Raw genomic sequence first — 60,948 nt, forward strand, 5'->3', positions numbered from 1 at the left:
AACAAACAGGGCTGGCTCCAGGCACCAGCGAAGGAAGCAGGTGCTTGGGGCAGCCAATGGAAAGGGGCGGCACATCCGGGTCTTCGGCGGCGGGTCCCTCAGTCCCTCTCTTCCTCTTTGAGCTGCCGCTGAACTGCCACTGAAGAGGAAGAGAGGGAGCGAAGGAACCGCTGCCGAATTGCCGCAGAAGAATGAAGCGGCACGATTGAGCTGCCGCCAAAGTGCTGCTGATTGGCTTTATAAAAAAGCTGGAGCCGGCCCTGCCAACAACGTTGCACAAATGGGTCGAGAGCAGCATGTCACTACTGAAAGCCACAGTACAGAGTCTCACCACTTGGTGGTACCGGAGCTGCTTTGGGGTGAAGACATCACCATAGGATAGCAGAGTGTTGGAGACTGGTAGCCTGACCCTCAGCTCCGGTGTGGAGATGTCTCCAGGTGGAGAGGTGGAAAAACAGCAAACAGCTCAAGGCCAGAGGCCTATTGGTAGGGGTGGGTTTCCCCTCCCAAAGGGCACTGAAGGGCATCTCCTCCGGGCCTCTTTGGAGGACAACCATGTGTTGTGGGTCGGGGAGGGTGGGAGAAAGGAGGGGTTAGGAGAAATGCACCAGCCTACCTTCAGCTGCGGCTTGGGCGATGGGGAATTCTTGGGGCCTCCTTCACCCATGTCCGAGGCCAACAGGATGGGTGTGGGACTAGCACTGGCAGGAGGCTTGGGGGGCAGTTGGCTGGGGCTCGTCTTTAAATTGCTGTCAGAAAAGCTCTTGCTGGTCTGTTGAGCTCCCCCCTGCGCCTCCCCACTGGAGCTGGCTAGCTCACTGGAGGAAGAGAAGGAGGAGTTGGCGGACAGGCTGGCTGGGGCTGCAGGGCTCTCCCTGGAGGAGACACTGGTGAGCGGAGTATCTGCACAGGAGATCTTGGAAGCAGCCGGCACATGGACTGTGGGTTCAGAGGAGCTCTTGGGCACTGACGCCTCATCCGGGTCACCAGCGGCCTTGGCTGAACACTCGGAGTTGATGCTCTCAAGGCTGAGGGCAGGTGATGGGGTGGAGGAGGATGGCTCTGAGTGCGAGAGCCTGGAGATAGGATGGTGAACTACAAAGGAAAGAGAGAGGTCAGAGGGGAACGGGAAGTAACAAATACCCTCACACACACATACCAGCCACAGATGGAGACTGCCGGAGGCACCTTCAGGAGCGAGATCTCTCGAACACCCACCCTGTGAGACTGGGTGGGAAGCAGGATTTGGTAGCACAGAGCCCAGCCCAGCTGGCGTAGACATTAGGACTTGCTCTGCCTGCTGGAGAGGTGAAAGCGTCGGGACTGCCTATCCCTGGCGTCCAAGGGTGACAGAGGCGGGAGTTCTGGGTAGGATGGCTGGGCACAGAAGGGTGTGGGAGGGACTCACCTAGCGGGGAGGCACTGGGTGCTCGCGGAGCCGGACGTTTCTTTGTCTTGGGACTGCTAGTAGGGGTGATGCGGTACCAGGGATGAGTGGGTTTTGTCGTGCTCTCACTCTGGTCCTGCTTTGGCGTGCTCTTTGGTGTTGCACCTTCCTCTTCTTCCTCCTCCTCCTCAAAGGGGTTGTAGGCTTTAGGCTCCCTGCTGGCGGATCTGCTCTCCCTTTCCCTCCCTTTCCCCTGCTCCTCCTCTTCCTCTGAAGCCCTCGTGGGAGTCTCCTGGCCACTGCCTGGTGGGGGAGGAGCCGGCTTCCTCTTGGGCTCTGGCTGAACCAACGCAATCCACGGAGGGTCCTTTGGTCTCACAGCAGCTCCCGCTCTAGTTGAAGAGAAGAGCGGGGTCAGGGAGGGAGAGGGGATGAGGAGGACGCATGGAAGAGAGAATTCATGACAAACCAGGTAGAACATTGCCCATAAGGGAGAAAACGTCAGGCTAGGGCTGCCGCTGCCTTCTCTCTGCAGAGCATTCACCCCCAGGGACAGGTTGAGGGTATGACTGGGCATGTGGGTTCACAGGCTGGGGGAGCACAAACCTTCCAGCCTCACTAACGAGGCTGGGAACCAGAGATCTGTGCCCTGATTTCACTGTCTGGCAAACTATATTAATTGGCCATTCCCAGGAAACGTGGCCTCTCTCCCATCCCCCATGTCGCACAACAGCAGGAACGATTAAACTATCTCCCACGCTTAGCGGACATGCTGCTAATGGCTGGGGGGCTGAGGACATCCTAAGCAAATGGCTCCAGCCAGCTGGGCTGTTTACTGGGATCTTCGAGCACCCTGGCTGAGCTGGAGAATTGCCCCTCCCCCAGCACAAGTCACTTCTCTTTACACAATGAATTGGGGGGGAGATGCAGTGGGGGCAGTTCACTGGATCAGTTTTCACCCAATAATCAATGCAAGAAAATATCTCAGGTGCCCAATTGCCCCATTGCTCACTGAGGCAGGTGAGGTGCTTTTACTCGTTACATGCCTCAGTTTTTCTCTCTCTGAAATGGGGACAATGATACAGACCAGCCTTTGCAAAGTGCTTGGAGATCTTTGGATGAAAAGCATTGTATAGGTGCAAAGTATCACCATTACAGCCAGACACACACAACAGAAACCCCGCCCAGGAATGTGGAACATTCCCCCAGGCAGCCAAGCATTTCCTCTTCCCCAGCTGTTCGGTTTTGCCGATTCAGGGTGGCTTGGAATCCTGAATACATCAATCCAATTTTAAAAATTGTATTAAGACGATGTTTAAAAAAGTGAATGGTGCAGAGTTTAAGCATAGAAGTTTCTGGTTATCAGGGAATAACATACAGACTATCAAGGGGTGCGAAGTTCTGTTTAAGATCGGATGGTGTAAGGAATACATAATCTGCAATATCCCCGATTGGGGATAAAAGGTTAACGGGTCAAAGTATAGACATTGAGATATGAGTACTAAATGTGTTCTTTGCCTTTCCATAGCCCCTTTCACATGAAGATCTCCAAGCGCTTTACAAGTCTTCCTGAATGGCAGACACTGCATTATCCCCCCTCAGGTACAGATGGGGAAAGGCTGGCACAAGGAGAGAAGGGACTTGTTCTAAGCCAGTGGTTTCCAAACAGTGGATTGCAGGAAGGTTCAATGTGGGTTGTGGGCCCAGTGCAGAGGGGAGGCTCCGAGAGGGAGTCTGGAGGGCAAAGCCACCTTGCATTCATCCCGCACCAGCAGCTTCTGTCCTACAGGGCTGGGGCCAGCTCCCCGCTCCAGGCGTGGCAACCCGCATGGGGTCTCAGCACCACTCAGGTTTGGCCCAGCTGCCCGTCTGTCAGGACACGGTGGACTGCAACCCCGAGCCCAATTGCAATGCCTGGGGTGGGAGCTGGGTCCAGCCTCACGGGACAGGAGCCACCACTGAAGAGTAAGTGAGGGATGTGACGTTCTCCAGCCAAGGCCTCCCCTCCACACAGGCTGGGATTAGGGTCATGGTGCCAGGGCAGATGGAGCTGCTGAGGGTAGGTGGTGCCCCCTCAGCAGGGCAAGGAGAAGGCAAAGGACACTCGTCTATGATTTTGGCCCTCCCACCAATGGGTGGGTTGCAAAAAAGACCAAATGGAATTGGTGGGTGAGCTCAGTAAAATGTCTGGGAAGCACTGCTCTAGCCCCACATTGAGTTCCAGCCTGGAACAGAACTGGGGTCTCCCCAGGCCTTAGCCACAAGGCCCTCCCTCTCCACTGCCAGCTGATCAGCCAGGGAGGGGTGGGGCTGGAAGGAGAGTTCATGAGTTAATCACACGCACAATGCCTCCTGGTCTATATGGTTTCGGGGCAAGCCAAAGGACCTACCGATCTGAGGAGGTGGGTCTCCCTCTCGGTTTGGGGACTGGGGGGCCGGGTTCAGGTACCCTACCTAGACAGGCAATTGGAAAGATACACGGTAAGAAAAGCAAAAGGCCATTAGGAAGCAGATGAAAAGCTCGATGGATTTCCTATTGTCTTCTGGCTGCTCCTGCTCTCTGCAGATCCCACAGCATTTTCCCCCTTGGCGTAGGGGTGTCAGCCCCAACACGCAGGCCAGATTCCAGCCTGGGTGACCTTGTTAACCAAAACTCACCCCCTGCAGCTGCCCTCACTCCCATCTCCTGCAAGCTGTGGAGTAGTGCTGGGGACAGTGTTGCGCGCCATCGAGACCCTCTGTCAGCCCAAATACAGCGTAGGACTAGGGCACCAGACCCATCCACGCTACTCTGTCCCTTCTGGCAGACTGAGGCTCAGCCATCAAGACCAAGGTTCGATCAGAGATCTGGGGGTGTCAGTTTGAGAGGGGCTGGGGAAGGATGTCTTTGAGCCTCATCAGGGACAGAGGCTTTGCTGAGCGTAAGCTGCACTGCAATGGGGAAATGGGGTCCACCCCACACGCCATCCTTGCACCTTCTTACCGTTCACCAGGCCAGGCCCTGGCTCAGAGGCCTCACTCTGCACGTTGGATCTAGGCCGAGGGACGGGGTGAGAGCTTGGTGGTGACGGGGCTGCTGCGTCTGCGCCCCTCCTCGGGGCAGGGGTGGGACGAGTGTCCTTGAGCCGTCCGTCCAGTGGGCTGGCTTTGTCCTGGCTGGGCACTGGTGGTTTGCTGGGGAGAGGAGGCCTGGGTGGAGTTTGGGAGCAGGGCTCAGAGCTGGGTGTTTCATTCTCGGCACGGACAGGGGACGCTGCCGTCTCCACTCCAATGGGTGCACGACCCTTCTCTGCTGCACCTGTCTCCTTCTCTCCTGGTGGGTGGCTCTCTGATGCAATCGCCATGGATGTTTGGACACCGTCCTCTTTCCCTTCCTCCTCCTCCTCCGAGGGGGGGGCATCCTCACCCACAGTGGCTGCCCCAGCCTCAGTCCTCTTGCCCGGGTGCTGCAAATCAGGGCTGGGCCTGCACTCCGTCCTCCCACTCAGGCCCAGCTTGCCCCGGTGCTGGGTGCACACAAAAGTGCCCGACTCCGGCCCAGGTTTGTAGGATCCAGGGAGTAGTGTGCTGGAACATTCCTTACACCTGCCAGCGAGACACACAAACCATCCTGAGAAGGTGGGGAAAGGGCCTTCTACAGGAGGGGAGATTTACAAGGCTGAGGAAGGAAGGATGGCCGTATGGTTAGTGCACTAGACTAGGACTCGGGAGACCGGGATTCAGTTCCCAACTCTGCCACAGACTCCCTGGGCAAGTCACTCAATCTCTCTTTGCCTCTGTCCCTTGTCTATAAAATGGGAAGAATAATCTGGCCTTTCTTTCACCCTTTGCCATATCTAGTTAGACTATAAGCTCTTCAGGGCAGGGCCTGTCTCACTACGTGTTTGAACAGGGTCCTCTCGGCACTACTGTAATACAAATCAGTAATAAGGAAGTTATACCAGCCTGAGCAGGGCTGTCCTTACTATGTACAATGAGAGCCACACACAGAAGCCCACTCAAGCACTCCCTCCCACAAGAGCGGAGCTGTTTGTTCCTGTTTGTTTCAATGCAGCTGGTGGCTGTAAGATTAATTAGGTGCCAGGGCACTCAGGGCTCTTGTAATGGCATCTGGTTTACCACTGTTTATGTTGAAATCTAGAGAAATAAGCCCAAGGCTGAGGGGGAGATGCAATGAAATTAAAAGGCAGCGAGTTTGAACATGGAGAAACGAGGCTATTTTTACCTCAATTGACCCATGGAACTCACTGCTGCATGATATTACTGAGGTGAATCACTCAAAACCGTCAATAAAGAATGAGAAGTTGCTAAAGATAATATCTGGAGATACAACATATAGGGTAAAGTTACCAAAGTCTCAATCCTCAGTCTTCAGGGTATAAGACAGCAACCGGTAGAAACCCTCTTTCTTCCATCATACAGTATTGCAAAGGGACATGTATTAGAGTTTGTTTTGCCTTCCTCTAAAAGCTCCTGTCATTAGTCACGGTTGCAGACAGACTCCTGGACTGTCCCATTGATCTGTTCCGACACCTCAGTGTCAGTGTTCTGACACACTCAAACACACAGACAACATTAATCTGGTGGTAACACTTGGCTGTGGCTACAGGTCAACTCAGGCAGGGAGGGGTTGCTCTGGGCCTGGTGGTGGTTTACCTGAAGCACTGGCAGTGGTACAGTTTGCCTGTGTTGAGGGGTGAAGGTGGGGGGTTGCTCCAGACCTGGGGATGTTTTACCTGAAGCACTGGCAGTGGTACAGTGTGCCTGGGGGGTTGCTCTGGGCCAGGGGGTGGTTTACCTGAAGCACCGGCGGTGGGAGTTTGCCTGTGTTGGGGGATGAAGGTAGCGGGTTGCTCTGGGCCTGAGGGTGGCTTACCTGAAGCACTGCCAGTGGTACAGTTTGCCTGCACTGTTGGGGGTGAGGTGGGGGTTGCTCTGGGCCTGGGGATGTTTTACCTGAAGCACTGGCGGTGGTACAGTGTGCCTGGGGGGTTGCTCTGGGCCTGGGGGTGGTTTACCTGAAACACTGGCGGTGGTACAGTTTGCCGTCAGCCAGGTAGCGCTGAACCAGGTGGACGTGCTGGTGGCAGGCTGCGCAGGTGCTGCTGAGTGTGTTGCGCTGGGACCGCTCCGCCAGGCCTTCGACAACATCATCCTGAGGCAGAACACAAGGAGAGTACAGACTGGAGGGGCAGCAATCGAGACAGAGCGTATTTCAAATGGAAGCTCTTTGGGGCAGGGACTGTCTTTTACTGAGCGTCTGTACCGCACTCAGCACAATGGGGTCCTGATCCTGACTGGGGCCACGGGCGGCAAGAAGAGAGATCTGCTCAGCAGCTGAGCTTCGGGTGTAACCTCACTTAGAAGAACAGGACAATATAAAGAAATAGCAATTATTTCCCCCCCACATTCAGGTTGCAGGCTGCCAGTCCCGGAGAAAGGGCTGTCCCAATCCCCCAGCCCAATCCTCAGGAAGGCTCCCTGAGCCCTGTCCCAGTACAGAACAGACATTCTCATCCCCCTCTAATTGTTGGCCGATTCAGGAGGGGAAGAGGTGAAAGGGAGGTTTCTAACCCATACCGAATCCAGGGGCTGCAGTCACAGCCCTGGTCCATCCCAGGGAAGAGAGATCCCTGCCTGCTGTTGAATCCTGAGGCAGAGGGTTGGGAAGGGAAGGGGAATCCCCTGCCCACACCCATCCCAATGACTGTGTCCTTACTCCATCATCCCCAAAGGGGAGGGCCTTGGGGTTACCCAGGAACCTTTGGCTTCTCAGAGAGCCCTCTTGCATTGCACACTGCACTTTCTTCCCCCACTTCACCGAATGAAGCAGGTGGTGAGCAGCATTTAATACCTAAGACCTCTAGAGAGAGATAATTCCTCAGGCTGGACCCTTCTCCCAGTGGAACCCACCACAAAGCAAAGCACACTACAAAACACACACACACACACACACACACACACACTCTCATGTCCCAGAGAATGCAACAGACCATCTGTTTGGATTCCTCCCATTGTGCCAGATGCTCACTCAGATGCTCCAGTGATGAGCACAGTGCACAGAAAATTAAAAGATGGGGTTAACTTTGCTACAATAGATGAGATACCTGTGGTGCCGTGGTGCTCCCCGCTGCAGGGATGGGCTTCTTGGGAGCTGGCAGAGGGGGTGACGAGGCAGCAGCCGGGTGCCTCATGGGCGGAGGGACTCTGGCTGGAGAGAGAGAGAGAGAGAGAGAGAGAGCAAAAGGGGAATCAGCTGCTGACAGAAGAGGATGATTCATGCAAAGCACATGGTGTAGGAAAATCACCTGGCCTTGTGACCCAGGATGGGATCTGATCACTTTTTACACCTCGGTACCTATTCCAGGAAGGAGGGAGAGGCATGGGGTAATGGGTTAGCCACAAGACTGACAATCAAGAAACCCTGCATTCTAATCCCAGCTCTGACAACAACTCCCTTCTGTGGCCCTGGGCAAATCACTCACCTCCTCTGTGCCTCAGTTTCTCCATCTGTAAAATGGAGATTACACCACTTAACTACCTCACAGGATGTTGTGATGATCAGCTAGATAATGCTTAAAGCATGCAAAGCACTGGGTAAGTGCTAAGTATTATTACAGCCCCTTGGGGCTCACTCTCCTGAGTGCAGACCGCAGAATATGACAAAACCCCTACCACGGCCAGGGCTGACACTCACTAACACCTGGAGGGAGGGGCGCACCTGTAGTCTGTTAACACCTGGATGGAGTCCTCAGATCGGACACAGGGTCTGTCTTGAGAAGGGCTGGTGTGCGTATTAGACAGGAGGAGATTTACTATAAGCTGTCATGGGCTGCACCTGGGGGGTTAGATCAAGGGAGTAGAGCAGGGAAGGATAAGTGAGAAGCCCAGCTCCTTACAGGAAAGATGCTCTGTTGGGCAGCTGGCACTAAGCTTCTCATCACTTCAGTTCCCCACACCCTTTGTCCACTGTTCAAGTGGGACCAGTAAGAGCTAGGTACCATCCAGGGCACCCTTAAGTACAACAGCACCTGCAGCTGCGATGCCTATCCCCAAAGGAAGATGGAAACAAGGGAAGATCTGGGTGCTCTCTCCCCACTAACTTCCTGGCCATGAGACCTACTCACCCTCCCAGCTGTTGCTGGGCTATGAGAACGGAGATTAATTCAAGAATACTTTCTGCTAATTCAAGGAGGCCAAATCACACACACATACAGCCCAGTCACTTCCTGAAGCTGTCCATTCCACAGGGAGAAAAAGAAGCACTGGGTTGGAAACAGGAAGCTGTGATGAGCTCACTACCCGAGTGGAGAGGGACAGATGAGGACACTGCCACAGTGAGAGATTGCAAAAGCATGGTTGAGTTCCCTTACATAACACAGAGGGGGTCAGGGCAGAAGCTGGAAGGACAGGCCACAGCTCTCACCTTGGTTGGGGTTGGTGAAATGGTTGTAATACTGAGACACGTAGGTCATGATGCTGAGGCAATCGGGGACCCTCATGGAGACCATATCGTTGGGATCCAGCAGGGCGGGGATCCCCAGCTCCCGCTCTGCCAACTCAAAGGCCTGTGAGAGTTCCAGAGAGGGAGGACAGGAATTAAAACCGAAGCCCACTGGAAAACCAGGGTGGATAAAAATCAATTATTTGTTTTTAAATCAAAAAAATCGGATTTTTTTATTTAAATCGGATTTTTTTGATAAAATGCTTTTTGAGGAAAAAGCCTATCTAAAGATAGTTTTAATTAAGATATATTATAGCTCAAGGAGATCTCATCATGGAATAGGGATTATAAATTCTAATTCTATAGTATGAGACAATATATTCATGTAATGTTTAAGAAAAGTTTTGTAAATGAGTTCCAATAGTTCATGGATTAGGGACCCAATCTCATGGGGTTCCACAGGCTTCTGTATAGATTATTTAGGTTAATCTTTCTATCTACCCAATGGGACTCAGTGCTCAGATTAGAACAGTGGTTCTTAACCTTTACTGCAGCCTGCACCCCTCTGGTTCTCAAAATATGTTCTCACACCCCTTAAACCTAGATATATATTTTTTGTTTGTATATTACAGTAATCGTTAAAAACATGTATAATGTTAATAAATACATAGGTTTGATGAAACAAAATAGTTGTACTTATGTGCCTGTGCTTAATTTGTGGTTTCAATTATTTACCTTCTAAAAAAATCTGGCATGTCTCGTACCTCCAGAAAGGGCATCTCGCACCCCCAGGGGGTGCGTGCATCCCAGATTAAGAACCACTGGTCTAGAAGATACCATCAGAGATGCGTCGTTTTGCAGTTCTCAAACTGTGGATTTGTGTCTCCAGAGATAACATGCTTGTTAACAGCAAAAACGTTTTTAAATAAATAAATAATATATAGAGGTGAGAAATAACAGACCTCAACTCTATTGTCCCTCTGCAAATTTGTGTACACAAGAGTCAATCCCTTACCGATCTCTAAAAGTGCTAAGTTTCAAAAAGTTCAATGAATAGAAGAATGTTGGGGGCGGAATAGATCTGGACAAGGAGAAGAAGTCTGGAGATAAATGTGAGAAGTGAGGGACGCTTGTTTTGTTAAAATACTATATGTTTGCTGTTAAAGAAAAAAATCCAGAATACTTAATGTTGTTGTTTTAGTTAAATAAAACAATTTAAATGTTGTCTGATGATGTTTTCCTCCTAATACTGCAATGCAAGAAAATCCTCCAAATATTAATGATTAACCTGTTGAATTGGAGATAGTTCACCTCCCAATGACTTCATAAATATCTCCTTCAATTACCTTTGGTAAATGAAATAACCAACAAACATTCATTTTCCGATACTGCTGTAAAACTAATCTGAAAAGTTTTCAAAATAAATCACTGGTTCAAAATGTATAGTGTGTACCTTCTAAAAATGAAATCTACATTCATCTCCGAGTTATGAAGAATATGTATTAAGGTTATAACAACCAACAAGAATGCACTTTTATGTAGAAATCCATGATTAAATCGAGTCTTCCTGACTAGTGATTTAAATCAAATCCACCCTGTGGAAAACAGAGGCTTATGGACACACTTGCACGTTAGAGGAAACAAAAAGCAGGGATGGTTAGTGATGGAGGTGCCCTTGTTCTCAGTGACCCTCCAGTCGTCACTCTTCCCCTCTCCTCTCACTCTGCTATACCACCTAGTTCATTTGTTCTTCCATGTTCCCTACTCTTCCCGGGAAGTCTCCTTAGAGTTATGACCTGAGGGGGGAGAAAGCAAGGAGTTCAGTCTCCAGGGACCATCCCACCAATAACACGGCCCAGTAGTACTACGAGGGATGGTGACTTTAACCAGGTGGGCACTTGCCCCACTAGGAATCGTGCCGAGATCCCGGTCTCATCTCCAGAGAAGAAGAATGACCTTGTGGTTAAGGCACTGGATGGGGGCTGAGGGTTCAATTCCCGGCCCCATCTGAGACTGCCTGTATGACCTGTGGCAAGCCCCGTAATCTCTGTGTGCCTGGGTTCCCTCTCTGCGAAACGGGGACAATAATACTGCCCTGCCTCACTCACAGCAGTGTTATGGGGATATATCCATTAAAATGTGTAGGGTGCGCAGATACTACTAGGATGGGGATACCTACGTGGACTGATAAATTCATGGTCAAATAGGACATCTGCCAGCCAGGAATAATGAGGCACAGTGCACAGGACACGGTTGGGCTCTGCAGGGCCACCAAAGCTTGCCCAGCAGAGGGAGGTGTTGCTCTCACTACAGCTAAATGTCTGTGCTTGCTGTTGCTTCTCTGGCAGGGCAGCCCAGACATCTGTAGCTGACCAACTGCACCTCTGCCCTGAGATAGGATTGCTGAGGCCTGCTACTTTGCCACTCAAATGTCTCAACCAGGGTTGGCAAAACAAACCCCGAGATAACACAAAGGGACTCACAAATACTCTACAGGCAGAGCCAGACAGCCAAAGGGCTAAGGGTCTACATGTGGAAGACTGTGGAAGACAGAGCAGAGCTAGGATCCCATTGTGGGAGCACAGTGTATGGGAAGCCCTGAGACTGAATGAACGCCAAATGTTGTAGCTCAGTTCCCTTTGGGTGGGTGGGTGTGATTATTTTGGGGAACCCCTGGGATCCCCAGCTGCCCCACTGACTTGTTTTCTTTTGAACCCAAGCCTTCCACGAGCCCTAGTGATGCCTACGTTCCATGGCTCCTTGTCTTTCCAGCTCTCTCTCACATCAGATATTTTCAGACAACCTCACCATTCCATTCTCACTGGATTCCTGTTTACACTCACTTGGTAGCCACAAAAGGATCCAAACACATTCCACCACTAACCTCTCAGACCAAAGGGGAACAAATAAGCATATTTCTCGCACCCCAGTGAGCACCAAACAGCGGGGCTTGCTGGAGGTGATGGGGCTGGGCAGAAGGGCGGTGAGGGAACACTGCTTCACTGAAGCACTATCGTCCCCAGGACACCATATTCAGTCCTGTTCCACTGAGGGCACTCCTGGGATCATGGCTTCTCTCAGAGCAGTGGCTCAACCTGGCACCACACCATTTCTGGGACCATCACTTCACCGGAAACTGTGCTGGCCTCAGGAATGTCCCTTCCCTAGGATCATACTGCCCTTTGGGCCACCAATCCCCAGGAACCACTCCTTCCTCGAGCGTGATACTTCATTAGGAGATGCTCCGATTGTGGTTTGTATGTATCTAGCACCTTTGCTGTGCATCCCATCAAACAAAACTTGAAAACATCTACCAGTTGTTTACTTGTCAAGACATGAAAGTCCATCCTGGTGAGAAACGCAGCTCTCCTGCCACCAGCTGCTGGGAAGGGTGAGGGTGCTGTCCCTAGACCATGCTCCGGGGCTCCATTTTTATGTCAGCCTCTTGCTAGTGTCTGATAAATGTGAAGCTCCCACTCAGCCATACCTTTAGCTGCTGAGAGACAGGAGCCTTCTCTCTCTTTGTTCTCCTCAAGAGCCTCCTGGCTGCTGTGAAGGAGGAGGGTCTCCACTAATTTAAGCCAACCCATGCCTCCTATCTGTTGCAAGGAAGACAGGGAAGATGAGGCCACTGATCTACTCTACTCCCAGCCTCTGTTTTTTGGGCCTTCCTCCCCTGTCAATAACTCCTATCATCTGCAGCAGAGGCAGGCACTGCTTTTCCAAGGAGCATCATGAAGTTGACATGAATCTAGACAGCTGCACTGCTGCCCATGAGGTTGGGAAACTAACCGGACTCTTGTTAGCTTCAGTCTTCAGCTGTTTGGCAAAGTTCTGAACCGCAGAAGCAATGGAGCTGTCAAGATGCCGCCACATTGGTTTCCCACTCGGAAAGTTATCTTGGCAACGACATAAACTAGAAGCTTATATTTTCTTTAATGGGAGCTTAGAATGTGTGGAAGAAGACACTTCAGATCCCCTCACTCACCCAGGTAAGCTTCTGCCTTATCCAGAGTGAATAGATTTTTCTAGCCTTGTACAGATGACTGCCACCACATCCCCCAGCCGTTGAGTGCACTTTATGTCAACATTGCGTACTCTATCATGTTATTTCCCACGTCCATGACTCCCTCTTTCCCTCAGTGCAAGGCGTCACGGTGACTCACCAGGTGGTTGTTCTCGTAGACATTGTCCTTGGAGAGTGAATCAAAATCTCTGGAACAAGAAATCACAGAGGGGTGATATGAGAAAAGGGAGGAACGGCTCCACAAGACACCACAAACAGGTTCACGGGACAACCAATATTACAAGGGCATTTCAACAACAAAAAGCCAAACTCCCAGAAAAACAAAACCTTTGTTAAAGTAGATTTAAGACTGCAAACAGGGCAAGAGACGGTAAGAGAATTTTGCAATTTGAAAAAACCCAAAGGGCTGAAAGCCAGGAAATTAAGACTTTATCATCATCAACTGTATTCCAATAGCACCTAAAGGCTCCAGCCAGTATTGAAGTGATAGAGTAGAAGATTTAAGATGACGTATCAAAAACATCCCAAACATGGAGAAATACAGAAAAAGTGCCTCAGACTACTCCAACTCTATCCTCATCTCCCCAACACCCAATGCCCCCGTCTGAGGCAGATGATCAATCAAATACAGTTCTGCAGCTAGATGGAACGTTAAACACTGGATGCCTTGCTGATTCAGACAAGAATCTGGGCATCTGGGAACACTTTAAACCCCAGCATACTCTGGCATTTCATATGCAGCTGCAGACGACTTAAATCATAGCCAGTGGAGCGTATATGTAGCCTATCTACAAGGGTTTAAAATATCCTGTGCCAGGGGAGGCCCAACCAGTGTGGAGTGTAAAGAGTTAAAATGGTTGTAAGATTTCCAGTACCTGGTGTGAGGAAAATATAGGATAGGAGTTGGATATGTCTGTGGTGTGCATATGAAGTGTAATGACAGCATCACTTTGTGCTTGTTACAACACCGTCCAGCTGATGATCTCAGCATTCTATACTAAACAATGAACTCAGCATCACAGAATACCTGTGAGGTAGATAAGTATCATCTCCATTTTAAGGTTGAGGACACAAGCCCAGAAATTAAAGATCAGAATGGGCCACTCTTACTTACATTTAGTACTTTAACCCAGGAGGAGTCTGACTGGTTGTGGCTACACTAAAAACAAAATGTCCTCATCTTTACTGTCCTAGTTTAGCTTCGCAGCAAAGCTTAGGCCTTGCCTACACTGGCAATTCACAGCGCTGCACTTGCTGCACTCAGGGGTGTGAAATAACACCCCCCTGAGCGCAGCGAGTGCAGCACTGTAAAGTGCCAGTGTAATCAGCGCCTGCAGCGCTGCACGCTCCCTCGCAGCGCTGCAAGCTATTCCCCTCAGAGAGGTGGAGTACATACAGTGCTGCGAGAGAGCTCTCGCAGCGTTGGCGGCGCGACTACACTTGTGCTTCACAGTGCTGCCTCGGCAGCGCTGTGAATCCGCGAGTGTAGCCAAGGCCTTAGTGTAAAGATGGGTAATACGACTACTCCCAGCATGAGGAAGGATGGAAGAAAGTCCCTCAGTGACTTTCCCAAGGTTGCACAGGAAATCTGTGAAACACTGAAATAAACCCCAGTCACAGTCTCTGACACAGCAAGAATATACTTCCTCTGTTCAAAGGAAAAACATTGGTGTTGCTGTTCTCACCACAGACCAGTGGAGTTGGAGGCTAGATCCTGGTTAAGTAGGTGGCACATACAGATGTGTTCACACACACTCCCACACACATGTATGCTGAGCATTGTACCATGTAATGGGAGCATGTGGGAATACAAGGGCTGAGTTAAGGTTATTTGATGTATCTTAACTCTTCGTTTCCATATTTGGCATTTTTTTCCTATCATCCATAACCTTAACTTTGGATTTACTGGCTCACAGCTGTCTGTGTGGGGGTTTTTTTTTTTTTAAAGACAAAGGTCCATACAGGTGTTTTCCCCATAAATATTTATGATCATAACTCAAACTAAAGGGCTTTTTTGGCCTGAGAATTCTGTTCGTTCTGTTTTTCTTAGAAACAAGACGCTCAGCAACACGAGAGAAGTGACATGAGATCAGAGTGAAGGCTGACTGGAGTATGTTAACCTTGTATCTCCCTTTTCAAAAATAATAAGCATCATTTGAATTTCCTAGCTTTCCTTGTGTACATGATTGGCTTGGAAACTGAGCACTGGTTTTGGTGGAGTTTGTAGCAACCATAGCACTGGCCAATGAGGAGCATCCAAAGCCAGACCAAATATAAAATAATCTTCACCCCTATCCCTAATCTCTTCTGCCAACCCAAAACCACTTTATTTCAGACAGGCCCATTCTGCTTGGGTGGGTAGGGTGTGCATGTGGAAAGAAGATGATGATGAGTGTTACCAAGTGATTGGGAGTGCGAAGATACAGGTTGCTTTGCTAGTAAGGCAGGCTCAACTTTGACTGTAGAGAACAAATTCCACAAACACTATGCTCCACCTGGTCTCCTTCCTCAGATCTACATGGTGAGAAACGTAGCACACAAATGGTGGGTAGGTTTGAGCCCATCCCCCTCTTTTCCTGTCCATCACACTCCTTCTTTTACAGCTCCATCTGGCCCTGAGGAGCCCAAGTTCTGCTCCGTGGGGCACACAACAGCACCCAGGGAGGGAGTAACTAACACACATTGGGGTGGAGCCTTCCAGTGCATTTGGGTGCTGCAGGTCAGTAAACCTCCAGGAAAATACACCCCTTTAGCTTTATTTGGCGACTCCTGGATTGAAATACCAGAATTTAGAATTTCACAACTATCTGGCACCTCGCTAAATATATATCACTACTTTGGCATCAGCCTAAGGCAGTCCCATAATATCTGATTCATGGGAATACTGTCTTGATGAAGCATCTGTATTACCATTCCTCATTATTAAATCCGTTTCCTGGAAGACATCCCATAGAATGATTGCCCTGATTCAGCAAGTCCCAACAAAGCAGAACACGCTTGGAGTCAGAATTTCCATGGATATAGCATCTTTCATCCCAAAGTGCTTTGCCAATTACATAGATACAGCAGCAGTAGTGGCCTCTGTGGTTTAGGACAGCAGCCAACAAGCCCACAAAATACTGGGAGGCAGGGGGCATTTTGTACAGCAAACACTAGAGCAAACTCCTATATTTTTCCAAAATACGTTGTCGGCTCTTTAACGGCCACACATAGCAGGGAGGACTTCAGCTTTTAAGACCCTGTCTAAAAAATCCACACAGCATACTGCACAGAAATCTACCTCTCTCACAGAGGAATAGTTGAGCTGACCCTGCCGGGATTTGAACCGATGACTCAACGCAGACTAAATATTTCAATTCTGATGTTGCTATGGTGTGTCCCTCCTTCTCCTCTCGTTTTCAGTGTACATTTGCTTCTCTCTCTCCACCGAAAATGCCGAAGCCAGACACTGTCCTATTCTTTCGGTGTCTATACCCCGAAAGTCTCCCTCCACAGGCTCTGTGCAAGGCAGCAGTGCAAGGACACGGGAAGAGATGTTCATTCTCCCACTACATAGCTGCTTCTTGCTTCACCAAGCTGCAAGGGAAGCCCACTAATTACTTACATTGTGCTTTAGATTTTCAAAGCACTGTCCAAGCATTAGCTAATTAATCCTCTCAGCCCCCTGTGAAGTAGGCCTGGATATATTATTCCAGTCTTACAGATGGGGGGAAAAAGACGTTAAGTGTCTTACCCAAGCTCACACACTCAGCCTGTGACAAAGCCACAAACTGAACCCAAATCTCCAGAATCTCAGTCCAGGTCTCAGCCAGGAGACTGACCTTTGTTGCCCGTTTTACAGATGGGGAAAACAGGCACAGAGAATCTGAGTCACTTGCCCAAGGTCACAAAACTAGTGGGGGTCAAAAGCAGAATTAGAACCCACATCTCCAGACTCCCAATCCTGTGCCTAACCCCATAGACCACAGTACCCCAGCAGCAAATTGCTTAGGCTCATATTTTTAACACCCCTGTGTTTGGATGCCCAACTTGAGCTGCCTTGAGCCAGATTCTAAAGGTGCTGAGCACTTGCAGCTCTCATTGCTTTTTTTAGACTCATGTTGCTTCCAAAAGTCTTGTCCCATTTGCCTGAAGCTTTCCAGGAGAGTGTATCTACACCCAGCAGTAAGATCCCACCTGTGGAATTTCAAATTAATTGGACTAGTTTGAGTGGACTTGGGAGAGCAAGAATGGAAACTAGCTTTACTTTCAACAATGGCAAGAGACAGGCTATGGTCTCTGCATCATTTCATGAAAAGGCATCACACCCCTCTTCTCAAACAGCTTCCCCTTCACAGCCAAGAACTTATCAAGACAAGTACATCTCACTTGGGGGCACAGCAGCTGTTCTGCGCTAGACACCCCATGCAGCAAGAGCATCCAGATAATAGACAGGCTAGATGCTTTACACGTAACTAATAGATAAATAGGAGAGGCACAAACTGAGACGCTCTAGAACCAGAAGAAACCCTAAGGAGCAGAGCGCTGGGTTAGCATTATTACACAGAAGTGAGTTCCGTGACTGAGCGCCATCCAGCTCAGCACAGCTGCTGCATGCATATGTCGTTTCACACCCTGATGGAGCTGGAACATGATAGTATATAAATGCATACGTATCCAGAACTTCAGAGTCTCTTGGGTTCACACCATTGCAATCGGCATGAGCAGCAGCAGCACAGTTGTTTGAAAGCGGCTGGAATGGCCCATCACGTTGGAAGCCCATTAACTGGCCAGATATTATTACCCAGAGGATTGAAGGTGCTTTATAAATACAATTTAGCAGAACAGGGGGAATGCTTTTGCTTCGCTGTCTGAGAGATTTATTACTCCATATCCTTGAGTTTCCAAATCAGGACATGCTGAAGCGACTGAAATCAGATGAGACGGCACACCCTTCGGCCACCCCTTGAAAAATCCTTCCTTAACATGCTATGTCCTTGTAAGGCCCTAGGTCTGTCTTTACAATACAGTTCACTCCACTTAACTGAGATGCTGTTAGTTAAGATATCTGCCAGGGAACAGATTTGAGCCCACTGATACTAAGAGCAAGCTTAAGGGGATGGTAATTCCACTTAATGAGGAAGCCTTCAGATGACTTAGGGGTGCTTACTGTAAGGTTTTGGATATCTCACTTTCACGCTGGCCCTGTTGGTTTGCTTTTCAGCCCCTTAATAGCCGAGATAAATGCAAAAATAAAAACGGTATGAATTGCTACTCGTCCCTGTTTTAGTTTGCCTCTTCCACACCAGTGACCCATGCTGAGCATTGTGCAGGCGACTCCTGAAATAGGCAGGCAATAGACTTGGTCTCTAGCCCACTAGTTCAGATAGCACCTGGAGGCTAGCCCCAGCTCTGCCCCTTCCACCTGCCCCTCCCCTGCAGTTGGACCCCCGAGACCCGGAGGAGCCCCCCCCGCCCCCCCCCCCCCCCCGCGGGGGGGCCCCGGGGCCCCCGGGGGTCCCAGGCCCCCCCCCCCCCCATTGGCCAGAGTCCAGGGAGTACTGATGAACCTGGGGAGCTGGATAGCATGTACTGCCTCCTCAGCCATCCCAGAACCTGCATGGGGCATAATAAATCAAAAAATTCCCCCCAAAACCCTGCAACTGGGGTCCGGCGGCCACAGCAGCGCCAGGGGCCTATTATACCCGCCACCCATGCGCCTTCTCCTAACTACGTGGGCCCGTTCTGTAATAGGATGTGTGCTGCAGCTCCTCAGCCACATTAATATTAAAACTGTCTTCCGTTAATTGGGTAGCAATCTTTAGGGCACCTAAGCAAAAGAGGAGTCTATTGTGCTAAGCAACCTCAACTGGGGTGGTAAGAAAAATGCCTTGGTTGTAGAAGGAACATGCACTGCTGTATGTCAGATTTAAGAGACTAGCCTATGGGTGAGAAGAAATGTGTGTACTAGGGACAAGGGGAGAGCATCAGATCACTAGTCGCAGCAAAGACTGGAACAGACAGATGGTGGATTTCTGAGCTGGCCACAGCATGCAGCTTGGGGGAGGAGTGGGAATCATCTCAGCTGCCTATCTGGCTATATGATTTCTCCAGGAGGAGAGCATCACCCCCAGCAACACCATTCCCAAACTCACCTGTCTCTGTCCCTCTCATTAATCTGTCTGTTAGTCCATCCCCTTCTACCCAAGAGCCTCCTGCAAAAGGAGTGCAGACTGAGAAACTAAATTCCAAGCCATTAGCATGGTGGGAAGCCCTAGTGGCTATTTTCCACTGTCATCATCACTCATTTCTGGTGTTCAGTGCAGCATTATACTAGTTAAGCCTGCACCTGGCACTCCCCTAACCCAAGATCAGAAAGTCCCCCACTGAAGCAGCATGCCCTCCTCGCTGGCACTTAATCAGGCCAGGAAGAAACTGAATCAGCACACAAAACTCCACTGAAAAATATGCATACATACTGAATCACAGGAGCCTAGGAAGGACACCTGTTAAGTAACATTTGTCCATCCCTCATTCCTGGCCAATGCAGGATCATTTCCTACAGCATATTCTCCGGTGCTTTGTCCATCCATGCTGCATTTATAAACAGTTGTTGGAAAGGAAGAATCTTATTGACTGAGACAGTGCTGAGAATTTTCAAAATAAATGCAAAAATGTCTTAGCCAACAGAATATCGTATATCGGGCACAAGCTGCGGTAATACTGTATAGGCCCATTTTGGGGAGAACAGGGTATATAGGATGGTATTAGGAACATCACTTCCCATTTACTTCCAACTGTCCTCGTCAGACTATCCTATAGGATTTGATAGTGACAGTTCCAGAGATAGGGGTTAGGGCTCCTTCCACAAACCTCACTTTTATTTTTTTTTATTTTTTCAAATAAGAGAGTGATTTGTCCTGTGATGAGCACAGGGGACGGGGAATCAAGAATTCTGCGTTCTATTCCCAACTCTGACTGGATAATGTGGGCAAGTCACATAACCTCTCTGTGCCTCAGTTTCTCCCTCTGTAGAATGTGGGTAATAATTAACAGATACTCAAAGCTTAATTCATAGGGTTGATAAAGTGTTTTCAAGATCCATGGATTAAAGACCTTAGACACATGTAACCTATTATTATTATTAAATTCCAAGGGCTACAGCTATTCAGATGCAATAAATGTGAAAGAACTCCACTTGCAGTCCAGGAAATGTTTTAAAGGTGCTCCCACATACGCACACCCAGGAGCCAGTCTCCAAGCATCCCAGCCCAGTCCTCCCGCTGGCCCAGCTCCCCCAACTCTTCTTACATCCCAGAACTAAAAGACACTATCAGACACTCCGTTAACGCCCTTTGTAAACCCCAGAGGCAGGAGGGGTCCCAGAGCTCCCTGCACTAAATCCCTACACATTTGGGTGTCAGGGTCACCTCCCCTATAGCCTAGGTATGAGGATGGTTCCCCGGTGCCTCTGCCCCAGGGAGCTGGGGGGCCCTGGGCTCCCTTTCCTCTATCCCAGGCCGTTTCCCGGTGGCCCTACCCCCCCGTCCCAGGGTCCCCCCCGTCCCTCAGGGTTCCCGGGTGCGGTCTTCCCCGCCCCGTGTAGGGGCCGGAGCGAGGCCCCCGGGCGGCCGCGGCCGGTGCTCAGGCGAGCCCGGCGCTGCTGGGCCTGGTGCCGCTCCCGGCCCGGTACTCACAGCAGGTCGGGCCGGTGCCGGTGCAGGATGGCGCAGAAGGCCAGGCCGTCGCGGAAGGAGCTGCTGAGGTCGCGGATCTCCACGCCGGGGTAGCCCTCGCACTGGCGGCGGCACCAGGCCTGCAGGGCGCCCCGGGGACCCGACATCGGGGCGGATCGGAGGTCAGGGCGCCGCCGCCGGGGGGAGCCTCATGGGGTGCGGACAGGGCTCCGCGCTCTCCGGGCCTGGACGGCTCCCGGGAGCGGCCTGCGGGCTCCTGTCCCTGCGCTCGGCCCCGGCGGGCAGGGGGCTCCGCCTGCGGGGCGGGGATCACAGGGCTCCGGGGCCGCGGCTCCGCTGCGCTCCGTGCCCCGCCGCGGCTCGCGGCTCCCTCCTACCCCCTGCGGGCGCCGGCTGCGCCTCCCTCCCCGCGCCGGGCTCTGCTCAGACCTGTCCCCGCCGCTCCTCCGCCCAGCACCGCACCCCGGCTCTTCCTCGGCCCGAGCCGCGGCGGGGAGGGTCCCAGCCTGGCACGGGCCAGGGGCCATGGGGCAGGGCCTGGGCGCTCGGCATACCCTGGGGCAAGGGGGAGTGTCCCGCATTGCCACCCGGTACCTCGTGTCCAGCTGGCCCTGGGCATGTCCGCTGTCTGAGCACGCCAGGGGTCTCGCCTGCCCCGTGCCAAGGGGTTCCCTGAGTGCCTGCTATTAACCACGGGGGGCTTCCAGCGCTCCTGGCACTGAGAACAATAATAGAGCCAAAAAGAAGGTGGGTGAGATCATCACTTTTATTGGCACAACGTCTGGTGGTGGGAGAGACATGCTTTGGAGCTGCATGGAGCTCTTAGGGCTGGGAAAGGTACTCCCCTGTCTCCCAGCCTGCAGCCGCTCAGCTACGTGCAACATGTTGAGTATAGTAGTTAGCACTTGTATTTTAAGGGACCATTCAAGATAGAGTGGCCCTTTAACACCTCTGCAGTCATAGGACAGAAAGGGGGAGGGGGGCCTAGTGGGTTACAGATTGTTGTAATAAACCAGAAATCCAATATCTCTGTTCAGTCCATCATTTTTAGTGTCTAGCAGAGTAATGAATTTAAGCTCCCAGGCTGCTCTTTTGAAAGTGTTTTGCAGGTTTCCTTTGAGGATGAGGACAAAACTGAGAATAATATTTAATATTTTATTTACCCTCTGTATACAGCCCCATAGTGCTTACCAGATAATAAAGTCACAGGCCCAATCCAGGGAGTTTACAATGTCAGTTAAAACTGTGTACTTGGGTATCTGATAGCACGTGAGATGTGTGTTCTTATGGAGGGACCCTGGAAACCAAATCAGAAACTGGTTAGATGAGTGAGACTGGAGCGGGGTGTGACTCAGACTGGGTGCGGTAGGGCATGTGCTTTGTTGGTGCTGCTCTATGCAGATCCCTCCCTTCGCCCTTACTAACCCAGCGGAGAAAAATGGGCTCCATCCATTACTCAGTAGCTTGGCAGGGATGGCCTAATTTGAGCTCCTTCCCCAGGGCAGCGGGAGAGAACAGCAGGATTTTGTGTATCAGGCACTCTGGCTAAACAATAGGAATATTATGGTGCGTTTGGCGCCAAAGGAGGGAGAGGAGAGTGGGTGGCTTGGCAATCCACACTATATTATGTACCCTCCTTGCACATCTCACAGGGCCTGAAAGGTTCTGCTGCTATAAGCAAACCAGTAACTCTCCTGAACTCCCACATTCTTACTGGGCTGCATCCAGCCAGCCAGTTATTAAACATTTCGCTGCCCTAGACAGCTACCAGCCCTGCCTCCACCATGCTTTGGGCCTGTTCTTCCAACTCTCTAGGCATTTGCTACCTAAGAATGGAATGTCCTGATTGAGCATGTTTTTGGTCTCAACCTAGTATTAATAAAACATACCACTGCAAGCCACAATTCCTTTAACAATCTGTTGGAGCCTGCTCTGTGTGCTGCCTCCAATGCTTTCCAGTGTGCTAGAAATATTTCATTGCCCATACTTCACAGATGGGGTGAACAAAAAACCAGGGGCAGAGTTTAATCATTGGTTGCTTTTCTGTAGTGCTTCTCACCCATAGATTTGAAAGCACTTCACAAAGGAGGATGAGTATTGTTATCCCATTTCACGGATGGGGAAATTGAGGCTCAGGGAGGTGATGTGACTTACCCAAGGTCACACTGCAGGTCAATGGCGGAGCAGGGAATGCAACCCAGATCTCCTGAGTCCGAGCAGGGTATCTTGGATACTCAGTGATGGGCACTGGAAAATCCTACAACAGAATAGGTGTAATCTTCCTACTTATGCGCGCTGTATAGGATACCCCCTACCTTTGGGGGGAATTTAAGCTATGGATCCTGCAATGAAATTTCAGAATCTGTTTGCAAAATGTACGGAGTCATGAACTGAGGTAGATGGAGTTTTAGGAGCTGCCAGGGCTCTCAGAAGCATTTTGTTCAGTGGTGTTTTTTGCTGGGACATGGGCTGGAGGAGACATGTCTCCAGATAGTGCATGAGGATTCCACCAAAGGAATGCCATGCAGACCTCAAGCTCAAATTAATGCAAACAGAGCCCATGCTGAAACTGTAAACACAGCTCCTGACCTTCAAAACATCAGTGTGAAGAGACAGACATCAGAAGACACTAGTTCCCCTGGGGGGGTTGGGAGAGTTTATTCTGTCTCTTGGCTGTCCTCCATTCAATACTGTCTGACCCCTCAGTATAGCTACACACCAGTCTCAGGAATGAGGAGCCATGAGCTTTTTGCCATTTTATCCAATCCACAGCACTCTATAGGAATCTGAGATGGGAATGACCATAAGAACGGCCATACTAGGTCAGACCAATGATCCATCTAGCCCAGTATCCTGTCTTCTGACAAGAGCCAATGACAGATGCTTCAGAGGGACTGAACAGGCAGTCATCAAATCCCTTGTGGCCCATTCCCAGCTTCTGGCAAACAGAGGCTAGAGACACTCAGAGCTTGGGGTTGCATATTGGATCACATCATCTCTGTCACCCCCGCCCAGCCCAGGATTAACTGCAGTATACTCTCCAGAGCTTTGTCCCATCTTGTTTTAAATTGCTGAAGTGGTGGAGCTTCCAGCTTTTCTGGCAATACTATTCCACAGTCTAATAGACCGCACTGTTGATAAATGCTTCCTGATGTTCTGTCCTGGCTCTTGTACACCCCTCATCACTGTGGTATCGGAACATCTTCCAGTAGTGCATTAAGCAGTGTGACTAACATCTCTCACTGTGGTTCTTCCTGTCTCTCGTCCGCTCCCTGAGAGGAAATGGTGTGAGGATATTTTAAATGTGTACGTACATCGTATTATATATTTAGATTGGTAAATGCGAGATCAAAGAAGGGGACTCTGCACTTGGAGCGGAAGGTGGTGACGTTTATGATAATTCTTAGTTCCTGTGGAAGTTTGGTCCGAATCTTGAATTAGCAGCTGAGAGAGCTCTGCGCAAACTGCACTCCTGCTGCAGGCAGTTTTGTTGTTGCTAAGGAGCGGAGCAATTGACTGCAGTCTTTGTCTCTGAGCTATAATAGCCTGGACTTTTTTTTGCAAATAGTAAATTAGCCAAAAAATGCATGGATTTGATACAAATTTGCAGAATTGTTTCAGCCAAAAATTCTTTTTGGGGACTAAAGTGTCATTTCACACAACAGCTGGAGTAGGTGGTGCTACTGCCTCCTTTAAAATCTCAGGGCTGTGGGTAGGATACTCATCTGGGTTGTGGAAGGTCCAGCATCAATTCCTCCCTCTGCCTGATGTGGAGACAGGATTTGAACTTAGCTCTCCCACTCTGCAGGAGTGTGCTATGGGCTATTCTGATGTGGGCCTTTCTCAATCTCTACTGTTGAAGCTCTTCCAGTGGGTATAAATAATAGAGCAAGATTTGAAGTTGGGCTTCCCATCTCCCAGAGGTGAGTGCCCAAACCACCAGGCTATAGAGGCAATCGCTCTGGCCTACTCTGTAATGAGTTATACGAAGTGGAACAGCTTCAACAGGTGAGAATGAAACCCAGTGGCTATACGCCTGCAACATGGGAGACCCAAGTGTCAAATCCATTCTCCATATCAGACAGGGGGGAAAATTGAACCCAAGTTTCCCACAACCCAGCTGAATGCCCTCACCCCTAAACGCTCTAAAGCTTCTCAAGGAGGTGGTGCCTGCACTACCTCCTCTTGGGTTTTGGATCTAGCCTTTTAAAAGCACCCTGCCCAAGATGTTCCAGATCAAACATTTCATTCATCCCAAAATGGCCTTTTTCAAGTCACCAGCATTTTTCAAATTCAGTTAGACCCAAACCAGCATTTTTTCAGAACTGCCACCAAACTGAAAAATCATGTATTCCCACAACTGTAATTGAATGCTTTGAAGATAAAGGCTAAGGCCTTGAACGGGACACTGTCTTCCATAGGTAGCCAGTGGAGGAAGCAGAGGACAGCTGTGATGTGCTCGCAGTAGACCATGTTGCTGAGATGAGTGGTCACATGGTGCTAATATTCATTCCCTACGTCTACCCTAGCTCAGTTTCATCCCATTTGACCATGCTAAAATTCCACTTTCCTCTTCAGGGTTTACACCTTTTAAATACTTGTATAGCTGCCAGGACCCAACTTGAGGAACGCAGAGAAAATTGTTGAGCAGGTATCTTGAAATGACATGGCATAGGGGAAGAGGAGGAGTCACCTTTTGCATCAAGAATATTTTTTGTATGACCATGCTGACTATTCAACACCACTGTAGCATGGCCATGAGGTTGGTGTTGTCTAGGCAGTGTATGCCCCACAGTAGTCGGTGGTGAATGTGGATGTGACACTCAATCAGAATTGGAAAAGTTTCTTCAGCTGGATTTTCTTCTTTGCCAGGCTCTATGCTTGAAGTAGGACCAGCTCCTTTACTGCCACAAGTCATCAATGGCAGCAACCTGTGCTGATGGCCCATTGAGCAGAACCACTTTGGCCAGGATTGCCCGAGGGGGCTTTCCCAATCAGACTCTGCCCCCTCAGATGAGGCTGGAGGTAGGGATTATAACAAAACCATCTCCCCTCCCTTGAGAACAGCATTAGTGACATTCCTAGTATGACTGCTGCTGAATGCCCTGCATTCCTCCAGTTTCAACCAGTGCCAGGCACCACATCTAGCTGAGCCCATCTTTCCACCCCAAGGACTGCAGCGCCTTTGGCTTCTTTCCACAAAGCCAGCCCCTTTCAGTTAACCTTTCACAGCCTCTACTATCGGGCACAGAGCCAGTCATACTGGCTGCAAATGTGTAACATATTATGTGCAGCATGAGGAAATCTTTTGACAGATGCAAGCTGTGGAACTGGCATGTTTGACTATCTGAGAACAATGCATATGACTGTAATTATTTAAGGTTTAAAATGGTGTATGTGCAATTAAAGTGTCTATAATCCTAACATACCAGTGACAGATTAAGAGTAGGCTGGGTCCCTTTAGCAGCACTCTTGCCTTACAGCAGTGGTTCCCAAACTTAACAAGCTGTGAACCCCTTTCACTAAAATATCAAGTCTCGTGAACCCCCTCCTAAAAATGAGTATTTCCAGGGATTTTCTCCTTTACCTGAGTATAAATTATAAAAGCAGAGATCTTGGAAATATAATTTTTTATGACAAGCTTATTACACACTTATTTATTATTACAGTATTTTTATTACACCATGAAAACAGCAACACTCTTCCAAGATCTCACTTTCATAGCTTGTATCACTCTGAATAAGCCTGTTATAAGACAAGGCTCCTATATGTTTCATCAAGGAGTATCAGATGTGAAACAGCATGAAGGTATTTAAGAGTTCCTCATACACAAGGATTCAGGTCTTGAGCAGTCCAGGCAAACAACACACATTACAACAAAGCTTAAACTTGTTCTTCATAATTTTAAAAACAATACTAGCTGCCTATTTAATTTTAAAAACAGCAAAAAATATCCACCTCCCTTTCCATTTCTTATAAGGAGTCTTGAAGTTTAAATCTCCTTAATGTGATAGATATGCTTGTTTTGATCTGCGTAGCTCGTGGAAGTCCAAGGGCTCCAGGCCCCATGCTATCTGGAGTCCCTAGGGACGGCTCTGTCTGCCATTAGGGAATTTTTTCCCTGAGAACCCCCTGTAACATTTTGCAAACCCCAGTTTGGGAACCACTGCCTTACAGGAAGCAGCTAATGCATTCATTTGCAACTCTAAGCAGAGGTACTGCCCTGCTAGGTGTCTCCCTGCAGAAGAGATGTTGAAACAAGTTTGCTGCTGTCTACTGCAGCTGGTTACTGGCCAGATGGAAGTTGAGATCCCATTACACTTTTTGGAAAAATAAGAGTAGCTCAGTAACTCCACTGTTCTACCTTAGCCCGTTTTGAGAAAGCTGTTAGTGTTGGATGCGGTGTACTAGCGATCATGGAAGGGGCACTGTTTGCTGCCATAATTACTCTGCTACTTGTAGCAGATTTACCCTGTCAAAACTGCCAGCCTCATGTACCTGTGTCTGGCTCTTCCCCATAGCCACTCGTGCAGTGGTGCACCCTCCCTGTGCTAGTCCATGAGATCTGTGCCATCTCCTCCTTGAATCCCTCAAGACCCAGTTGTAGTATGATACCTCAAGAAAGTGCCAACTAATAGCAGCTAGGAAGAGGACCAGAACAAATGCCTGATGCAATCTCTTCTCCCACCCATCCACTCTTGCTAAAGTGCCTGTCTTCTCAGCGTCTGACCTCCTTGGAGCAGAAAGTGCAGCTTGTATTTGGACAGTGCCTAGTACATAGTCAACATGCTTATAAGGCACAAAAATGAAGTCTAATTATTCCAGAACACTAATTAAACAGAAAATAGTGTGTGAAACAAGCAAAGCCTGACTGCAAAGACCCTCTCAGCAGAAAGGAATGGGTACTAACACTTGGTATATATGGCACATGCTTTCTGATCACTCAAGGGCCTTCCCCTTACATCAGTTGCTTCCTCTCAGACATTCAGAACTATTTAAAGTTCGTCTGCAAGGAGAAAAAAATTGGGACTGGACCTTTTTTGCTTCATTAGCTCATTCAAATAATGCCCAAGAGATTTCTGTTAAAAAAAAAAAAAAGTTGCTTTTCTACTAGTTTTTCACATCAGAAATTCAGGTCTTGTCTAGCCCGGGGGGATGTACTGGTGATTGGAGAACTAGAGAAATTGACACAGGTCAAAACATTGAGAAGAGATTTAATCAAAGTAAAATTTTCAAGTGATATGAGCAAAATCCCGCCCCACACCCTTGTGAATGTTTGGGAGAGAGGAAGTCTCACTCCTGGCCCTTCTGTTAAGGTCTGAGAGCTCACACTACACACTGTCTACAAGACCACCAGCTGAGTCTCCAGCAAAACCAGATCTGGTCAGAAGAGCAGACTTATCATTCCTGATATTTCTGAGGTAAAAATAAGCAGAATCCCCTTCCTTTAAAAACCCTCAACCAGCTGCCAGGCCTTTTTACCTCAAAGCAGCAAAAAAAGATCAACTTTTTAACAGAGTCACAGGCAGCTCAGTTTAAATTCGAGAGGGGAATAGATGAAAGAGAATGGATGACCAATTTGGTTTATAACCTCCCCCAGCCCCACACTGTGTGATTGCTAGCATTCTCCCTGCCGGTCAATCAACCCTACAGTCTTCTGGGTTCACAGGGTATGTCTTCACTACCCGCCGGATTGGCAGGTAGTAATCAATCTATCGGGGATTGATTTATCTTGTCTCATCTAGACGTGATAAATCGATCCCTGAATGCACTCCCCGTCGACTCCAGAACCAGAGCGAGAGGCGGTAGCGGAGTCGAGGGGGGAGCCGCAGCCGTCGATCCTGCGCTGTGAGGACCGGAGGTAAATCACGTAGCTGAAGTAGCGTATCTTAGATCGATCCCCCCAGTGCAGACCAGCCCACAGTGTCCATAGTTTTAGAAAGCAGGGAAGGGGTCTGTTCCCCATCCTTGTTACCCAGAGAGACTGAGAAAGAGAACACACTGGTAGCAACTGCCCCCAGAATGCAACCACCTTCTCCCAAAAAGAAGTTATTGTATCTGGTACTGAAAACACAGGGGAGATTTCAATTGTTTATTAGATGATCTCAGTCCTTTGTTTGGTGGTGTGATCTGAGCAACCTGCTTAGCAAAGAAAGAAACGTCAGCGCCACAGGAGATTCCAGAAATGCCACAATCCTTAACTCCCCTCTCCCACAGCAAACAGAATAATTTCCCCTCCCCCTCCACATTGCCGGTCAGCCTGAGCAGATGTTTCAGGGTCTCTGGCCCATCTTCTTCAGAGTTCGATTCAGCTGGAAGAAAAGAAGCAGCCTGTTACAGAGAGGGGAGTTTAAGAAAACACTCACTGCTGGGGCTCTCACAAGTGCACCTTCCCAAACACTCCCACACTCAACTGTGCAAACACCTTGAGGCAGTAGTAAGCGTAGTCCACAGTAAGGAGAAATAATAGTAAAAACCTCCCCACCCCACAACAGGGGAGATCTAGGACAAGAGGGTATAAGTGTTTTCATTAAATGATAGGGCAAGGAATGGGGTTGACCTGCTTCCATCACAAGCAGTTCACATTCTCTCTGCAGTGAGCACTTGAATACAACTGGTCCTGCAGTGGCCCCTGCTGGAAGAATGGGGCCGAGACAGTGTGTTCCTCCTTGCTGAGCATTCAGCAGCAAGAAAGGGCGGGGCTGCTGGAGCAGTGTCCCAAGGCCTTCAGAAGGGTCCCTCCTGCCCTACATAGGATGGTGGCCATAATGGATTCCCACTGGTGTTACTAATGGAAATCTGTTAGACTCATCTAAGGAAAACTGAGCCCCCACAAGGTGGCAGCAAAACATATCAGAATGATTTGGGAGGAGAACACATCACAGGTGGATACCCCAGGGAATAGCTTAAAGTTGTGTCTTCCCTGCTGGCACCACTAAATGAGTTAACCTAATCCCTCCCCCCCTCCCATTTTGCAACCAGGACAGTGGTCATGCTGGGCCGCAACAGAGAAGCACATCCTTCCACCAAAGGGGGATTCCTGCAATCCTTCCCGATGGCTTTGGTGAGTCACTGAATAGAAACATTCCAGCTGTTTGGTCTGGCCTCACAGAAGCACCCCTACCCACACAGACATCTCTCCCACTAGTCCTAGACCTTCCCCTGACTCCCCATCAGGGATTATTCAGAGTCCCCTGCCCTAGTTACACCCAGAGCTCACCTCTTCAAATTTGTGGATCTGGCGGATGAAGAAGTCCCCATAGCGCCGAGCAACCTTTGTGTCTGCAATATGGATCATGTCCTGCCAAGAGAACATGGAGCAATCAGGAAAGGAGCAGAGTTAATTCTGGGGTATACAGTAGCATTACTGGGGGAAAGGACCCACTGAGGCCTGAGATCAGTGTCAGAGACACCCCTCAGCTGCACTAGTCAACAGAAAGAGCCCAAAATTAAGCCATAACACTCTAATTTAAATTTTCCCTTTGGGGTAGGCTCTTGTTTACTCTTACAAATGGTGGAATCCAAGTCCACAATGTTTTAACTTCCTGTGGCCATATCTCCATTCAGCCCTGATAACCAATTTGATGGTGGAGGCTCCCTATCTCAGCTCTCGGGCCTTTCAGGGTAGCTTTCCCCTGCAAGGTCTGGTTCACTCTCTGCCTCCCTCTAGCAGCAGCAAAAGAGCAGGGCTCCTGCTACTGCTTGGGAGTCAGTGGCAGTTCCACTTGGTTTGGGTGGGTGGGTGGGGCAGGCAAAGCAAGAACCAGGCCTTGCAGGAAGAGGGTTACCTCAAGGTTCAAGAGGCTAGAAGCGACAATCCTTTCTATCCACCACGCTCCCTGACAAGATTCAGGTGGGGGGGGGGAGAGACCTTCTTTGAAGAGCCAAGTGGCAATGTACCTGGAGGCCCTCGCTTAGCAGGAAGAACTCTTTTCTCCTCCCTGTGCGCACTTGCTGGCCTTGAGCTTCAGGGACAGGCTGGAGTCTGATCATTCTTTGGGTCTGGATTTCCAGCAGAGCAAGCGCTAGCTAAGAGCTGAGGGTGGGCAGAGCTAAAGGTTTTAGCACTTAGTGACGCAGCAGCGTGGCCAAGCAAGACTCCCACCTGGTGGGGAAACGAGATGGGCAGGGGGAGGCGCTGAAAGCTGGCAAAGCTAGGCACTGCATTTAAATTGAAGTCTTGAGCTATTATTTAAACATATCCTGCCCAGGATCAGTGACATGGAGAGGGCTCCCCGAGTCTGGGGCAGGAGTATTTGGGGCCTGTTTACTCGGACCAATAGGTCTGATGTGTTTCTAGTAGCACAGGCCTAAAGGTTGGCAAAGAGCCTGCCCAGACACATGGCTCCTGCCTCTACCACTTCTCCATTAAGGACGCGGTTGAACAGCAAGATTCTGGCATCACAGCAGCCCTCTGAACCACGTCCGGGGATGGGCTCCCCATTAAGAGTATGAAATGAGGAGAGAAGGCATATACACCAGAGATTGGAATGAACATCTGATCATGGTTTTTCATGCCTGGGGCAGAGGGAAAGAGAAACTGACCTTGTCAATGTAGAAGTCAACCTCAGAGGCTGACTGGAACTCCCCATCCAGGGCTGAGATGCCGCTGGTCCAGACCAGGTTCTTCATCTTATGTTTGAAGACTAGCAGCTGGATGCGAAACTCCTGCTCCGTGAGGTCCAAGAAGCCAGCCAGCTTGGCCACAGGCATGGTTGTGTAAAGCTTCAGGAAGCTGCGGATGGTGGACAGCTGGGCCTGCTGCTGCACCTCATCGGCGAATACCTTCAGCTGCTGCAGGAAGGGCTCCTTGTGGTAGTTGGGATGCACATTGTCATAGTTGGGGACCACGGGAGAGAGGAATTTGGGGCAGGCATAGCTGAAGAGCTCCTCATACACCTGTGGGTCACCCTTCTGCATGCGCAGCATCTTGTCCCCATACTTCTCCCTCAGCTGCAAGTGGATGCTCTCGTCTATTCGCATGGGGTACATGGTGAGAGCAATGGCCAGAAGGGCATGCATCTGCTCGTTCTGCTTGTTAATCTGAGACAGAGAAGACAGTCATTAGCAGCCATCCCTCCAGTGTTATTTTACAGTGCCCAGGAGAGACTTGGTCCCACACAATACAGAGACATGCCCTTTCCCCAAAGCATTTATAACCTAGGACACCACGTGATAAGCGTGGAGTAACAATAGGAGGGGAAGGCATGAGGTAAGACATGAGTTACAGAAATGCTGCTAATGCTCGCCTGGTTAATCAGTTTAGACACACGCCTCTATTGGTAGTACAAAGATCTCCCTTTCAATACCTACCATTCACTCAGTTGTTGTATGCACTGTGGAAAAGCAGAGTCTAAAGCAGTGGTTTTCAAACTTTTCTGGTGACCCAGTTGAAGAAAATTGTTGATGCCCGCGATCCAATGGAGCTGCGGATGAGGGGTTCAGGATGTGGGAGTGGGTTCTGGGCTGGGGTGCAGGAGGGGGTCAGGCCTCTGGGCTGGGGGTGCAGCCTCTGGGGTGGGGCTGGGGATGAGGGGTTTGGAGTGCAGGAGGGGGCTCAGGGCTGGGGCAGGGGGTTGAGGCGCGGGAGAGGTGCAGGGCTCAGGGTGCAGGCTCTGGGGTGGGGCCAGGGATGAGGGATTTGGGGTGCAGGAAGGGGGTCTGGGTTTTGGGGGGCTCGAGGCTGAGGCAGGGGATTGGGGCACAGGGTTACCTCAGGTGGCTCCCGGTCAGCGGTGAAGGGCGGGATGCTAAGGCAGGCTTCCTGCCTGTCCTGGCACTGCAGACCACACTGCGCCCCGGAAGTGGCCAGCAGCAGGTCCGGCTCCTAGCCGGAGGAGCACAAGCAGCTCTGCATGGCTCTCATCCTCAGGCACCGCCTGCCCCCCAGCTCCCAATGGGAGTGCAGAGCTGATGCTCAGGGCGGGGGCAGCACACAGAGCCCCATGGCCCCCCTGCCTAGGAGACGGACCTGCTGCTGGCCACTTCCAGAGCGCAGCGCGGTGTCAGAACAGGTAGGGACTAGCCTGCCTTAGCCGGGCAGCACCGCTGACGGGATTTAACAGCCTGGTCGGCAGTGCTGACCGGAGTCGCCGCAACCTAGTGTCTTACATTCCGCAACCCAGTACTGGGTCATGACCTGCAGTTTGAAAACCACTGGTCTAAAGGAGGGGGCTTGAAGAAGGAGTTGGTATTGGCTTGTCACACCAGAATTGAGGTGTACCAGGAGAAAGGGGTTATGGAAGAAGCAGACAACTGAGACAGCAAGCCTGGCACCAGTGGCAAAACAGAGGGTGCAGGAATGATGCGATAAAAGACAAGGTCAGATATGGAAACCTAGGCAGAGTTATACAGGGTCTTGAAGGGGAGAACATATTTAAAAACTGATGGTGGGTGGAACAGAGAGCCGGGGGACAAGTTTAGATCAATATGCAAGGAAGACAATTTTAGCAGTCATTTTGAATGCGTGTGGTGGGGGAGGTGTGTGTCATGGAGGCCAACAAGGAGGTGATCACAGCAGCTGAAAGGTGAGTCAGGCTGTGGACAGCACTGTTAGCTGTTTGGCTAGAAAGGAAGAACCAAATCTTTGAAGTGTCGTGGAGTCAGAAACAGTGGGATCTGGACATGTGAGGAGCGAGAGGGAGGAGTCAAATGATCCATCAGGATACAGAACCTGGTGTTGTCAACAGTAAAAGAACAGGAGAGTAGAAATTAAGACATAAGAACGGCCATACTGGGTCAGACCAAAGGTCCCTCCAGCCCAGTATTCTGTCTGCCAACAGTGGCCAATGCCAGGTGCCCCAGAGGGAGTGAACCTAACAGGTAATGATCAAGTGATCTCTCTCCATCTATCCATCCATCCATTTCCACCCTCTGACAGACAGAGGCTAGGGACACCATTCCTTACCCATCCTGGCTAATAGCCATTAATGGACTTAACCTCCATGAATGTATCCAGTTCTCTTTTAAACGCTATTATAGTCCTAGCCTTCACAACCTCCTTAGGCAAGGAGTTCCACAGGTTGACTGTGCGCTGTGTGAAGAAGAACTTCCTTTTATTTGTTTTAAACCTGCTGCCCATTAATTTCATTTGGTGGCCCCTAGTTCTTGTATTATGGGAATAAGTAAATAACTTTTCCTTATCTACTTTCTCCACATCACTCATGATTTTATATACCTCTACCATACCCCCCCCCTTAGTCTCCTCTTTTCCAAGCTGAAAAGTCCTAGCCTCTTTAATCTCTCCTCATATGGGACCCATTCCAAACCCTTAATCATTTTAGTTGCCCTTCTCTGAACCTTTTCTAGTGCCAGTATATCTTTTTTGAAATGAGGAGACCACATCTGTACCCAGCATTCAAGATGTGGGCGTACCATCGATTTATATAAGGGCAATAATATATTCTCTGTCTTATTCTCTATCCCCTTTTTAATGATTCCTAACATCCGGTTTGCTTTTTTGACCGCCTCTGCACACTGCGTGGACATCTTCAGAGAACTATCCACGATGACTCTAAGATCTTTTTCCTGATTAGTTGTAGCTAAATTAACCCCCATCATATTGTATGTATAGTTGGGGTTATTTTTTCCAATGTGCATTACTTTACATTTATCCACATTAAATTTCATTTGTCATTTTGTTGCCCAATCACTTAGTTTTGTGAGATCTTTTTAACGTTCTTCACAGTCTCTTTGGTCTTAATTATCTTGAGCAATTTAGTATCATCTGCAAACTTTGCCACCTCACTTTTTACCTCTTTCTCCAGATCATTTATGAATAAGTTGAATAGGATTAGTCCTAGGACTGACCCTTGGGGAACATCACTAGTTACCCCTCTCCATTCTGAGAATTTACCCTTTGTTCTCTGTCTTTTAACCAGTTCTCAATCCATGAAAGGATCTTCCCTTTAATCCTATGACAACTTAATTTACATAAGAGCCTTTGGTGAGGCTCTAATTTGCCCGGTACCGACGTTAGACTTACCGGCCTGTAATTGCCGGGATCATCTCTAGAGCCCTTTTTAAATATTGGCGTTACATTAGCTATCTTCCAGTCATTGGGTACAGAAGCTGATTTAAAGGACAGGTTACAAACCATAGTTAATAGTTCCGCAACTTCACATTTGAGTTATTTCAGAACTCTTGGTTGAATGCCATATGGTCCCGGTGACTTGTTACTGTTAAGTTTATCAATTGAATTCCAAAACCTCCTCTAGTGACACTTCAATCTGTGACAGTTCCTCAGATTTGTCATCTACAAAAGCCGGCTCAGGTTTGGGAATCTCCCTAACATCCTCAGCCATGAAGACTGAAGCAAAGAATCCATTTAATTTCTCTGCAATGACTTTATCGTCTTTAAGCGCCCCTTTTGTATCTCGATCATCTAGGGGCCTCACTGGTTGTTTAACAGGCTTCCTGCTTCTGATGTACTTAAACATTTTGTTATTACCTTTTGAGGGTTTGGCTAGGCATTCTTCAAACTCCTCTTTGGCTTTTCTTATTACATTTTTACACTTAATTTGGCAGTGTTAATGCTCCTTTCACTGTACCTCACTAGGATTTGACTTCCACTTTTTAAAAGATGCCTTTTTATCTCTCACTGCTTCTTTTACATGGTTGTTAAGCCACGGTGGCTCTTTTTTAGTTCTTTTGCTGTGTTTCTTAATTTGGAGTATACATTTAAAGTGGGCCTCTATTATGGTGTCTTTAAAAAGCGTCCACGCAGCTTGCAGGGATTTCACTCTAGTCACTACCTTTTAATTTCAGTTTAACTAACCCCCTCATTTTTGCATAATTCCCCTTTTTGAAATTAAATGCCAAAGTGTTGGGCTATTGAGATGTTCTTCCCACCACAGGGATGTTAAATGTTATTATATTATGGTCACTATTTCCAAGCGGTCCTGTTATAGTTACCTCTTGGACCAGCTCCTGCGCTCCACTCAGGACTACATCGAGAGTTGCCTCTCCCCTTGTGGGCTCCCGTACCAGCTGCTCCAAAAAGCAGTCATTTAAAGTATCGAGAAATTTTGTCTCTGCATTTCGTCCTGAGGTGACATGTTCCCAGTCAATATGGGGATAATTGAAATCCCCCACTATTACTGAGTTCTTAATTTTGATAGCCTCTCTAATTTCCCTTAGTATTTCATCATCACTATCACCGTCCTAGTCAGGTGGTCGATAATAGATCCCTAATGTTATATTTTTATTAGAGCATGAAATTACTATCCATAGGGATTCTATGGAACATGTGGATTCACATAAGATTTTTACTTCATTTGATTCTACATTTTCTTTCACATACCGTGCCACTCCCTCCGCCCCCCGCACGACCTGTTCTGTCCTTCTGATATATTTTGTACCCCGGAATGATCGTGTCCCATTGATTGTCCTCAGTCCACCAGGTTTCTGTGATGCCTATTATATCAATATCCTCCTTTATCACGAGGCACTCTAGTTCACCCATCTTATTATTTAGACTTCTAGCATTTGTGTACAAGCACTTTAAAAATGTGTCACTATTTATTTGTCTGCCCTTTTCTGATGTGTCTGATTCTTTGTGTGAATATTTTTCTTCTGATTTGGCCCTTACATTATCCTCTTCCATCCTCTGCTCCTGACTATAACCTAGAGATTCTCTATCATTAGACTCTCCTCTAAGTAAAGTCTCTGTCCGATCCACATGCTCCTCTGCAGCAGTCGGCGTTCCCCCATCTCCAAGTTTAAAAACTGCTCTGCAACCTTTTTAATGTTAAGTGCCGGCAGTCTGGTTCCACTTTGATTTAGGTGGAGCCCATCTCTCCTGTATAGTCTCTCCCCATCCCAAAAGTTTCCCCAGTTCCTAATGAATCTAAACCCCTCCTCTCTACACCATCGTCTCATCCACGCATTGAGATTCTGAAGCTCTGCCTGCCTACCTGGCCCTGCGCGTGGAACTGGGAGCATTTCTGAGAATGCCACCATAGAGGTCCTGGATTTCAGTCTCTTTCCTAGCAGCCTAAATTTGGCCTCCAGGACGGCTCTCCTACCCATCCCTATGTCATTGGTACCTACATGTACCACGACCACCGGCTCCTCCCCAGCACTACACATAAGTCTATCCAGATGCCTCGAGAGATCCGCAACCTTCGTACCAAGCAGGCAAGTCACCATACAGTTCTCCCGGTCATTACAAACCCAGCTATTTATGTTTCTGATGATCAAATCTCCCATTACTAACACCTGCTTTTTCCTAGTGATTGGATTCCCTCCCCCGGAGAGGTAACCTCAGTGCGAGAGGATACCCTAACACCATCTGGAAGGAGGGTCCCAACTATGGGAAGGTTTCCCTCTGCTCCCGTTGACTGCTCTGCTTCCCTGGGCCTTTCATCCTCCTCAACAGCGCAGGGGCTGTCTGACCAGAGGTGGGACAATTCTACAGTGTCCCGGAAAGCCTCATCAACATACCTCTCTGCCTCCCTTAGCTCCTCCAGTTCCACCACCCTGGCCTCCAAAGCCTGTACGCGGTCTTTGAGGGCCAGGAGCTCCTTGCACCAAAAGTGAGGTGCTTGGTTCTAACAGTCAGTGAGACATCCAAGAACTGAGACAGGCTGAAATGCAAGATTGGATGGAAAGAGACAGGTCATGGAATGGAGAGACAGACTGATGAACTGTCAGCAAGAAGATGGCACTGAAAATATGTAAGTGAATAAGGCTGCCCAGAAATAGGACGTAGAGGGAGAAGGAGGGGCCATGGATCTAACTCTGTGGGACTGGTAAGGACAACGACTCACCCAAGGAGCTGCTGAGAGAATATTACCACACAAGGCAAGGGAGGACAGAAGGTTAAGGAGGAAGTTATCAACAGCAGCAGAGAGGTCAAAGATGGTATGAGAAGGATAGTGCACTGGCCTCGCTCCCCTTACCATTTCATACTTATAGGTAGTCCTCTGAAACATGCTCTTTGTCCTCTGGATGTAAAGAAGGATGTTGGCAAAAACACGGATGGCATCCTGGTAACGCCGCATCATAAGGTAAGCAAAGCCCACGTAGTAATAGGTGGTGACCTGGCACTCCGGCACCCGGGAATACATGCTCTAGGGAGGAAGAGAGACACAAACATGCAAAGTTAGAAAAGACATCTTCCCCCAACAACCTTTAGCACCTCTTTCCTTCAGGTATCAGAGGGGTAGCCGTGTTAGTCTGAATCTGTAAAAAGCAACAGAGGGTCCTGTGGCACCTTAGTCTCTAAGGTGCCACAGGACCCTCTGTTGCTCTTTCCTTCAGGGAGCCCATCTCTATCAGTCTCCAAACCAGTCCTACCATAGAGAAAGGAGAGGGTTGACCTGATGCCCTCTGTGTTTCCTGTACAGGGAAGTGGGAAAGCTATCATAGAAGACAGACTGGATGATCTAACAGATCATTTCCATCTCCCTGGCAATGGAGGATTGTTGCCAGCACTATGTTCATCTCTTCTTGTCCAGGCTAGTGTTTAAAAGTTCTCTCCTTCCCTGGACAGATTATTTACAGGCTAACAGACACCACTGTTGGGGATTTCCCCCCTCAATATTCTCACCCCCCCCACACACACACAAAATTTCTCTTCATTTCATCCCACACATGCTAGTTTTATCTGGGTGTCACACTAAACACATCCCATGCCTTCCCACCGGTAATAGGCCCCGGGCTCAGTAGATAGAATTCCATACATTGCAGGGTGTTTGCAAGTCTCTCCACAGCAAGCTGTTTAAGTAGCCCATTCCACACCCCACAGTACAAGCACACAGATGGATAACATGCAGAGCTCCAGACCAGTCCAGTGACCACCCTGATGGTGTAGCTGGATTGCAATAATCATAACTATCACAGGGGGTGCATGATCCTAGAAAAAGCATTAGATATGTGGGGTAGAATGGTTGGTACCAGCAGGGCTGGGGCTAAGGGAAACAGCAGCTAACCAAGATGGGAACAGGGTGCCATACTATTAAGGGACACTATCCAGCCCAACTAACTAGCACTGCAACATCACTTTAGCGTATGATGCTTCAATCAACATTCCCCTCAGCATGCAATCGTACCCTAGACCCCAGAAAGCAAACAAGCAAGAACACATATATATGCTAGAACAGCCACAACAGCCATCAGGGGACAGCTATGTGTGTGTAGGATTTGCATTAAGTGTTGCATTACGCTGTGATTACAGCCCCACGTGAGGGTGGAAGTAGACACCCCCACCTGACATTCAAAGCAGGAATGAATAGCTCCGTAGTTGGGCAGTTCATTGTGATGATCAGGGCCCCCACACCTTTAGATAGCATTTGCTGCCCTTTCAAATAAAGGCACTTTAGACACAGAAGGGAGCATTTAAGAGCTGTGGCTTATTACCTTCTTGTTGAGCTCAATATTCTCCAGAACCTTGATGGCTTGGTAATAATCCCCCAGCAGTGAATGGAGGCGCAGCAGCCCCACAAGACTGAAGTAGCCCAACATCTTATAGAGGGAGTGACGACCATACTCTCCAGCCACGCTCTCGGGATCACCTGGAAAGAGAGAAAGTGTCACACTTTCTACAGGGGGAATGGGCTCTCTCCCCACAGCTCAACTACCTTGGTGCAAGGAGCTCCTGGCCCTCAGAGACCGCGTATAGGCTTTGGAGGCCAGGTGGTGGAACTGGAAGAGCTAAGGGAGGCAGAGAGGTATGTTGACATCAGTGGGGTAGGTAAGTCAGGAGATGCAACCTTCAGCACTCCTCCCACCCTGTTTCCCAATCAACCTCAAATAATTATCCCTTTCCATGGTAACACTTGCCAGAATTAAAGGTTTAGTTCAACTGCCAATGAAACCAACAGGAAGTCAAAGGGCATTAAACAAGGATTTGTCCCAATCTTTAAAACGTTGCAGTCTCATCCACGCAGCAAACAGCAACACTCTAATGGTACATTTGCATTCTCTGGGGGGCACAGACAGCTGAACTTGAAAAGCCCAGACAGCTGCTACTCATTGCCTGCTTTTACCTATTTTTAGAGTGAGTTTGGTGCAGGTGAGAAGTGCAAGACCGACAGCATTGGAGTTTGAAGCCTTCTCTCCTCAGCACAGACAGCTGCAGTGTAAGCATACACCAACCTACCACGTGCATTTGGATGAGAAGGGACTTATATCTCAGGACCACTCAATCCTGGGCCTCCAAGCTGAGGCTGCCAACAAGGGGGACAATTACTGTCACTTGTGATGGGCTTTTGGTAAATACGATTGAGACACCTCAGCTCATTTCACAGAACAGTCCCCAGTCACTTCCACCCCAGACTAGAACCAGTAACTTCAAGGAGAAAGACTTTGCATCCCATTCTTAATCTCCCTTTCCCTTTGATCACTCCTCTTGGCCAGGACAGCATACTTGGGAACCCTGACCCCTCACCTCCACTGGTGTAGACCTCTAGCTGTCTGTTGATGTTGGACTTGTCCACCAGGGAGTGCAGCACATTGAGGACACTGTGGACATTCCAGATCTTGGGGTTTGACCGAAGGAAATCAATTTCTTCTTCAGACTTCTTGGCTGTTTTGCAGCGGTACTGGCTGAACGACTGGAACTATGGGACGAGGAAAGGACAAGCAGATAAGGAGCTAGCACGGAAACGCTCATCTAAACACCAGCCCTATGGTTCTATCATATGACTGAAGTACAGGAAGCCACAGGTCCCAACAGCAGCTTAATCTGAGTTATTACTTGGCAGCTCAAGAGGACAAGTTATACAAACACAATGCACCTAGGGCAAGACTAATGTGAAGCAGATACTCAGCATAAGGGAGAACCTAGAAAGCAGCATCACTAAGGACCCAAGGGATAGGTGAAGGACAGACAATTAGACATGACTGAAGTGGCAGCGAGAATGTGGCTCACATACACACATAGAGGGATCGGTATCACACAACAAGAAGGTGACAGTCCATCTCCATATGCAGTTGACAAGATAACACCTGGAATAGTGTGATCAGTGCCAGACATCTTCACACCAAGACATCAAACAGAAGGGAATTCAGAGAGACAAAAATAATTTAAGGTCTGGGAGGGTGGACTGATGGAAGGGGAAAATAAGGGATAGTTCAGCTGGTATCAGGAAATGTCTCCTGACAGCAAGATCTCAGAATGTGGACTAGTTATACTGCTCTGCATGTTTGGACTTGGAGATTATTCCAAATAGAAGCCGTACAAGCACCATCAACTGAGAAATTTAAAGGTGGAAAAAATACAATATATAGGAAACAATCCTGCCCTGGTCAGTTAGGGTGGACAAACAGTCTAATAAGTTCCGTAACTCTAGATGATTTTAGCCAGGCAGCTTCCCATCATTTAGATGTGGGAGAGTTGGGGTCAGGGAAGATACACTTTACAGAAATAGGCCAGGATGCAGGAACTTGAAATGGAAATATGGGTAAAATGCCAGAGTTTCCCAAATATCCCCCAATAACGTGAAGGAATTGTTATAATTTGAAAAAAGGTCTTTGCTTCCTATGGACCTCAAATCTGAGTACCTCCTTGGATACTCGGCATGTGGGGAGATCTCAGCTACAGGAATGACGTGAGATGGAAGGGGGAATGATGGAGAACTGAACAGCCTTAAGCACCTATGCTACGAGGAAGCCCAGCAACAGGCCATGTACCTGGTAGATGAATTCATCAATGATATCCCACAGCCACTGGTTGGGCAGTTCCAGAGGAGCAGGGCCATCAGCATCTGTAGGAGAAACACACAGGTAATCACCCACAATCAAGGGGTAGGATGACAGTGACATGCAGCTGTAGGGGGAAATTTGGGCATCACTGTAACTTTCCCCTTCAAGGGTGGAGACAGAGCAGAACTCGCCCATTGAGCGAGGTCCCCAGCAGAGAGATGATGCAATAGCTCTGGCCGCCCCCACTGCCTCCTCATTTGAGGAAAACACAGCAAGGGCTTCATGACTTAAAAGCCTAGCTTTTTGAGTTTGATTACTAAATACTTTACAGCGGTATTTCTCAACTGGTGGGTTCTGACCCCCTCAAGGGAGACGGGGAACAAAAGACAATCTGAGCGTTGTGAGGCACTGAAAGCTTAATACAATCTAAATGCAAAGAAAATCTCACACCCCCACTTCCTCCCACCTGACTATTCCCCTTCAAAATCAAGTATTCTCTATCAGACTCTCTAACTACAAATGGATAAATAGGCATAGCATTGTTATTGATGCATTTACTATAGAGTAATAAGTGCAAGGGGATGACAAAAATGCGTGACTTTGAATAATGGGTCTCCAACCTGAAAAGGTACAGAAACACTGCTCTCTCTTTCTCTCCATTTGCTCACAGCTTCACTCACTCCCCCTCTTCCCCCCGTGCAAAAGGAGAAGACACCTCCAATAACTCACCTACCATTTGCAGACCTAAAGAAGGCTAATTCTCTTTTTTTTGCTCAGAGCAGTTCAGATTAGTGGAGGGATTTGGAATGTGTGTGTTTTCAGATGGATGAATGTGACGTGCTATCAATTCAACAATTTCTTTCCTTGGGTAAGACCATGGGATTCTTTCCTCTATAATCCATAAACAAGCATGCTTCTGTTCTTCCTCCCTCCCCCCAAAAATTCACACACCAGTAAGTGGATCATAGTAACTCACTCAGAATGTAGTTGAAGAGATTGCAGTAGTTGTAATAAGACTCAAATCTCTGCTCCAGAGAGGGGCCACCCTGTAATGAAAAGGGGAGAGAGTGGGGAAGTCAATACCGTCTACTTAGCTTCACTAACTGCCTAAGGCCCCCCCAAGTGTGGCAGGAATGGGTTCAGGGCTATCATCATGCCTTTTGTGCAGCCACAATCTAGAGTAGCTGAGACATTCTTCCACTGACAGTAGAGCTGCCAAATGTCTTTATACTCAACCAGGCCAATCATCATCATACACCCCACCACCACGACCATGAGTCTTGACTGTTCATGTGCAATGAACTCCTTTCAGAGGTCCTGCTGCTTTCCCAAACTAAACATCTCACGAATGGAACTTCTCCCCTTTCCTCCTATCACCACCCAGACTCAAAATCTTCAGATTATCTTAAAGAACTCTCTGTCCTCCTCCCCTCACAGGCAGGGTCTTGACAAATCCTGTCGAACTACCATGAAGAGGAAGAATTAAGTGTTTCATTATTTTATTGACCACTCTGTAAAATGAGCAAGCGTGTCAGGGAAGCACCCCCATCCCTCAGTATTTCATTTTTAAGAACTCCACAGCACAGAATCACCGTGCTATACCTCTCCCGCCCCCTGCCCTATCTATTCCTACTAGTAAATCCCTGGATCATGTCTCACGCTAATGAAACATCTTTTTTCTAATCTCCCTGCTTCTCCCCTCTCTAAGTCTATTCAAACAGTGCAGCTAGATCTTCTTCCTCTTCCACCCGCTCTGAACCATTACCTGACCATCTTCCTATTCTGGCATTCATTTCAAGTCTCACATCCTCCCTTTCAAGTCTCTAATTAGCTTCATTCCTCCCTGCGTCTCAGCTCTCTCCTTCTTCCTGTTCCCACCTCTTGAACCATTTACTCTGCCCAATCTTCCTTCTCCACTAGGGATTCAGAACCCTCTTTCAAACTCCTCCACTCTGTACTGGTAGGCTGCATTTTCTTGCACATCAGTTTCATTTTCACTCTAGCACTCCACCACCAGTCTCCATTCCACTGCTTCTTACACCCACCCATCTGACAGTTGTAAAAGTTAAATAAAAAGCCACAAAACAAGCTACACTTCTCCTGGAATTACAGCTCTGTCAAGGAGAGAATCCAATTGTTTTCTGTTGTCTCTTCTTTCCTTAATTCACCCACCACAATAATCAGGTGTCATTTGTAGTTATTTATTTGTATGTCCATAGCACCTAGAAGCCCCAGTCATGGCCAGGGCCTCACTGTGCTAGGTGCCGCACAAACACAGAACAAAAAGACTGCCACTGCCCCAAGGAGGTGTTACCTAATTTAGATCATAGACTTCTCAAAGACCTTGTCTTCTTACATGAACGAATTATTATGAACTTTGTGCTAGTAATCACTAGCAAGAAGTAGAAAGCAACGAAGAGTCCTGTGGCACCTTAAAGACTAACAGATGTATTGGAGCATAAGCTTTCATGGGTGAATACCCACTTCATCAGACGCATGTTGTATTCACCCACGAAAGCTTATGCTCCAATACATCTGTTACTCTTTAAGGTGCCACAGGACTCTTTGTTGCTTTTTACAGATCCAGACTAACACGGCTACCCCTCTGATACTTAGCAAGAAGTAGAGCCAGATTACAAGCCTCGGCAGGGGATGGAAGATCAAGTCTTAAAATGTCAGAACTCAAATGAGGCATTACCAACCATAAGCTTGCACAAGTTTCTCAAGATCCGATCAGGACCTCATGACAGCATATCAGAAGTGTGAACAGATTTGTTCTGCAGGAGTTATTTGAATCACAGACAGTGTGGTCCAGAGGGAGGAAAGGGCAAGTTTTACAGAACAGCCATCGGAAAGCCTGCACGTAATTAGCAGGACCACATAGGCAAATACTCACACTGACTTTGGCGTAGATGTGCCTGTAGTAGAGCTCCTTGTACAGAATCAGGAAGACCGCATCTGGAAGAGATGGCAGAACTGGACATTAGCAAGACATTTGGCCAAGTGGTCAACATAGCCAGATTTTTCAGGTACACTGGGGTCTTCCCCCTGTTACAATAAGAGAAAGAGGAGCAAGAGGGTCCCGCTATGGGGCCTGAGTAGGGAAAATATTTAAGAACTTGTGTTTCCCAACCTTGGGGACATTGGACAGAGGAAAGGAGCAGAGAGCATAGGGAGAGTGGCAATGGGAGTGAATCCAAAGTCATGCAAATGACAGATATGCTGTTGTGGATAAAACAGTGGGCAATTCTTTGAAGCCCACTTTCCCACCCTTCTTCTTTGGCAGTTCCTGAAACAGTAGGCCACAGGAACAGCGTTCAGTGGTTACAGGCTTGGGAAGCTCTCACCATAGAATTCAGCTCCAAAGCATATGTCTCAGCCCTACCAAACACCAGCAATAGCCAACCCTCAACTTGAGGAGCATGAAATCTGGTGTGCTGGGAGGGAAGGAGACAAAACTAAATAAACAGAAAGCAAAGAACAAAATAAGGGGGGGGGAGGGAGAGAGAGAAGAGACAGAAGGAGAGAGAAAACAGACAGAAGCAGCGAAGACAGCATCTGTGCCAGGGAATAATATGAAGATGTATTGGGGGTCCAGCTGCCAAATCAGCAGGGGAGGCTCCAACAGAAAGGAGCGAGATTGCAAATCACTGCTTTCTTTGCATAGGAGATACTCTCCGCTCCCTTGACATTTTACCACATTTATAGCACTTCCACTTCTCATTATGATGCTTAGAAAGCCTGCTTCTGAACTGAGTGGATTCTCAGCCACACAGAGTGGGGAAGAAGAAAAACAGAAAAAGTGCTGGAGAAAATCCAGTGTCTGCCTCGACCAGAAGGATTAGATTGCACTCCTCCCATGCAATTCTTGCTCAGATAGCCAGAAGGACTACTCCTAGGGGAGAAAGTTTGATATCCAGATCTCATTCAGTTCTTGGCCTGTCTGCTCTCAGAGCGCCAAAGGGGTCAGTTATGGCTAATGGGTGGATGTGTAACAGGAAGGCACAGGACAGAGACATCAGCTGGGTCTCTTTCCAAAGTAAAGCAGTTTGCTTCTCTCTTTCCTCCAATAAACAAAATACCTACCGTTTCCAACCTGTGGTGCAATGGCCTCTGCCTCTGGCCATGGGGTGTTCTTAAAGAACCTTTCAGTCAGTTTGGTCCAGCTGTGAAAAAACACATGCAGAGGGGATTACAAATTAAACTATTCATTCATCAGTGAAAGAAGGATCGAGTTAAAGATTTCCAATCCTGAAGACATGCTTTGTTAGATCAAAACTATTTCCACACACAGATTTATAAATGAGTCTAGTATACATGAAAGGGACCAGTTCAACAGATCTGGAAACTGAAGTCCTCTTTTACCCTTAACACAGAGAAGTAATGCAAGCTTGTCTCACACACCACCTGTGCCAGTGCGACTTAGTCATGAGCTGGAGGGACCATCGCTAGAAAAGAATCAGACACGCCATGGCCTATTTGACCCTCGGCATGTTCTGATGTTATCAGCAAGTGAGCTAATTAACACCAACGGGAGCACTATTTTTGTAACATGCACATTAGGAACTGGACTGAGACTCATTTGGTATGAATTTCAATCACTAGTGACCTCGGTTTGAGTCAAACCAGTTATCTAGAAGTGAAAGGACCTCTTCCTTCTCAGACATCCAAATCTACCCCCAGTCCACATTTTAAATAGAGTCCAAATTTGGATCAAATCAACTGACTGGTGCTCCCTTTAATAAAAAAAAAACAAAAAACAACAACACAAAACCCCCACAGGAGCAGTTACAACAGCAATTCCCACCCTGGGAGTGATAGCTTTGTACCTGTTTTCATAGATATCTTGGATCTCATACACCTTCTGGTCAATGACATCGCTGGAGACACGGCTAGCCTGAAGCTCATACACCTTCTGATCAATCAGATCCGAGACAGTTTTATGAAAATACTGGATGAAGTTTTTGATCACTTCGGGGATCACCTGGTAGGTCTGTTGCTCATATTGGCGTTCATAGGCTAAATCCTGTTTGGGGTCTCCTGTGGAAGAAAAGGGCAGCAATGCAGCAGATGATTTATGAGCATAGCTCTGTATCTTTCCTGAATTTAATAAAATGCCAGGAACCTCAGAGGGATGCCCGGAGACAGCACAACCAGGCTGTATCTTGGATCCAAACCAGCTGGCCCCAGGGTGAGATGAAGGCACCTCCAGTACCAAGACAGCAGAATAGAGTTGAGTAACATTTCAGGAAGTGCCTTGCTTGGTCAGCGTCCTTCCCTGGGAATTCCCACCCCTTAGAGCAGTGGTTCTCAACCGGGGTCTTCCAGGGGGTACATCAACTCATCTAGATATTTGCCTAATTTTACAACAGACTACATAAAAAGCACTACCAAAGTCAGTACAAACTAAAAGTTTATACAATGACTTGATTATACTGCTGTATATACTATACACTGAAATGTAAGTACAATATTTATATTCCAATTGATTTATTTTATATTTGTATGGTAAAAATGAGACAGTGAGCAATTTTTCAGCAATAATGTGCTGTGACACTTTTGTATTTTTAGTCTGATTTTATAAGCAAGTAGTTTTTACATGAGGTGTAACTTGGGGGTACGCAAGACAAATCAGACTCCTGAAAGGGGTACAGTAGTCTGGAAAGGTTGAGAGCCATTGACTTAGTGACATGCCATGTCTCTGACCAACTACCAACACACAAAAAAACAGGGAAATCACTAACGGGACTGTGGAGTGGGCAGGCATGAGATCCCCACCTCCGTTGGATAATCACATGAATGTCCCTTATGTGCCAGGTTTCAGAATGGTAGCCGTGTTAGTCTGTATCAGCAAAAAGAATGAGGAGTACTTGTGGCACCTTAGAGACTAACAAATTTATTTGAGCGTAAGCTTTTGTGGGCTAAAACCCTAACGCCCCTACTCTACTTACGCTACATTGATGACATCTTCATCATCTGGACCCATGGAAAAGAAGCCCTTGAGGAATTCCACCCATGATTTCAACAATTTCCATCCCACCATCAACCTCAGCCTAGACCAGTCCACACAAGAGATCCACTTCCTGGACACTACAGTGCTAATAAGTGATGGTCACATAACCACCACCCTATACCGGAAACCTACTGACTGCTATACTTACCTACATGCCTCCAGCTTTCATCCAGACCACACCACACAATCCACTGTCTACAGCCAAACTCTAAGATACAACCGCATTTGCTCCAACCCCTCAGACAGAGACAAACGCCTACAAGATCTCTATCAAGCATTCTTACAACTACAATACCCACCTGCTGAAGTGAAGAAACAGATTGACAGAGCCAGAAGGGTACCCAGAAGTCACTTACTACAGGACAGGCCCAACAAAGTAACAGAACACAACTAGCCGTCACCTTCAGCCCCCAACTAAAACCTCTCCAGCGCATCATCAAGGATCTACAACCTATCCTGAAGGATGATCCCTCACTCTCACTGACCTTGGGAGGCAGGCCAGTCCTCGCTTACAGACAGCCCCCCAACCTGAAGCAAATACTCACCAACAACCACATACCACAGAGCAAAAACACTAACCCAGGAACCTATCCTTGCAACAAAGCCCGTTGCCAACTCTGTCCACATATCTATTCAGGGGACACCATCATAGGACCTAATCACATCAGCCACACGATCAGAGGCTCGTTCACCTGCACATCTACCAATGTGATATATGCCATCATGTGCCAGCAATGCCCCTCTGCCATGTACATTGGCCAATCCGGACAGTCTCTACGCAAAAGAATAAATGGACACAAATCAGACCTCAAGAATTATAACATTCAAAAACCAGCCGGAGAACACTTCAACCTCCTTGGTCACTCAATTACAGATCTCAAAGTCGCAATACGCCAACAAAAAAACTTCAAAAACAGACTCCAACGAGAAACTGCAGAATTGGAATTAATTTGCAAACTAGACACCATTAAATTAGGCTGGAATAAAAATTGGGAGTTGATGGGTCATTACACAAAGTAAAACTGTTTTCCCATGCTAATTTTCCCCCCTACTGTTACTCACACCTTCTTATCAACAGTTGGAAAAGGGCTGTCCTGATTATCACTACAAAAGTTTTTTTTTCTGCTAATAGCTCACCTTAATTAATTACCCTCACTATAGTTGATATAGCAACACCCATTTTTTCCATGTTGTGTGTATATTTTTCCTACTGTATCTTCCACTACATGTATCCGTTGAAGTGGGTTTTAGCTCATGAAAGCTTATGCCCAAATAAATGTGTTAGTCTCTAAGGTGCCACAAGTACTCCCTATGTGCCAGTTCTAGCTCAGGGACACAGGGGCGGGAAGGGACTCCTGGGGGTGATCTGGGGCGGGGGCAGGACAATGCGTGGGCACCCTGGCTCAGCCGGGCAGCAGGACTCACCTGTGTGCATGTCATAGTCACCCTGGTACGTGTAGGTTTCCTGAGGGGAGAAAGAGACGCAGAAGGGGGGGGTCACCACGGGGAGCTCAGATACACAACAGACGCTCCCTTCCCCCGGGCGGGCCTGGGCCTCCCCCACGGGCCGGGTCAGGAAGGGAAGCCAGGCCCCTTCCCGCCCCGTCCGGGGGGAGGGGGGCCTTACCCGGGCCCCTCAACCAGCTTCTGGCCGTGAGTCAGGCCCCCCCGCCCGGCCTCTCCGCGCTGCCGGGCCGGGCCGCCATGCGGGCTCCTGGAGCCGCGGCTGGCCGGGTCCCCGGGGGGGAGGGGCCGCGTACCTCAGTGTCGTAGTCCTCGGCCGGGTAGGCCATGGTGCGGGCGGGGGGGGGTCGGCACGCGGCGGCGGCGGCACAGCAGTGAAAAGGCTCCGGCCGGGCACGCGGCCGCTTCCTGCAGAGAACCGGAAGAGGCGGGGCTTAGGGCTTGGCTACAGCTAGAGAGAGTACAAGTGGACTAGGGGGTGGGGCTTGGTGGGGGGGTGAGTGGGTTTGACGGGCAGGTTGGGGTGATGGGGCGGGGGGGGGGGGGGGCTTGGGGAGTTGCCCCCCCCCCTTCCTCTTTCCAAACACAAATAAAGCCTTATTTACTTCTCCGGCCTCACCCCTTCTCTGATTGACTGCTGGTCGGACTGGCTAGGTCTTTCATTGGGTGAAATACCGATCTGTCATCCTCAGACTTTCTCTCATTGGCTACTGCCTGGAGAGTCTCCTCCATTTGGCTGAAGCAGTTGCCTGTCATTCGTTTCCTTCCCCGGCGCTTCCCCCCCCGCCCCCGTTCCCCCCTTTCTGATTGGCTGCGTGGGGCCGGATTCTGTGATTGGGGAAGGCAGTCACGCCTCTGACTTCCCGCCCTCGTTACTATAGTTACTAGGTTCTGCCCGCCCTCTGGCAGCGCGTCTGGGCCCGGCCCTCGGAAGCCGGGAGGCCGCGCGGGGGCGGCGGGGATGGACGGCGCTGGCGGGGCCGTGGCGGCCTCGGACGAGGAGCCGAGGCCCCCGGGGGGCGGGTTCGCGCTGGCGGAGTTCGGGGCCGCGCTGCGAGCCCCCCCGGAGGCGCTGGGCCCGGCCTCGCTCGGCTACCTGCACGTCCTGTGGCAGCGCGACCCGCCGGCGGGCAAGATCCCCGCCCGCCGCCAGCGCCGGGCCGCCCGGCTGCACCGCGCCCTGGGGCCCACGGGCAAAGAGATCCACGGTGAGGGGCGAGCGCGGGGCGGGGAGATGGGCGCGATCCCCGCAAGGGAGGGGCCCTCGGCCGCAGCCCCGCTGCTGGCATGAGGCTCGAGCGCAAGGAGGGAGCCCCCTCCCCTCCCGGCCAAGGGGAGAAGCGGGGGGCCCCACTCTGCGAATTCCTCCCCTCGGGTGGAGGCGATTTGCTGGGTCCAGCTGGTGCAGGGGAGCAGGCAATGCAATCTAGGACTCTGCTCCAGCCTGGGCCCCTGCCCTGTCCCCCTGAAGACCATATGTCTGATTGGAAAACAATAAATGGTGGTACTCTCCTCCAGTCAGGCACCAGCCCCAGCTCTGTCCTCTAATACATCATAATGAGAGTCCATTCACAGGTAAATTGAGCTGCGCTAAACAATTGATTAGCAATGAAATGGCTAGCATAAATCATATCACTAGGCTTTAGAACTAAAACTCTGCCAAACTGTTGGGTCAAGTTGGTTGTAGGCTCTGACAGATGTCCTGGCATATATTTCGTTTACAGCGTGCCCTTTGCAACCATAAGGGCTGGAGACTTATTCTGGTGCATAGGATGGCAACCACCAAAGAGGAATACAGGTCACTCAGTTGCTGCCAGTCAAACCCCATCAAGAGCCATTTCCCACTCTGCTGCTAAGAATACAAAAGAGCACAATACTTTCCATTAATATATAAGGAAGAAACACTCTGAAATGCTTTGGGAAGGAAAAAGGATGGTAGGAATAGCATGACATTGCAGCAACCTGACACTGAGTCAATGCTGGTAATGGGACATGAGATGGGTAACCAGGTACAACACATAACCAAGTTCTCCAAGTCTAGGTGGAAGCCCTTGTATAACCTACCATTCCAATAAAGATGTTTTATTAGAATGCATTCACCCTTTGTTGGTGGAATAGAGAGGAGATGGCTGAATCTAAGGGCTTGTCTACATTACCCACTGGATAAACAGCCAGCGATCCAGCGGGTGTCGATTTATCGTGTCTAGACTAGACGCGATAAATCGACCACTGAGCGCTCTCCCTTGGACTCCATCATGGCAAGAGGCGCAGGCGGAGTCAACGGGAGAGCGTCAGCCATTGACTTACCGCGGTAAAGACACCACGGTAAGTAGATCTAAGTACGTCGACTTCAGCTATGTTACTCATGTAGCTGAAGTTGCGTAAGTTAGATGGATTCCTCCCCCCAGTGTAGATCAGGCCTAAGATTAGCTGCATGCGGGAGTTGGGAAAAGGTTCTCATTCACTTTCAAATTTGAGCTACTGTAACCCACTCACCTCCTGGGTGTGGTTTTCTGCCCCATCTAGTGGCACCAAGACCACTTAGAGAGGTTAATGAGTCTACTCTACAGCTTTAGCTAACAGCCATATGGCTTTTAGCTCATGCTAAGGCTCATGCACTTAGCTCCAGAGGTCCCAGGTTGAGGACCAGGATCTGTTGGTGTTACACTACAAAGAGGCTTCCTTGGGAAGTGCTGTCTGGCAGGAAAGGCTAATGACCACCTTTAGAAGAAAAGCATGAAGTCTCCTGCTACCTGGGGCCTTGATCTCACATATCCCTTCCTCTAGGGACAAGCCAATCCTTCCAGTGTGGTTTAGCTCCTGAATTTGGGACTTGACCTGAAGAGAGCGTTCTAATAATGGAACTACTCTTGTTCTCTATGCTCTTTGCAGTAACCCTCTCTCTTTTCCACAGCTCTGAAACGATTGAGAGAATCCGCCAATGCTAACGACTTAGAAACAGGTGAGCCTGCACCAGCCAGGTCAACTCAGAACCTTTCAGTTTTGCAGTTGGCTTTGTAGGGGAGGAAAGGGAAATGCAGGTGGTTTGTAGAACCAGCAGTTCAGACGTTGCACATGCAGAAATAGTTTTGTTCTGCTAGGACAGGGCTGGGTGTAAAGTTCAGTCTAGCATGTCTACCCTCTCCAGTTCATGGTTTTTTATATATGGGATAGAGGCTTCAGCCAAGGTATCAACAATAATAACATGTCCTGCTGCAGAGTGACAGGAGAGCAAAGCTCTTTTTGAAAGAAAGACAAGTGACTGTTGCACAAACGGCCCCAGTCTGTTGTCAGGCAGCATGGCACACTAGATAGGAGAACAAGACTCGGGAAACGCAGATTCTGTTCCTGCCTCTGCTACTGTTATTTGTATGACCATATCACCTAGGCATCCCAGTCACAGACCAGGTGCGGTACACAAAACAAAAAGATGATCCCTGCCCAAAAAGAGATTACAATCTAAGTATAAGACAAGAGACAACCCATGGATACAGACAGATGGGGGAGAACAAAGCAACAATATTGAGTATTGACTCACTCTATGACTTTAGGCAAGTCACTGCGTGCCCATTTTCCCATCTGTAAGGCAGGGAGATGACACTTGCTCATTTTTGTGAAGGGCTTTGAAATCTGTTGCTGCAGAGTGCTAATGAACATGTCTCGGTTTGAGGTACTGAGTCAGAAATGACTTATACAGTATTACCCTTTTGTATTAAAAGCCATGTGTCCCACTATATTATAGTTGCAAAACGTGTTCTAAATCTATATGCAGATCCCTTGTGTATTAAATCTTGCAATGTTTTATATCTTGTCGTGCCAGTGAAGTGATTGCTATTGAATCAGTTACTCATCAGCTTGGAAATAATCTTTGATCTTTTCTGTCATTGCACCAAATCTTCACTCATCTCAAAACATTGTCAGAGTGAGAAAGGTTAAATTGTTTCCTGCTGGTCTTGGGAGATGATTAGGTGGGACTTTACATTAACGTTTCCTCCTAGTTGGCCTGTCAGTCTTTCTCCTTGTCCCCTGGCTAAGATAGCAGAATTGCACCTATTCTAAGGGCACAGTCATCTTTTCAGGTGTTACTTCCAATTTTAACCCCAAACCATTTTCCGCCACCAGGTTTAGAAATAATCCAGGAGGGGCGGGGGAAGGAATCCCAGTTGTAATAATGGTTCCAACCCTAGAACCCAGGAGGAAGGTAACGTCGGAACCGCCACACTAGAACAGGCCAATAGCTGGATCACTCCAGTGTCCTGCCTCCAACACTGGCCAGTAATGAATGCTTCAGAGAAAGACTTAAAGCCCCCTAATTAAATAACCATGGCGGGGAGCTTCGTTCTGAGCTGGGGATTAATTTATCCCCCAAAGAATGAGGATTGATAACTCTTGTAATCTTAACCTCGCTCATTTCACTGCTACTCTTAGTCATACAAAGGTCACTGACCTTGAAGAAGAGCCATGAGAATGCTTAAGGGATTAGAGAAGATGCTTTACAGTGATAGATTCAAAGAGCTGAATCTAGATAGTTTAACAAAGAGACAGTTAAGCAGTGATTTGATTACAGTCCATAAGTATCTACATGTGGAACAAATGTTTGATAATGGGCTCTTCACTCTAGCACACAAAGGCATAACACAATCCAGTGGGTGGAAGTGGAAGCTAGACAAATTCAGACTGGAAATAAGATGTCAATATTGAACAGTGAGGGTAATTAACCACTGGAACAATTTACCAAGGGTCATGGTGGATTCTCCATCACTGACCATTTTTAAATCGAGGGTGGATTCTAAAAAAAAATATGCTCTATAGCCTGTGTTATACAGGAGGTCAGACTAGATGACCACAGTGGTCCCTTTGGGCCTTGGAATCCATGAATTCTGTTTGCTCCAATAATATCCCATGACTGTGAGTTGTACTTATTACTCATTCTCCATATAAAGAAACATTTCCTTCTCTGCTGAGGAACGGAGGCAGTCTAAATTGCACCAGGGTCTCCCTTCCATTGGCGTTAAAGGGGTAGTTGGATGGATGGGAGCAGAGAGGAACAAGTAAGGTGGGACAAGGGGATCCGTTTCCATCATCAGTCTCTCTCATTCCCATATCTGGGCTCTAGCACTCATCTGGTTGCATGTCTCATAGCTGCTCTATTGATCAGCTTTCCCTCCCGATTAACACGGTCTCTCCTTCTCTCTTTCTCGGCGATGTCAGTGCAGCAACTCTTAGAAGATGGGGTTGACCCCTGTGCTGCAGATGACAAAGGCCGTACAGCCCTGCACTTTGCCTCCTGCAATGGCAATGATCGCATCGGTGAGTGGGAAGGGGTTTTGTTCCATGATCCGATTTCCTTGTGGGAGGGGTTTTGGAGGAATCTGTGCGTTTCTTTAATTGCACACCTTGCTAAAAGCATTTCCCCGTCAATCCCTGGCATGTGCACGTGCTGCCTCTCAAGATCCTCTAAACTGTTCAGTGCGGGCAATGCTGGCTCTTCCCTCTTAGACCTGCTGGGCAAAGGGAAAAGACTGAAATGGGCCCATTTAATTGTTTCTAGTGCAGTTGCTTTTGGACCATGGGGCAGACCCGAACCAGAGAGATGGACTGGGGAACACTGCATTACACTTGGGTAAGTGCCAGGAGCTTGAAATCAGGGCTTCTGTAACCTGATGATCTTTGTGCCCAGAGTTGTGAAGATCCCCATTAGTTTCCTTCCTTTCTTTCCTCCTCTGTATTGTGGCAACCAATCCCTGTCCTGGACTCTTTGGGTTCCATCAGCTTTGTTCTTTAATTGAAGGCTTAACGGTCAGAGCTGAAGGAAGTACATCTCCTTTCTCCTGCTGGCCCTGAGAAACAAGAGGCCCGTTTCAGACACTATCCAGCTTGCTGGCAGAGGCAGTAAACCCTGATCGTTGAGCAGGCTTCAAAGGGGAGTGCTGCCCTACCCTCTGACAAAGAACCCTGTAGGGAGCTGGTTGCCTGTGCTGTGGTGCCCAGGGGACTTAGTCCTTGCAGGATCCCCTTCCCTGGACTGTAGCTCTACTCTGAGTTGTGTGTCTCGTGTTTTCCCTTCCCAGCTGCCTGCACGAACCATGTTCCTGTCATCACCCTGCTGCTGCGCGGAGGTAACATTTCCTCTTTACAAATTATAAAGCTACCACCACCACCTCTTTGACCTTCCCCCAGGGCCGCCGCCGCTTTTAAACCAACCTCTCTCTCCCTATGCATGTGCACCTTTCAGGAGCCAGAGTCGATGCCTTGGATCGAGCCGGGAGAACTCCTCTGCACCTCGCCAAGTCCAAGCTGAACATCCTGCAGGAAGGGCTCTCTCAGAGCCTGGAGGCCGTGCGCCTTGAAGTGAAGCAGGTGAGAACGTTCATGCTCCCTGATACTGTGTGCATCTGCTCTCCAAGCACTGCCTTTCTTCAGTGCACTCTGTAGGACTCTTGGGGTTTAGTAACTGCTTTAAGTGCCTCGCTTGAGTACCTCAGCTGCTCCAGCATGAGGTCAGGACTTCTGACCTTCTCCCTCCCAGATTCTGATAACCCACCTCTCTCTGCCTCTGGAGAGCATCTCCCTAAACACCACTTGGAATTGTTGCAGGATCTCTCCAGGGCTTGTGGGTCCTAGAATGCACTGAATGGCAGCTAGTGAGAACTAAGAAATGGCTATAGGAGGGACCCCTTAGAAATCCCCTTATGTTCTTCCAGTGCAAGCATTAGGCGAGGCTAGCTACTAATAGGAACAGCCATGCACTTTCCTGGAGTACTGGTTGGCAGGCCCTGAACCCCAACCTGTCCAGGTTCACAAGTCAGGGAACAGAGGAGAGGAAAGGGAGGCGATTTGGGTAACGCAGACCTGAGGGGGAGAAAGCAACAAGAATTTTTTACCCAGGGAACTACTGGATGTGAGGCTGGTCCTTTGAGGACTTTGGTCTTTTGGTCTCATCTCTATGTTCTAATAGCCATGGATAGGAATCAATTGAATGACCAGCCCCTCTCAAAAAACTCAGCATCTGATTAATATGTGGCCTGTCTTCTGGTGACACATTGGACTGCGCCTCTACAAATGGCATTGTCCCGCTGTTTTGGAGCATGGCTCTGATCTCCTGTGTGGGTGCCTACCCCCAGACCTCAGAAGTGACACTGTGCTTGTGGCAGTACTGCTAATAGCTTGCCTACTGCGGTTGTCCCTCTGTCCTTGTACCACCAGTGCCCTGCCTTGGTTACAGCTGTCCTGCTCTTGCATCTCACCACACTGCCTGTTTCAGATTATCCAGATGTTGCGGGAATACCTGGAGCGCCTTGGGCAGCATGAGCAGCGGGAGCAGTTGGATGATCTCTGCTCCAGGTTACAGATGACCAGTACTAAGGAGCAGGTGAGAGGCAGCCAGAGTGACTCCCATACTGCGTTGCTGGCTTCACACATACATCCAAGAGAGAATAGACCGCTTCAGTAGGGTAACATCCGAGACTGGGACCAGGATACAGACACATTCCCCTCCATGTCACTGGTTCACATTAGAGCCCAGGTGTAATGAGGGAAAGATTCATAGTAGCTAGGTGTTGTATTAACTCATTTGGTGGGAGTGGGTAGTGAAAAGAATGTCTGTCTGTATTTTGGTGGGTAGATATTCCCAACACAGAAAGCATTGCCAGTGCCCAGGGTACCCTTAATGGTAGACTCAGCAGAGAGGTCAAAGACCAGATGGACTAAGAACATTGAATTTCCACACTCATCTACACACATGGGCCCTTCCAGGCAAGGAAGAGGTACATCCCACATTAAGCTCAGTCTTCCTTCCTTTGCAGCCTCTGCTTGTCTTATGATAACAAACTGCATTGTTTCTACGGCAGGTGGATGAGGTCACTGACCTCCTGGCCAGCTTCACCTCACTCAGTCTACAGATGCAGAAGATGGAGAAGAGGTAACGGGATTTCAGATCATTCCCCTGGTCAACAGGAGAGGCCCCAGGGGAGGGGCAGCTGGAGCGCATCGCCTAGATTATAAACATTGCTGCCACTGCCAGATACCCTGTTCCTGCTGGACCCTCTCCCCAGTGTAGCACTCAACTCTCAGACTATCCCCTCCAGTGCTGCCATCATCACCTTCTTCTGAGGCACCTAGGAGGACAATTGAATGCTGGAGCTCCTGACTTTTGGAGCAAAGGGCCCCTCTTATCATCCTGCTCTAGATTGGTTGGTTTAACGAATGTGCTGGCCTTGTGTGGCATGTCCCTCTTTTGAACACGCAGCCTTCCTCAAAGCATCCCAAGCTCAGAGTGGTTGGCACTTACCAGTGTGCCCCTGGTCACCAGGTGCATTCAGGCAGGGACAGCTCTCAGACATGCCTTTGTACAGATCTGCTTGTACTAGGAACCATTGGACATGGTCACAGTATCTAGTTGCACAGGGTGAGTAGACTTGTTCAAATGGTGGGAGAGACTGACTTCCTGCACTCACGGGAAATTAAGATGGAAATTCAGCAGAGCTCACTGAGCATTGGTTGGAGTAGGTGGAACCAGGAAGAGGGGGAAAAAAATAAATCAGAGTCTGGGCCTTCATCCTCAACTCCCATGGGGGCCTGCTGTCAAAGGGGAAAGAGTCTGTCAGTGTGGGACTGGGAAACAAAGCTTTTCACCACAAGGTTGCGGCTTCCAATGTGATCCCACCTCAAGGAATCACTAAAACTTTGTGCTCAGATACCACAGCAATGGGTTTGTTAAAAATAAATATATAGATAAAGTTGTTACCAGATTATGGCTGCCCAGTTACAGAGTTGGGGGGGGGACACACCCACTCCTAGTCCAGTTCTAAGGGGACAGATATCTATGTCTCACAAGACAGCACCATGGCTGACTTCGATCTTCCCTTTTATTAGCAGTCTCAGCCAGGAGATCAGGCCTTGATTTGAGCCATTAGAACAGCTCATCTTTCCACCTCAATGTGGCTGACCTGTAACTTAGACCTGAGCCATGTTGCTAGGATGGGGGCAAACTTATGTTGTTGCTGCCCACGTATCACTAATCCTGGGGCTAAAATAAGTGCCAGTCTGAAGGCCTATCAATCGGACACATTTTATCAGCACTAAATTCATTTGAGGGGAAGGGATCTTAAGTAAGTTCAATGGACTGGATGAGTTGTGATGCCCACAAGAGGCCTGAAACGGGGAGCATGGAAAGGATGCAGGGAGTTGCCACAGAACAGCATGTTCTTCGCCATCTGTTGGGGTGTGGTCATTCATAAGAGCTGGGTGGATTCTGTTTAAGGTACTGATTCTCAAGAGCAGCCAGTACTTTCCCTGAATCATGAACATTCCAAGTTGTTTTTTTAGACCCAGAGGACAATAGGATTGGATGCTGTTTCGTAACAGGTGTATCCCTTGTCTGAGAGGAGACTGACTAGACGCATGTATCCAAAGCTTCGATTTCATCCTGATGCATGCGGCTTAGAGTGGTCTATAAGCTCTTCTGGGGAGGGAAGTCTGGGACTGACTCTGTGTTTTGATTTTGCTGGAGCTGTCACTGTGAATATTAAGATGTTGTTCTGACATGCTGGCGAAAAGACACACAAGGGGTGGACGACAATCTGAACTCCTACATTTTACATTCATTAAAAATACTGTCAGCTTTTTTGGAGTCCTCCACTAGTTCTTTCGTCTCAGGACTTGCATCTCTCCCTCCGTCTATCTCCTGTGCCTGGGGCCTGACACTGGATCTGGTAACAACGTCTCTGAAAAAGCAGTGCTTGAATTAAAGATGACAATGTCGAGTTGCCGTGAGCACAAACGCTGGCCTCTTTGCAGACCCCTGGACCCTGCTGCTGATTCACCATCTGATTTTAAATCCCATTGCTGATGAATCCAAACCATAAATACATGAATTTGCTGTAGAACCTACACATCACAGTGTGTTGTAGGGCTCCAGGCCAGGAGCTATCATGCACGCTGCAGAGAGGAAAGCAATGCTGTCTGACCACAACTGGTCTGAGAGCAAGCATTGGCGTGCAGCAGAAGGGGAGAAAACATGGTAAAATCAAAGTGGTTTGCCAAGTGAAGAATGTGACAACGTGCTGGGGCTCAGACTGTGTGACAATGCGGTTCTGGCGGAGCCCAACTGAGAGTGCCAACTCAGGACAAATTGCTCAAATAGGGCAGTTACAGCCCAAGGCTGGGGTTTTTCCACCTCTAAGGCAAACCAAACCAGCCAGACTAGGAGGACTTCGGTCTCACCCCACTGGCTAACCGCAAATCTCACAAGCAATCTCCTTAGACACTCCAGTTTCCCAGTACTCCCACCAGTGCCACTCGTTATGGGGACAAATGGTTATGAAAACCAATACCCCAGTAAAAGAAAAAGGTTCTCCTGATCCCAAAGGACCAAGCCCCAGACCCAGGTCAATATACGAATCAGGTCTTACCCACAAATCACGCTGTTGCCAATTCTTTAGAATCTAAAATCTAAAGGTTTATTCATAAAAGGAAAAGGATAGAGATGAGAGTTAGAATTGGTTAAATGGAATCAATTACATACAGTAATGGCAAAGTTCTTGGATCAGGCTTGCAGCAGCGATGGAATAAACTGCAGGTTCAAATCAAGTCTCTGGAATACATCCCCCGCTGGGATGGGTCCTCAGTCCTTTGTTCAAAGCTTCAGCTTGTAGCAAAGTTCCTCCAGAGGTATGAAGCAGGATTGAAGACCAGATGGAGATGGGGCATCAGCCTTATATAGTCTTTTCCAGGTGTAAGTACACCTCTTTGTCCTTACTGTGGAAAATTACAGCAAAAATGGAGTCTGGAGTCACATGGGCCAGTTCCTGCATACTTTGCTGAGTTACAAGGCGTATCTGCCTTCTCTCAATGGGTCCATTGTATAGCTGATGGTCCTTAATGGGCCATCAAGCAGGCTAGGCAGAACTAACACCAGTTTGTCTGGGATGTCACCCAGCAGCATAGCATAAGTTTGAAATACAGACAGTATAGAGCCAATATTCATAACTTCAGCTACAAAAGTGATACACACATATAGACAGCATAATCATAACCAGTAAACCATAACCTTGTCTTAGACACCCCATTTGACCCCCTTTATACAAGATTTGGGTGCCACTACAGGACCTTGGTTGCAACAATGATCTATATGGTCCCAGATTATATCAATAACATCACAGACTGGTATTGGCTAGATTCTAAAAATTACAGGAGAAAGAGCATCCCACAAGTGAGACAGAAGGGACTATTAAAATAGCTAAAGAAAGAGCAGCTAGGGTTGTCTTTAATGCCACAGTTGCTGTCGGTGATGCTCGTATTGAATCTAGAACTGCGGTTTGCTTTTGTTGCGGTTCACATCTTAGATCAGAGCTCTTTTGGCTAGGAGCACAAGAAGTTGCTGCATGCAGTGTGTCATGGCCCCACAGTGTGAGGTTAGCTGCTGAGCTTTTACAATACCTCCTCCTTAAACAGGGTTGGAGTCATAAAGGGTGATGTCTGGGTGTTGTTGATGGTGGTTGCCTGCTCTGAGCTCCTGCAACTACCCACTAATGTCTACCTCTCTCAGAGGGCAGCTTTTTAGATTTCTCCCTCATCAACCCACTAGCTGGGCCATCAGCTGTATGGATGATGGGATTTGGGGGGAAATTGCCACTGCTGCTGGTTAGTAAGAGCACTTGGTTGCAGATAAAATACCTTAGGGGAATTAGATCCTTTTTAATTGGTCAGCAGACCGATCACATGGTACAAGTTGCCCTTCGCGGTTCTGCTTTTCTACTGCCAGTCCAATGGGATGAGACATACCCACAGACCAAGCTGGCACCAGGGCTCACAGTGACATTCCACAGGGCTGTTTCCCTCTGGCCAGAGAGCAGCACATTTCTGTCATCCAGCCATGCACAATCCTGGGCTGGAAACAGTCAAATCTACCATCCCGCTCAGTTCGGCAGTCCTCATCTGAAGCCGATCTCCCAATTGCTCTAGTTTACTATAAGAGTGAAGGGGTGGCTATGAATGTAGAAATTGTATCTTCATCATGCTTCACTGTGTCTGCGGTACCTGATTTCCTTTAGCTGGCCTGCCCACGTTGCCTGTTATGCATAACCTAATAGGATCCCAGAGCTTTCCCTTGGTGGAAGGCCCCATGTGCTGTACTGCAGGCTTATGTAGCACTCTTCTGTGGCAGCTTCAGGTACATTTTACAAATGTAGGTTTTTACTGAATTAAAGATGAACATGAATAATCCAGTCAATACAATCTCCCCTGTGCTGTTTATTTTGATTTTGAATTCAGCTTCACGTTGGTCTCACA

At 48.7% G+C, this 60,948-nt stretch overlaps 3 protein-coding genes across 8 annotated transcripts in view; 1 reads left to right on the forward strand and 2 right to left on the reverse strand.

The window, feature by feature from the left end:
• The window catches only part of MICALL1 (MICAL like 1), a 27,020-nt gene extending 5,770 nt beyond the window's left edge, over positions 1 to 21,250 (reverse strand). The window contains exons 1-9 of one of the 5 annotated variants that reach the window (XM_034776794.1): positions 21,129 to 21,250; positions 12,998 to 13,046; positions 8,814 to 8,955; positions 7,495 to 7,598; positions 6,406 to 6,542; positions 4,371 to 4,972; positions 3,778 to 3,841; positions 1,409 to 1,779; positions 617 to 1,095 (exon numbers count right to left, since the gene is read on the reverse strand). In XM_034776794.1, the coding sequence (XP_034632685.1) occupies positions 617 to 1,095; positions 1,409 to 1,779; positions 3,778 to 3,841; positions 4,371 to 4,972; positions 6,406 to 6,542; positions 7,495 to 7,598; positions 8,814 to 8,898 (1,842 nt within the window). In that variant the 5' untranslated portion in view covers positions 8,899 to 8,955; positions 12,998 to 13,046; positions 21,129 to 21,250. Of the gene's footprint in view, positions 1 to 616; positions 1,096 to 1,408; positions 1,780 to 3,777; positions 3,842 to 4,370; positions 4,973 to 6,405; positions 6,543 to 7,494; positions 7,599 to 8,813; positions 8,956 to 12,929; positions 12,950 to 12,997; positions 13,047 to 20,534; positions 21,099 to 21,128 lie in introns of those variants that run through there. The other 4 variants (XM_034776785.1, XM_034776803.1, XM_034776810.1 and 1 more) reach the window with 4 other exon arrangements.
• Positions 21,251 to 28,612: 7,362 nt separating this feature from the next.
• On the reverse strand, positions 28,613 to 49,085 carry EIF3L (eukaryotic translation initiation factor 3 subunit L). Of its 2 annotated transcripts, XM_034776868.1 has the most exons (13): positions 48,954 to 49,085; positions 48,619 to 48,658; positions 46,010 to 46,220; positions 45,267 to 45,346; positions 44,077 to 44,138; positions 42,157 to 42,226; positions 41,169 to 41,242; positions 39,925 to 40,096; positions 38,895 to 39,049; positions 37,436 to 37,606; positions 31,080 to 31,577; positions 29,755 to 29,835; positions 28,613 to 28,846 (listed from the first exon to the last, which is right to left on the reverse strand). In XM_034776868.1, the coding sequence occupies exons 1-13, from the start codon at positions 48,984 to 48,986 to the stop codon at positions 28,808 to 28,810; spliced, it is 1,686 nt and encodes a 561-aa protein (XP_034632759.1). In that variant the 5' UTR covers positions 48,987 to 49,085; the 3' UTR covers positions 28,613 to 28,807. The 2 variants fall into 2 exon arrangements, with proteins under 2 accessions (XP_034632759.1, XP_034632764.1); XM_034776873.1 differs by lacking the exons at positions 45,267 to 45,346; positions 48,619 to 48,658; positions 48,954 to 49,085 and having other exon boundaries at positions 46,010 to 46,088.
• Positions 49,086 to 49,581: 496 nt separating this feature from the next.
• ANKRD54 (ankyrin repeat domain 54) lies at positions 49,582 to 58,283 on the forward strand. The gene is made up of 8 exons (XM_034776884.1): positions 49,582 to 49,865; positions 51,572 to 51,619; positions 53,869 to 53,967; positions 54,209 to 54,280; positions 54,729 to 54,776; positions 54,893 to 55,017; positions 55,922 to 56,029; positions 56,508 to 58,283. The coding sequence occupies exons 1-8, from the start codon at positions 49,619 to 49,621 to the stop codon at positions 56,580 to 56,582; spliced, it is 822 nt and encodes a 273-aa protein (XP_034632775.1). The 5' UTR covers positions 49,582 to 49,618; the 3' UTR covers positions 56,583 to 58,283.
• Positions 58,284 to 60,948: the final 2,665 nt, after the last annotated feature.

The sequence above is a fragment of the Trachemys scripta genome, chromosome 1 (assembly GCF_013100865.1).
Source record: "Trachemys scripta elegans isolate TJP31775 chromosome 1, CAS_Tse_1.0, whole genome shotgun sequence".
NCBI classification, from domain to species: domain Eukaryota; kingdom Metazoa; phylum Chordata; order Testudines; family Emydidae; genus Trachemys; species Trachemys scripta.

Bases quoted from the DNA above. Each gene is read 5' to 3' on its own strand.
- EIF3L (XM_034776868.1), bottom strand. From the start codon at position 48,986: ATGGCCTACCCGGCCGAGGACTACGACACTGAG. The intron at 46,221-48,618 runs GTGAGTCCTGCT...TTTCTTCCACAG, and splicing joins TGACTATGACATGCACACAG to GAGACCCCAAACAGGATTTA. The intron at 42,227-44,076 runs GTGAGTATTTGC...TTTTCATTACAG, and splicing joins ACATCTACGCCAAAGTCAGT to GGTGGCCCCTCTCTGGAGCA.
- ANKRD54 (XM_034776884.1), top strand. From the start codon at position 49,619: ATGGACGGCGCTGGCGGGGCCGTGGCGGCCTCGGACGAGGAGCCGAGG. The intron at 54,281-54,728 runs GTAAGTGCCAGG...TTCCCTTCCCAG, and splicing joins GAACACTGCATTACACTTGG to CTGCCTGCACGAACCATGTT. The intron at 55,018-55,921 runs GTGAGAACGTTC...TGCCTGTTTCAG, and splicing joins TGCGCCTTGAAGTGAAGCAG to ATTATCCAGATGTTGCGGGA.